Genomic DNA, 72,089 nt, shown 5'->3' on the forward strand with positions numbered 1-72,089 from the left:
AGGGGTTGCTGTGGTGGATGTGAACTTTTCCTAACACCAGAGCATCTTGGCAAGGGTTTCTTCTGGCCTCTACTTTGTGTTGTTGCCTTTTTAAGAAACCAGCTGAGACTTGTGTGTGGTCCTTGATTTAAAAAATAGAAGAAATAACATTATAGAGAGAGATGTAAAATTAAACAGGTGCCCTGTTACTCATCTAAGTGGACTGGTGGTATATAAGAGGTGTTTGAGGGTATTTCTAGAGGGCCATGACACTAGCTGCAATCACTGAAAGGCTGTTTGAGTTACAGGCTATTATTTAAGACTTTGGACCATGTAATTGTATCCTTTCTTCCTGAGATTAAAGATAGAAAAAGAAATACTGTCTCTTTAGACAGGAGTAATGGACATTCAAAGACTTTTCTGCCACTTGGGCAGAAAAGCCAGATGTTCAGTGACTAGATCCTGTAAGTGGGTGAGAAGAGATGCTCTGCTGCCTGATCAAAATGCCACAGTCATGGCACAGCCACATCCTCTGCCTGCCCTGTGGCGGGCAGCAGGCAGGGCACTGCTCACCGTTTGCAGCAGGTGGACTAAGTGACTGCACCCGAGTTAAGGATGGCAAATCCTAAGGTAAAACCGCAGCCATACAAATTTGTCTGTCCCCTTTTTGTGGTTTTCTCAAGTGAAAGCCTTAGAGGGGGCTTTTGCTTTGTGGCTTTTGCCTAAGAGCAAATGCACGTTCGTCGCTCTGATTTCATATTCAAGCCACGTTTGCTCCTGCTTCCCCGCTGCCCCCCTCCTTCCCCGCAGGCTGAAGTCATGCGTCAGGCAGTGACTCCCAGTGCCTGACACCAGCGAGCACCTTGCACTGACTCAGCCAAGAGCAGCTCCAACGCAAACCCATGGGCGGGAGGGTAGAGCGGCAGGGAGGGCGAGAGGCACTCCTCCAGCACCACCCCGCACTTCTGTCTTTCTTCAGCCAAGAACTCTGCTTCCTCCTCTTTTGAAGTAAATCCCTGATTGCCAGTGAAGTCAGAGGGAGCTGTGCCTTTGGCCTCAGCGGGGAACAGGAGTTGGCCCAGGGCCTGCCTGGACCCTCTGCTTTCTGGTTGCACTCCTGGAGCTGCAAAGCTGCCACCCTCAATTTTAGCCAAAGGTAAATTTACTTGGCCCTCCAGCAGCTTAGTTTCGAATTGACATCTGACATCTCCTTGCTGATACTGGCTGACACCGGCTGACCCCCAGCCTGGCCACCACTGGACCCCTGAAGCTCCTCCTCACCACCTCCCCTCTCCGTTTCACAGCCCTCCCACAAGCAGCAGAGTCCGCGCTGCCTGCCAGACCCGCCGGCCGGGGCCGGCTGGGGCTCAGCCCTCGTGCTAGCACACCCGCCTGTTTTCCAGACAGTTTTAAGGATCTAACCTTTCCTCTCTGCTCTCATTCCAAGATTTTCCTCCAGGCCTTTGTCACCTGGAGTCTGGATTACCGCTGCACCCCTGGCCCCAGCAGCCGTAGCCTTGCCTCCTGCAAGTTCCCACAGAAAAGTCCTTGTCCTGGCTTGCTGACGGGGCTGCCTCACCCCACTTTGGAGCTCACACCACCATATCGCCAAAGGCCGGTAATGACTTTGTTGTGTGTTGGTGCTCTGGTAATGCTGACCCCCCATCTTTGTTGTGTGAAAGGGCCAAGTTTTCCTGCCAGCTAAATAGCTTCTCTCACGTTCACCATTTTATTTCCTCTCTTGCATCTCTTTCAGGGAAGGAGAAATGAAGGCAGAGAAAGAGTGCTCAAGACAAGGTGGCCTTGCCCTGCCGCAAAGCTTCCCGCACTGGAGGTCCTCCCTGCCGAGTACAGGAAGGCGCGAGGTGAGCTGTGTTTTACTGCTCACGGTGCAAAGCTCACCAGTGCTCCACTCCTTCATCTTGACATATATGAGGTCTGTATAGATCTGTATGATCCTCTCTTTACAGCATGTCCCAGTGTGATTTTGCAGGGACTGCATTTTCTCCCTTGCCCCACATTCATCCTACCCTGCATACAATACATGCTCTGGACCTCTTGTTACAGGGGCAGCCCTACAGCAGCACAGCCCCCTTTCCCTAACTACATTGTGGCTGCTGCACCCATCCCTGGTCCTGGCACAATATTCACAGACACTATCAATCACTCCTGCCTCATCTCGGTACCACCTCTAGCATGACAGAGTCACTAGCTCTGCAAGAAAATCACTGCAATACATTACCAGCATGGAGTCGGTTTCCCTCTGCAGGCAAATGCAGACTCAGGTCCCCAAGGCAGCACTGTTCTCCTGGTCTCCCTGTTGCCCTCTTGCATGTTACCTTGCTGCCTCATATTCTCCTTACCCGCCATCCATTTCTGCAATTTGCCCTTACCTCAGCTCCTCCCGCCATGTCCATATATCCTGTTCATGTAATGGCTGTATAATAACATTACTGAAGTATTTGTTTTGTTTTGCAGATAACCCGTCCATAGTCCAGCTGAGTTGAATTTAAGCCTGACGATGAGGACTTGCTGAAAACTTAGAGAAAAAGACCTAGAGGAAGAACAGGTCTCCTGAGTTGTGATCAGCAATCTACCATCAATCCTCAGACATTTCTGTGAGCTTCAGTGGAGGTTAAAAGCTCGTTGCAGATGCCCCTTTCTATAACAGAGTAGAAGACAGCATGGTTTACAATATATTAAATGCATCTCATTCTGTATTACCGATTAACATTAGGGTCACTTCTAATGGTTCCTACAGATTTTTAACAGTTGTGTAGGACTTTTCCATAAGGACTCAAGTAATAGTTTAATGACAGGGAAAGCGAAAAGAAACTAATGAAGTAAATATAGACTGTAATTTTTTTGCAGTGTCTTACAGTACAGTATTTTTAATTAAAAAAATATTTCTCTGGAGAAAACAACCTTCAATTTTGCACAAAATACAATTCTGGACAACAAACCAGACCTGCATACATTTGCTTTCTCTTGCACAATGTCTTATGCTACCTTCCTCCCTTCTCTAGAAAATGCACAATGAAATACAAGCAAATATATGTATTTTATTTTTGTTGTGAAACACTTCTCATGAAAGAAAGGAAGCCTTGAGAGTATTTCAGACTGTCTTTTATAGTTCCTGTAGCTATAACTAAAACATGTGTTTTCAACATAAATCAGAGTGATATAACTATTTACACATTTTGTACGGTGCCTTATTGTTCCTCCTACAGAAAAGTCCTACAGGATCCAATAGAAAATAACTCTTTTACATCCAGCTTCAAAGGCTACATTCTCATTTATAGCGAGAAAAGAAAAACATGAGCAGATGATGATGAAGGAAGCTGAGGGCTGCAGACCTGGGGCATTTGGTAGTTCTCCCTCTGTGCAACACACACATTTTGGTGAGGATATGAAACCATTTCACCACGGGCTACCAACAGAAGTGCATCTTCCAGTCAGACCAGATTCACCCAGCTGGGTCACTGGAAGCCAGGATGCAAATACCCAGGTTGTGCTGCACAGAATTTGACATGCGGCTGGTGGAGCCTGGCTGGTTTTCCACCCCTGTGATGGGAGAAAGGGTTGGTGTCTCAGATGTTGCAGAGAAGGAGAAGCAGACGTCATTAAATGGTCTCTCAGGTTCACTTTGCTGTACTATCCCACCAAGGGACGCTGTGCCCTCCAGCTGAGTGATAAGGGAGGCATGTTTTGAGAAGGCTGGCTGTGATGGTGCAAACATCCTCTGGCTGCTCCTCTGGCTGCAGGGATGAAGTCTAACCGCAGCCACCCACAGTCGTAATGAGAAAAAGGAGCACAAAGGCAGAACAGCCTGGGCTTGGGATGGAGGAGCTGCCTGACTGACTGCTCTAACAAGGACTTACAGCATGCCTGTCCCACGAAACTGAAGCACAGCACTGCCTGGAAATGTATGACCACAAGGTGAACCGGGGAGAGCTGTCAGCAGCAAGAATGGCAAGAGGAGGTGGGGCTGTTTGACTTGGCTCTGGGATACTGGTAAACTGAAGGAAACGTCTGTAAACGTAAATTTGTCACTCTAATAATAGTAACTGACATTGCTGCTCCCTCTTTCATCAGAAATCCCAAACACTTGGTGGGCTGATAGGAAGAAGATTGTTTAACCCACCAGGGGCAGGTGGACACCTCTGAAGCAACAGCATGGGAAGTCTGGACACAGCAACACCTAGGACATGAGTGCAGAGCCCGCAAGAAAACCCCAGAAATACCTGGCTCACCTTCATTTTCAACAGCCAGCAGCAGGAGAGTTTGAGCCATGCAAAAAGGCAGAATGCAGTTTTAGGTCTAGCCCAAAAGGCAGCTGTTCCCAGTGCATCAGGTTTTAGATCAGATTCACACAGGGTCTGTTTGGAGGAAAAGAATCAGGAATATTATTATTGCTTTCTGTGGGACAGTAAAAACATAACCTTCTCCAAGCCTGCCGTGACACGGAGCAGTATTTTGCTGTCACTTGTTGATGAAATTGCACATCAGCAGAACAATGCTCAGCTGTCCTAAGGGTTTTGTTTTCTTGCCTTTTAGACCTTATTGATCCTCTTCCCAAAATCACGCTCTCAGGCTTGACCGCTGCATATGGTGAAAGCTACACTGCGGAAATGCCAAAAGCATCTCTGTGAAAGCCCTGTTCTGAAATGATGCCCATGCACCACTTTACCAGCGAGTACCACTCACGCCCACCGAGCAGCCAGGACGCCCTGGGGGTGCTGAGAACCTGCTGCTCCTGCTGGAGCTCCCTTGCAGGAGCTCTGGAACGGTGACAGTGACATTGACAGGGCAGCATGCGGTGGCACAGCTGCTCCCTGTCTCCTGCCCTGCAGCACACATTGCACTCAGCTGGTGCTCATGTGGAGGCAAAAGCCTTCTGAGAAACCTCCCCTTTGCTATTCCCCAGGGGGAAGCTCCCCTGCACTATGGATGCTCAGCACTTCTAAAAAAACAAATGCACAGGAAGTACATACACAGACATGCTCTTTTTTCCTCAGTCAGGGCCTACAGATGTATCAGGTCCAAGGGATGTGACACTTTGATTGGTTTTGTTTGAAAAGAGCTTGGAGACTAACTAGCATGCACTTATTAGAGATGTCCATACTTCTGGTTATGTGTCAGTGCTAAGATTCAGAGCTAACATCCTGGCAGTAAGCATAGAGTCAGCTTGCACCTCTGAGAGATATTCTTAGACAGCGAGGAGTTTACGTGCTGTTTGCACTTGAAAGGATTTTCTTTGCAACCACAAATACAAGCTTGCATGCTTATAAAGGGTTGAGAAGTCGCTATATGATTCTGCAATGATGAAAGACACTAGGCCAGCATGCTCTGAAGTTTGCCAGCCAAATGCAGATAGGGCTGTTTCTCCTTTTGTTCCTGCTCCCCACATATCTTGCACTGAGTGATCTATTTATGAAGAATATTACATTTCATTCAGCTTAGTATAAACCCAGAGTGTGCTTTCCCAGAGAAAGGGAAAGGCAATATATGACTAACTTCTGGCTGCTGCCTGCTGTTGCATCTGCAACTTGCTGTTAGGACAAATGTGTATGAACAGAAAAGCTGTGTGAGCAAAGAGGCAAACAATAAAGTTCTATTAGAGAAAAAGCATCACCACTGTGTACTGGAAGGTATGTTGAATTCAATGCTAATAGCTTCCTTGGAAAGAGTTTACAAGGTAAATGTTCCTGAGAAGTGCCTAGCAGATAGGTATTCTGACTCACAGGAGGAGGCTGTAGTGTTCATGACTCCCAGCTGCTTACTGATACCACTTCGATGAGACAAGCAGAGGTTTCTTATTTACTAAGCTAGAGAAAGATGTCAGTTCCAATGTTTTCCATGCTCATAATTTAATTCTGAATCTTATAATATTCTTTTTTCCCCCTAAAGCCCTTTCACTTGGAGTCCTGTGAGTGAGTCAGAATCAGGGCTTTCATTTCTTGCAAGGAGGAATTTTGCAGTTCTCATGTTTTATGGGGGAAATCTGTAAAATATGGCCCAAAAGCTCAAAAAAACCCCACCCCAAAACCAACCAAACACACACAACAAATCAAGTAAAACCCAACAAATAGCTTCATCTGGCAAGGCTGAAGCTATATACACACACCTTTTTGTCTGCATAAAGCAACTGACGGAGCTCTAAACTGTACCTCCCAGTCACTCTGGTTCAGAATAGCAAAACTATTTGAATTTGTTGAAAAGATGACTCCAAAGCTTTGCTTCAGCCCATCGTCGCATCGAGCATCTAGGCACAATTTGAGGTTTTGTCTCCTGCGCCTCCCCTCCACCCTGCTGAGATTTTGCTGGTGCTGGCCTGTGACAGTCTGGTTCTCCCCCTTTTTCTGCTCTGGTATTGCTCCCGCTGCTGTCTCCCAGCTGGCCATGCTGGCAGCCGTGTCCAGGGATGATGCTCCCCAAGAGAGGGAAGGCTGAAAGAGGAGTGCCAAGCCTGGCACAGCAACAGGCAAGGACAAAATGCCAAGGGGGCCAAACTCCTCCCAGGCATCCAACACTAGCACTCTGATTGCCATCTTTTTAAAAGTCCTGCACTATTGAACTCTTGGTAACCAAGGCATCTGATGGAGGGACATGAAAGATGTCACCACTATGTGCCTTTTAACTCCTTAAAGGTTCCCTAAACCATGACATAAACATCCCTCTAAGTGCAGCAGAAAAGTTTCCTTTGGTCACACTGCAGGACCAGAGAGACTCCAGACTTCACATTTTTATTATCTTGCTTTCAGGCAGCATTAATTTTGTGTAGAAGACAGGTGCTGGAAAGAAGCACAACAGTGCTACTACATAAAATGAAAAGATGTTTTTGTATGCTGGGAGCAGGCTTAGTACAACAAACCCATCTCTGGTATATAGCAACCATGGCTCCTGGTGCACTGAAAGTTTGGGTATGCTAAAAAATGGGGATGCTGACACACTGGTCTGCACCATTCCAGCACAAAACTTGCTCGCCACTTCGGTCTTTCATGTCAAGGGGATTATGTTATCCTCAGGGTCAATGAGAATAAGTCCAGCCCTGTCTCCAGGTGCTCTGGGCAGGGCTCAGTGACAGCTTCCCTGGCTAATCATCAAGAACCTTCTATTTTCTTTCCTCGGTGGCACAATGCATGATACCCACTGCTCAGAAGAAGAATGTTTCCAATGGATTAATGCAGTTAGACATCGTACCTAATGGCAGAGGACTGTGCTCTCTCCCTTCCCAGCACTTGTGAGCTAGAAATATGTCCATTGTCAAGGACTAAGGAAGCAATTCAGGAACACCTGTTAAATTCAGGAGCCTGCACATAATGCAGCCACAGAGGGCTTAGCCTCCTCCCCAGAGTGAGGTATGCCAAGACACATCACCATCACCTGCTGCTGGTGGATGGTCAGCAATGGCAAAAGGCAGTGGAGTCCAAGTCCAGCCATTGGACTCTACAGTTTGGGAGCAGGAGTTGTAGTAATATCGTTTACCCTTTAGCCACTACCTGTCATCCAGAAAAAAATTATACCAGTTAATTGCTTGGTGAGTGTTAACGAGCCTTGAGTAATCTAAATTTTCAGGAGATTTAGGCTGCCCCCATCTTTGGGCTCGTACCACAGCATCCTGCCTCTACAGCATTGAAATATAGTCTTGTCCTGCGTTATCCCCGAGCTGCCCAGCTTATTCCGCAAAGGCATCAATAGTGCGGCACCAGAAGAAACTCTGTGACTCCCATTTGGATAGTGCTATTTCGCTAAATTATTGTCACCGGGGCTGTATCCAGATTAGCAAACAAATAGATCAAGAACTGCTCTCTTGTACTGAGGACAGGTGGCCCAACACAGACCACATCTGCCTGGCTAAACTCTCCTTTCCAGGAAAACGGGATGGCTGCCTCCAAACTGCCTGTTGAGAATGATCTGGGACATCCATATCCTAAGTCATACCTTGGGTAGATCCATAAGTCTAAGAAAACTATTCACATGATCACTTAGATTATGCCTCCTTTTTTCTAACAGACCTCTTAAATCCAAATCTCCTTTCGTAATGGTGTAAACCAATACTATAAGGCATGAATACAGGAAACAATTAATAAAGCCCTGTTCTCATGTGGCATAAGCAAGTTTCTCTTCTCTAGGCATCTAGGAAAAAGATCATTTTTTTAATTTTGTTTTCTTCTCCATTTTTCATTTTTGCAATTAGTAAAATCATTACTATCATCCAAATGCAATTCACAGAATACTTTCAGAGGAATGACGACTGATTGGATATGTATCCACCCTAACCTCTTGGCCTTGCTTTCCTTTACATGCCAGCATAAATCCGTGAAATCACTATATAACACCAGTGTGAGATCAGAATCAAGTCTATGGGCAGTGACCATTACTAAAAGGAAAAAAAAAAACAAACTGCTTCCCTCCCATTATATCACATAGCATCGTTTGCCAAACAACATGCCGTGTTGGCTTCAGGCACATGATTAATGCCAATGCAGTTCCCATAAAGCTTACAAAGCGCACAGCCCCGGTCTCCCTGGAGAGTTAGCAACAACACAAGCAAAGCCTAACTGATGCTGTTCTTCATCTTTCAGTCACCAGGGACTTCCAGCCTCTTCCTCATTTCTGAGTATTAATCTTTATTTCTTTTTCAGAGTAATGACGTTTCTCAGCAGTGAATATTTTTATCAGCTGGGTACATCCAGAAGACACTGAGCGTTCATTTCAGCTGTCCTGTTGAAAGGATTTTGCCTTGGAGTGCCACTTCCATCTCCCTTTTTCCAATTTGCTTATTCTTTTAATTACATACTGTTTTCCAGTTCATTGCTGTCTGGGTTTTCTCTGCTGTAAATACCAACCCCCAGCTCCTTTGCTGGGGCAAAGGGCTTTCTTTCAAAGTTATCTAAGGTATTCTGTGTGTCTTTTATGTGCAGGACTAGGTGCAAGTCCCTTTGTGAATGGGGTAGTGGCTAGTCAGGGCTAGAACCAGCTAGAACGTCAGTTTTCAATACAGGGAGGAACAACACTAAGCCTAGATTTATAGTAACACATGGCCGAATCCAAACGATTTTATCCAGGCAGAACTCCCAGGGGCCAAATTCTCATTTACACAAAAACCTCTTTATGCCAGTCTGGCAGTAAAAAGAGACCTTACAGTGCCTACAGATATTTAAGGGCCATTTCCAGTGCCAGAACATTGTAAATCCTTCATTGAAGGATCAGCTCCCAACTCCCATGCATTTGGCCTGACTCTGAAGTTACGTTTTTGACCTACTGTGGCTTTTATTCCTGGACACTTTACAATATCAATCAAGGCACTGCACAAACTAGGCATTTCACTGCCTGTTTAGAGGCAGCCATTTGCAGTGATTTTATGTGGGTGCAACAGTAACATCTCTAAAGTCTGTAGGCCAAGAAGTAAAAAATATCTTTTCCCTTTGATCCTCCAGGGGCGATTTTTGGTATGCAAAAAAATGTAGCTGCTTGGCCTAACATCTAGCAGCACTCTAGGATTTCAGGAACTGCAGTCTCCCCAGTGGCCATGCATCACCCTTCCCAGCAGTGGGGGGAAGCCAGGCATGGAGGTGAGGGGTGCATGCTGCCAGCATGCTGCAGGACCTGACCCAAACCTCCAGCCTCAGACTGCTCAGATGGATAGAGCTGATGGGCTGAATATGTATGTTTACTTTATTCATGTGTGCCTGCTTCTGTTTTCTGATAGATAGATAGATAGATAGATAGATAGATAGATAGATAGATAAACAGTGTGTGAGTGTGCATTAATAGCATGCTTTCTCTGAGTGAATGAAATATGCTGTGATTAACAATCGACTAAATCCAGTGTAGCTATTCTTTCTTCTACCCATCCTTGAATACGCTTATTAGAAAATGCTTGCTGATCAGGCCAGAGGTGATTTTAACAAAGGCTTCTAATAAAAACTCCTAGCCACAGTTTCATGGAGAGCCCTGCATATGCACTGGAGAACAATAGGGAATCAGGCACTTAAATCTTCGGTGGTACAGCTCTGGGAGAATAAATACAAATTCAGTATGTTTCGTACTGTCACCAAGATCTGATATGATGCAAGACACTAAAAGTGTAGTCAAATCTAATGGATTAGGGCATTATTTGGGCATGTGCAGGTGGTGAGACAGGTAGCATTATTTCATGGGATATACGAATCTTAAAGAAGTGTAGGTGAGTGAACTGCTGCTTTTTTACAGCACCATCCACTGTCCCTGGAGGCAGAAAACAAGATGTGATGAGCCAAGAGTCTGATCCGGGATGGCAGATCCATCTTTGCATGGGAAAAACAGATACTTCACTACGAAATGACATCATCTTTAATAGCGTGGGATCTGTCACCAGCAGCTGTAAACAGAAACTGATTTACAAGCCAAGCAGCCTTCTCAGACAGCAAGACTTGATTCAAATTTGTGATCCTAGACCTTTGTAGAAGCGATCTTAAAGTACCATGACCTTATGTAACTCCTTCTTTTAAAGTTACCCAGCAAAGAATTTCTCCAGACTCAGCAAATCCTCTGATCCTCTCACCTGGCGATTTCTCCTTTAACAAAAGTTACTTGGGACAACCTCCCTGATGGGGTCTTTAAAATGAAGGATCACATGCATGTGGGGGCCAGTTCTGCAGCACCTAAGGCTCCTGCTCATTTCATGCTATGATGTCATATGTATTGCTCTAGCATGCCCCTGTAACGCATTGTGACTGATTTTGGACCCTGAGCACAGACTTGAGTTCCAGCCGTTGAAGCCCATGCCGTGGACTCCAGCCTCACACCTCCCTGGGGCTGGGGATGCAGCTCATGCGTTCACAGCCCCCACGACACAGCCTATCTCCCGCTGCAGGGCTTTGTGTGTCAGGCTGTGCTGATGTGATCTGCCAACCCTGATCTCTCTTCTCTATAGTCCCGAAGGGGGAGACTGATAGAGGTGCTGCCTTGCAATTGCAAGGGCCATCCTGCAAATCACCCTACGAGCCAGCACACTCCTTAGGGACAACCAAGAGCCATGTCCCTTTGCACTGGAGTTGTCTGCTGTATCCCCCACTGTGACGCCCGATACAGTGCTATCTCACAGACCACATAAGGTGATGCTGGAGACAAATGTGTTACAGCATCTCTCTGCGAATGTGGTTGTGTGCAGATATGAGAAAATTGTCATCATAAGGCAAGTTGCCCATTATATCAAAGCTTTATAGTACTAGAGCCTTCCAACTGAGCAATCGTAACAGCATAAGAGTGGCTTTATTTGGCTCAGCTTAAGTACCTCCAAATTTGACGTAAGATAAAAGAGCATAGGCCTTCTCATATTAAAACAGCTTATATTACTAGACTGGTATAAACTTACACCTTAAATTATACCAAAAATTTTCATGTGCCAGTATCTTACTTCCAAACAAGACAGTAGCATTTCAAACAGAGACTCAAAATCAGCTCCTGTAAATTTTAGAGGCTGCTCCCATGAGGAGTTTATTAAATAAACCCTAAGAACAAACAGGAGACAAATGAGCCTTTACAGAAGAGTATTACTGATGATCTTTACCCTGTAGGAGGATGACAGTGGAAAGCTTAAGTAGTGCTAGTGCTGCAGCTGAATTTTGAAACACCGCCACCTCACGTCAGCTCAGCAAGGAGGCACAATCCAGGCCAGCCTCCCAGTGCCCTTGGTAGAGATTCCTCTGGTGTTTGCCTGGCAGCATATGGCATAGCAGTCTTGCTCCCAGAGACATTGTTGTCCACATTATTGTTGTTATTTTTTAATTGAAAATCATTAATAATGCCCATACCGCTTTATAAACACAGAGCCAGCATGCACTCTCCCTTTGCAGGTTAGGCATCCAGAAAAAATGAGCTATAAAGCCCGATACTGGTATTTGCTATTTCACATTGGTATCTGCGTTGCATTGGATACATTGGCATCTCTTGAGAAGGTATGAGGTACCAGAATATCGCTCCTCCTCCTTCCTGACACCACAGAAAGGCCTCAGGGAAAAGCTGGACATGGACAGACACTCCTGGCTTGCTGAGGCCATGACTCTGAAGGAGAGCTGCGCCCCGCAGCTGGATTTCCCTTCAGGAAGGGCAGTAGTGCAGAAACCCCTTTCAGACCCGCTCAGCCGAGCAGCTGCAGGCAGACAGAGCTGCTCTGCCAGGAAAGCGGTGCTCCTGACGTGCCAGAGGCTCCAGGCTCGGTTTTCACATCCTGCAGTGGGGCTTGCTTTAATGCCTTATTTTCCAGTACTTCTGAGCAAGAGCTGAAGTTTCTCTTTTCCATATCAGGGAGACAACCAGTGAGCAACTTCTGGCATGACTATTGGTTTTAATATATAGCAGACAGCTAAAATGGGTACTGTGTTTTTGTAGTCAACAGGAATGCTTCTGTATATAATACTTCGGTTATCCGACTCCTCTGCAAAAGGACTTTTTTTTGTACCTGACCCGTGTTTAGCAGCGTTTACATTACAGGCTGAAGAGCAGGATTGAGATTCTTTGTGTCTCTATTGCTGACTAAAACTTCAGCACAAAGCAGCCAAACTCCTTTGGAAGAGCAGAGCTTGGGGATCTGCATCCAGCAGGAGCTGGGTCTGTCCAGACTGCAGCAATAGGAGCATCAGCCCTATCAGCAAAGTCGGTGCTGAGGTTCCCCTCCCAGGAAGACCTGGGGAATCGCCTGAGGTGCTCTCTTCACCCATGATCCTATCTGAAAACAAACCACTTCTTGCTTTTTGGATGGTTAGCTTTCAGCCTGTTTAGCTTTCAGAGCCAGCTCACAACACAATCACTCTAGTGCTGGTTCAAGGTGATCGAAGAGGGAAGGAAAGGTATAAACCAGGACAGAAAGGAACATTTTCTCCATTATCTTCTCTGGGTGATGAAATAAACTCTCTGATTTTTTGTGCTTGTTTGTACCAGTTTTGTCCTGTTTTAATGCAGATGAAGTGGAAGTCCCAGTACTTAGATTTGGTATGCCATGGCACCCAAAAAAGTGAGAGTGAGACACCTAAGTGGTTCCTCTGCACAAGGAAAATCTGATGATGCTGGCTGGACCTGGCCTGAGGATGGAGAAGGCTACACAGTCATGCACTACCTGCTGCAGTGTTTGAGTGTGCATGCATGGGCTGAATTAAGTGGGCCTGTGGAAAGGGCTAGAGCTCATCCAGCATCCTCTCCTGCCATCCCCCCAGTCGGTCTGTATCTGCTCATCTTATACATATATGTATGCGTGTTATTCACACACAGGGGTTGCAGAATCAGCCCCTATTTGGATACAATAAGGCACCCAGTTCAGCAAAATGCATTAAGTGTGTGTTTAACTTCATGCTCTTAACACCAGGAGTAACGTCAGTTTATGCTCACTTTAGGAGGCATAATTCTCTCTTCACCTTGAACAGTCACCTGCTTGATCCCCTCTTCCAGCCTCTCTGAGACAGTCCGGCACCTACAGAGCCTGCAAACATGTTGCGCAAGGAGCGCACCGAGCCTTGAAGTGCTCCTCTGGCTCCTGTAAGCACTCGGTGGGGACAACTCCTGACGCTGGTCGGTTTGCTCCCCGGGCCCTGGGGACTGCAGCCGTGCCCCGGCGCCAGCCGGCTGTCGGTAAGTGGTAAGGGGCTTGTAGGACACAGGAGGGGAATCCAAAGTGAAACGGGACAAGTCTTGGTAAATAAAACCTGGAAGAGTCATGAGGTGGCACTGGGGAACTGCACAGCACACGGCAGAGCAGGCAGATTAGGGATCTAATTAAAACAAAACCCAGGCTCTGGCCCAGACCTAGCGCCCCAGCCAGGCAACAAGCCCAGGGTTAAAGTATATGTGAACGGGCTCGAAAGTTTTGTGAACAGGCTTGAAAGTTTTGTCAACAGTCTGGAGGTGTGAATTAAGGGCAAAGCAGAATCTCACTGCTGAATAAAGAGGTATTTAAAATCTGCCTTAAATTACGGAGATGCTTACACACTTCCCAGAACAGGTGCCAGGGACAGCCTCGGCTCCTTGGAGGTTGCATTTTCCAGTCACCACTCACCCTTCAGAGGGTCCCCATGGATGAAACTCCCTCATTCTCAGTTTGATGGAGACTCCTGCATGGAAAAGTAGGTAGGGTTGAAGGTGGGAGCCCGTCGCAGCCCGGTCTCACGCCAGTTTAAAATGTGAGGGAACCACATCCTCCAGTAGAGAATGTTTCAGAGCTAGAGATGAGAATTTCTGCCATGGAAAACCAAAGAATAACCTGCCAATCTGCCCATGGGGGAAGTCTTTTCCAAACTCTAATCTGTTAGTAGCTGCCTTAGGTCATGTACCAGAGTGATTTATATTTCCCATTATCCTATCAAATGTAACAGTTTTCATTATCTACCTAAATGGTTAGTCCTTCTTGACATTCAGCCTCTATTATGGGAGAGATCCTGACATGTTGTAGCTGCTTTGGGACATTCTGTTAATCTCCAGTACCCAGGAATTTGGATTATTCTGCTAGATGTGGAATTTCCAGGTGGAATAGATGCAACTGCCCTTCCCATCCCTCCATGCTAGGGTTGCTTGTGCCCTCTGTACAACTTTCAGGGATTTCTGCAAGAAATAAACTTGTCAGATGTGGCCATTCTCTGCTGTCTTTTTGACAGTAGATTGTCAGAGAAAGCAGAACCAAAATTAAGACTTAACTTCCAGAATGGTGGTTTGCAGATATCCATATTTGAGACCATATGGCTGCATATGTAGGTATAGTTAATACCTTTGCCTGAACAGGTTTCCTTGCTGCAAGGAGACAAGCCTCCCATGCAGGTATCTAGAAGTTCCTTTTGCACAGTGGAAACATCTGGTAGTAGGTGGATTAAATAAGCCAGAAATTGAGCTGGGAGGAGAGGAAGGAGACAAGGATAGGAAGGAAGCAAAGCTAGCAATTAGGTCCAGAAAGCTGTTACTGTGCAAGGGAGGAAAGGGAGTGAAACACTGTTTGTTTGGGTTGTCAGGAAGAAGAGAAAATAGAAGCCATGGCACAGAGGGAAGAACAATAAATATAGGTGACTTCAAGTGGTCTTTGAATCTGCATACCAGTTTTGAGATTGAAAAAGCTCACATCAGACCAGGACTTCTCTACCAACTCATCACAGTGCCATCTTATTTCCTGAAGACAGGAGAAGAGTGATGATCCTCCCTTTAGGGCAAGATAAGTCCTGGCACCCCAGAGGCTTCCCAACGCAAGCATATACACATACATGCACATGCATGCATGCACATGCACACACAAGCAAACAATGAGCACATACATGCACACAGCGTGACAGGAAAATGTTCAGAATTGCATTTAGCATCTCAGGAAACCTAGGGATTACAGACTGGACTGTGAAAATAAATCTGTGCAGCCTGCACTGGTATGGAAACCTATGCCCACCAGCTGCTTAGTAGCCATCTGTCCTTGCCGCTGAATACCAAGCAGGAGCGCTCCATATATGCTTACCCAATTGCAATTCTGCTCACCTTAAGTTTGGGAGAAGCAGCGAACACCATCAGAATGACAAGCTGACAGCAATAATACTGAAATAATATGCCGTGGGAGAAGGAAAAGGAGAGAAAGAAAGGGCATTTCCAAAAGAAATCAAGACGTGATGTTGACATTATCACACCCCAGGGAGAGGGCTGAAACCATCCAACTTATTTCCTTTTAAAACCTTAGGTTCATTCAGATTTCCATTCCCAAAGGTAAGTAGCCAATTTCCTTTCTCCATGAATAATTCAGCCTTGCTGTGTATTTACTATTTCATAAGTCATCTCCACTTTAGTGTGCAACAGTTCATTTTGGACAATATCTCCTCAACGTTCTGGAAAATATCTTTCTCTTTGCTATTACAAAACATTTGCAAATTTCTTCAGTTTCTAGATCAAAGCTATTGGAGTGAGTCCAGGAAAAGTGGGTCTTTTTCAGCCTGTGGCTGTATATCAATCAGCAGGTCACCAAAGGTTTCAGGATCAAATGTTAACACTGCTTGGGAAGACGTCCATAAGTTATTGAACATTTCAGCACAGGAAGGAGGAAGCGAAGAGTGACTCAAATCGAATCCAGAATTTCTTGTTTTCAGTAAGACAAAACGAAATCTCTTCACAACTTTGCCAAAACCCATGATTGAAGGCACATGGAAACACATGTCATAGCTTAATGTAGCTGTCCCTGAAGTCCACGAAGACATCCTTGTGAAGTTTTTGTGGTCTTTGGCTCAGACACAAAATGCACACAAAGTGCTGATCAGAAAAAGGACCATGAAGAACTCAGTAGAGAAATGAAACCCTATCAGGGCAGGCTGATAGATGGCTTGTAGATACCAAGCTAAACTGGGTGTGAACTTCTCCAAAATGTAGGTTGGAGGGAAGTTTTTTATTCCTAGAGAAAAAGACTCTGAAAATTTTGGAGCCAGGTCCAAATTACCTCAAAATTTGGGAGACATTTGGATTTGGGATTCTGTCTCATATTCATCCTAAGTATAAATAAGGGGACTACTGAGAGAAGGGGTCCTTTCAGTAATCTAGTCACTGGTGCTGAGCACAAGCTAAAGCAAGCCAGAAATCTGAACCAGATCCCAAACTTTGTGTTCAAGCTTGAAATTAAATTTCTCCCCTGCTAAGTTCTAGCATCTAGCTCTTCTGAGTGTGAAATAAACCACATTAACTGAGCCAAGAAAATCAAAAGGAGACACCCTTCTCATACCAGGCTGGTGCTGATGAGATGAGAAGCTGCTTGCGTAAGACAAGCTTGCTTTATATTCCCTGCAACTAATAAAATAAAGGCCTAGCTATACTAACATTTTAGTTGATAACAGAGACATTATTTGCAAAGGTCTAGTCGAAGGATGTCTCCTTCTCTCTTCTTATACCAAGACTACAACAGCGTTATAGAAAGTGAGCTGGAACTTGTTGGAAGCTCCATCTATGACCCAGACCAAAGTGCCTTCCCCCCACCCAGTTCATAAAAGTTCAGATAAGGATCTGCTATTTCTGTCTTTAAGCCTAGAGCTGACTGCTGTCAGTCTCGTCAAATGTGCAACATGCTCGAGAACTTGTACAGGGCAGAGTTTTACCAGAGGGCAAAATCTGGCCAAGGGTATAAAAGCTCCAAACATCCAGGGTGGAGAAAAGCAGGCTTCACAGTGAGGCATCCCTGAAAGCAGTAATAAAAAGGTAATCTTCCTTCCTTCCTTCCTTCCCATAAAATAAAGCAACAAATGGTATTTGCAGTGCTGACAGAACTTACTGTTTGCTGAGGCTGAGCTATAGCCATTGGCTGTTTAGCCAATGCAGATAAATAAGCAGATATCAGAGTAAAGGTCCATGAAGTATTTGTCCTATCCCTAAATTACACAAGAGTGTGTCATCATGCAGATCATAGCTCAGCACAGCTACCCTGGCTTGTGTTTTAGGAGTGCTTGTTCCTGTCATCCCAGAAGTGAACATTCCTGCTTTTGACATGTAAAGGGGTAGCAAACAAAGTTCAGGAGGCACCTCCCAGAGAGAGAGCTCCCTAACGTTGTCATGGGAAAAGGGCTGCTGACCGAAACAACTGTGTCAGCAGCACGTGTTCATATTCAGAAAGTACATGTTATGAATCCATGATTTTGTAGTCAGAGAATGTCAGGAAGCAAACACAGAAAACCCTTCCACATAGTTTAGCCAAATATGTGGCTCAGCACAGTCCGGGAGGAGAGAGGGAGCGGGGAGGGAGGAGTTTTACGTGACTGAAAGAGCTTTTTTTCAGTGTGTGGCCATACCAAATATGAGAAACACGAGTAAGAGCCATGGCAGAATGTGAGGAAATCCCTTTCGAGCAGTTAGAGGTCAAACCCTGTTTCTTTGGACACGAACCTAAATGCAGGGTTCAGGTCTATACTGAACCTGAGTGCAGATGTGGTCCGCTGGCTCCATACTGGGTGGGATGAACATGCCTGAGACAAATGACAGTGGACCACTTGGCACCGCTCTGAGAGAGTCCTCCTGGGCTCCTACGATGCATTATTTTTTTCTTCCTCACATCACAGCGAAGTCTTCCTGGGGAATCATTACATTGACTAGGATACAGAAATGATGATTCTTACTCTTTATTTGACAACTGCCATAGTGCCCTGAGGCCCCAGCTGCGGCTGGAGCTCCGCCATGCAAGGCATCATGCCACACGGAGCAAACACCCTTCCTGGCTTTCAGCATCGCTCTCGGCCCCGAGGAAGAGTCGCTCCCAGGGGATGCTCTGCAGCCCCGTGCTCCCCCTGCTTGAGGTAAGAGCCTTCGGGTGGGCTCAGGACTCCAGCACAAGCTCTGCTCCAGGTGACGTGTCTGTGAGCCCATCTTCTGGCTTTGCCTCATCTCTGTTCAGCATCTCTGACTTCCCAGGCCCCCAGCAAAAAAGAAACATAGCTGCTTCATGCCTCTGTGACTTCACACAGCAAAGTCCCTCCTGCAGCTGGCTCTGTGCCCTGTATTACATCACTAGAAGGGGGGATAATACAAGGCTGGGTCTATCTTCATATGTTGTCAAGACATTTGGGACAGTATTGTTTTCCTAGCTTCCTCCACTCATCTTCAGGAGGCAGGAACTGCAAGGCTTGGAAAACCGGATGCTCAGGCATATAATTCAGGCAGAAGGCTGGTGCAGTGAATCAAATACAATGCAGGAAAGGATCTTGACTCTCATTACCATGAATTAGAGAAAGCTGAAACCTGTGGCTCAAGCTCCTCAAGAATTTATGCTCTGACATAACTGAAACCTCCCAGGAGATGCTGGGTCAAGATAGAAGAAATAGAAAATTTATGGCATTCCTAACGTATCCATCTCCTCCCCCAGTGTGTAGCTGGCGTTTACGTTAGCAGTGGGTTTTACTCAGACAAATTACTTTTCCTGCAAGCTACTATGATGATTCCTGTTTCTTTGCATGAGAAATAAGAATACATACAACAACAGAAAAGTCAGATGGGTTGGAGTAGGAACTGGAAGAAACTTCATTAAAAATGGTTGTGTATCCACAGAAGCAAGTTATCGCAGACCAATAACTTCAGCTAAGGTGAAAAATGGTAGAGCAGTTACACAGTGCCAGCTGAACAGATGTGGTTGTTCAAAGAACCAACATCTACAAGATGCACCAGAACTGTTACAAAAACATTCTTTAAGGAACAACGTCTTCTCCCCTGAGACAGAAGGTGAGACATCACTTGTTACTTTCTTTTGTAAAAGGTTCTGCTACAGAAACATCCACATTTCAGAGGTGGCCTGATGCCAGCAAGATCTGCAGATGTCAGGAGATGTCTGTGTGGCGGATGCACTAAGGTGCTGGGTTCTTCTAGCAGGTAGAATGTTCTGCATGTGCCATGGTTAAGAAAACACTACTTCTACCAGAAAACAGCTTTCTGAAATGGGAAGCTTGCCCTTGCTGCCTGTCTGGCCCAAACCCAGACGTTAAAACAGTTATGTCACAAGCCACAGAATTTCTTCCTCAGCTTTGGTGTAAATGATCCACACTCTGCCCCAGTTATCTGCCTGGATTATTCAAATCGCTTACAGTGCCTGAGAGTGACCAGCATCCCAAAGGTCTCGTTGTCCCCCAGTGACACCTCTTGCAGGCACACGTGAGAGCAAGGCATCACTCAGTCCCCAAAGCGGAAGGCTATGCGCCCCCCCCGGCAGCCAGAAACAGGTCCCTCATACAGCAGAGCAGAAAATAACCCCCTACAAAATCACAGCCTTTTGTTTTACCAATTAACACTTCCCGATTTAGCTGCTCCAAGACAATTGCTGAGTTATTTGTGGGGGGTTATTTTCCTCCTCCACTGTGGCAGCTGCTACTTCTTTTCTTTTTCTGAGTCTGCTTTCTGGCCACCGTTCGGCAGCTGGACAGCCAGGGAGAAGGGGGATGCTGGAGTAGCAGGTTACATGTGCTTTCCCACAGCCTCACTTCTAAGGAATTACTAAGATTGACTAAATACACTTTGTGAATTTGACAGACATATGTACTGTATATGCTTTCACAAAGGCTAGAAAAATTGGCTCCCAGGAATTTTACAACTTTCTCTTAATTAGTAAAATTGCATGAAATAAGATTTAGATTTCATTTCAAGTTTTTTCTCTCTTTGCGCATGAAGATAAAATTTATTCGGTACAATAAAAAAAATCTTTAAACTTGCAAAGTTTCTATAAAACTATCATAAAGCAAGAGCTAGCAGATTTGTGAAGGACATTCTGTTTAAGGCATTTATGTTTAATAAGAGATAGATGCAGCAGCATTTTTATTCTTAATAAACGTAATGTTATTAGAGGTTTTTCAGTTTGCTAGGATACTAGTGAGGGTTTATTTGAACGATGATATATTTATGATTTCTGTATTTGACAATCAGCTTTGAAAACGAAGCATTGGTTAGAAGAGATGTATAATTATGTGCACCCACATGGCGAGATCCGTATGTTTTATACATAGATGAGGCAAGCCTTGCCTTTAAAAGCAGCTTCTGGCCCCAGCCAGGGCATCGTTGGAACTAAAGTTTGGGAGCATTTTTAGGAGCGTTTGAGGAACTTTCCTTTAGGGGTAATGCTGACAATTCCCGATTCCAACCATAGTGGCCAGATGTCTGAAACTACTGGAAGCACAGTCGAAATTACCTGTTTTCTATGAGCCTTATTTTTTGGAAGGATGGATCAAATTAATCATATTATTAAAACAATGGCGAGGAAGCCGAAAACTGCAAGCACAGGGCATTGGTCCAGGGAGAATTAGATAATTAATTGCAGTTGCTATAAACCGACTTGGGCACACCTGCTGAACTGGTGAAGCCAAAGCAGTATTTATTTTGACACATTTTTGTGGGAGAATGCTTGGAAAGCTAAGGATATTGTAATGTTACCAGTTTATGTAGCTTTAAGTCTGAATTGTCCACAAATGATTGAATTTCACTGAGCTGTTAATACATGAGACTTACATGTATCCAATTAGGGCTATTAAAAGCAAGAACATTGTGGATAGTGTTTCCAGTGTTAATTAATTGAAATAGTATCAGTTGGAGAATGCCTCCCCAGAAGCTGTCTCAACCAGCCCCCACCAGCTATGATTTATAGCCACTTGGCCTGGTGGTGTGGAAATTTTAAAGACTGAATTGCTGCTGCAAGCTTATTCTTTAGCAGTGAAATTAGGCTATAATTCTATACAATTTGTTAGGAATGAAATAAAGAAATATTTTTCTTTTAATAATGATGTTGTTTTAGAATGTTGTAAGGATTTGCAAGTTGAAGCCCAAAGGATTTCTGTGATGATTACTTGAAGCAAGCAGTGGGCAGCCTCTCTAAGTGTATTAATTTCAATGCTTACTGTGAAGAAAAAGGTCACCAAGGAAAAAAAGAAAGGTTCACAAATCTGGAATGTACTTTTTCAGCATGAGATGGGGCAGGGGCAGGGATTTCCTATGTTTTGCCAAATACCAAGAACATGTATTAAGAGTCTATAAATTGGGAAATACTTGAAAAAGCCTGAAACAGGAAAAGAGGCTCATTATAGGATGGTATGGTGAGGGCCGAGTTTCCTTTTAACCCTACAAAGGGTTTTGGGGCAAAGCCACCAAGACGCCCAGTGGGCGCTCTGTGAATAAAAAGAGAATTTTATTCACAGTTACAGTTTTGACCTATGAGATTGCTTATTTTTAAAGACTTTTAGATAGCAGAACCTGTTGTATACATTTATGGCTAAGAAGAACCTTTCCTGAAAATGCACATGAAAACTATTAGGCAAAGTTCTATGTGTAAAATGCATCAGCCACAACAGACAAACTTGTAATGGATTCAGTTTATAATACGACATCTGACTAATGAAAGGGGATTAGAATAATTATTCAGCCAAATATAAATGGATAGGGAAACAAATCATTTACTTAGTTGATAATAGCTAAGATAACATGCTGAAGTTTTACAACTTAAAAGATCTCTTTCTAATTTTATTCCTTATTTAAATAATTTTCAAATAATTATTCTCACACAGTTTTATAACTTGCCATGGTGTTGCAGCACATAATTTAAGAACTATTTGCTTTTTGGCAACCCTCACACGTTAGCCAAACATGGTTCTTGCTGTTGGGACAGGAAGACCCTGTCGGTGTCATTCTGGAGTTTTTACCTGTACGTGTGTGATTCATGAGATGCTGGTATTTATGCAGAACCGGCCATTTCTGGTCATTTTGAAACCAGCATCTATAAGACTGAGGGTGAATTCAATGCCTCCCTTTAAGTGTATAGCAGGAAGATAAAAACATGGCTACCCAGCTTCACTTTGTCCATAGGCATGCTGGGTTTAGAGTGACAACTAGAAGGTAAGCAGTGCAAGCTAAGAGAAAAACAATTATCAGAAAAATTAATTAGAAGAATTCTGGTCCACTGTGTGTGATGTACCCCAAAAAACTGGCAAAGAAAAACACCCAAGTAAAGGTATAATTAGCATGTGGATATTTACTGTTCAAAATACAACAAAGGCCAACAGAGAGGTTCAGCAACTACTGTTAGCTTTCATTTAAAATTTTAGTAAGCCCTAAGTGTATTGTAGCTGCACAGGTTATGATTTAACTTGCAATATTAACAATTCATTGAATAGAAATCTTTCTAGTAACAGAAATTCATAGTGACATGACACTAGCAAAATCTGATTACCATTACAGGACCAAAGTTGTTACCAACAAGATTAAACATTGAAGATGTATTAAAACTTCTTTCCAAAGAAAGGCTGCCTATCAGTGTGTAATCTTGTTATCAGTCCAGCCAGGAGGGTCTCTCCCAACCCTGAGGGAATACTCTAATTTTGCAGAAATACAGGTTGGGAATATTTAGAGGTGAGATGTTCACCTAATGAGAGTGAATTTCATTGTAGGCATGTAAGTATGTTACCCAGAAAGGTTATAGGAAGCCTTTTCCTAGTTAGGAAGGAAAATGGAAATGTGCTGGTTTTATAAGTTTACTAGAATTCCTTTTGGTTAGTCATGAAGACAAGATAATATGAAAATATAGTGATGATTTATATTTTGTGGAAGCAATTTGTAGAGCAACAAGATATTAATTGCCTTGACTAAAAGTTAATTAGAAAGGAAGAATGTAAAATAGGGAAAGCAGGGCCTAAACAGCATATTTAGGAGGGCTCTTTTAAACCCTCCTAAGCGCGACGCTTCTAGACTGCCCACCACGACACTGCTGCCTGGCTGTGTTGAGCTAACCCAGGTAAACAACTGCTTTGCTGACAGCAATGAACAAAATTACCTCTATATTTCAGTTTTAATGAATCCGTGAGGTTTCTGTACCAATTTTTACATGATGGGTCAGAAATGAAGCTGGCAAAAGCAAGAGTTGTTAATTGGCTGGGTTTTAATCTGAGGATAATCCAGTGTTTGTTAATCTTATCTTTGTTAATGTCTCCAACAGAGAAAGCTTCGATCTCCTGCCTGGATTCCCATGGAATTTTTTAAGTATCTACAAATTGTTTATTCAGACCCAGGGCCTTCTCCCATCAGTATGGACCATGAGCATCACTTGAGTTATCCCATTACAAGATCACGACTGGAAGCCTAGGCCCAAGAGCTTAAATCTTGTTACAAGTCTTTTAATATAATTTCAGTGTTGACAGGCTGTAGGAAAATCTCCTTAAAAATCTCCTTTTACAATCTCAGAAGGAGTGACATTTTTGTTACTACTAACAAAAATACTCTGAGCCCTTGTGCAGAGGAAATGTACCCAAACACGAACAAGGTGCAGAAGCTGAAAGAAGAACACAGTGGGGCTGTGGAGTTTTCTCCCATGAGAAACAAGAGCGGGCTTGCACTATGTACCTTCAGAAGATGATGCAGACTGTCTTTTTGAATGTATGCAGCAGAAACCACCTAGAAGATCATCCAAAACAACCTTGCATGAGTCCCCAAAGGAGGGAGTGAAATCAGTCTTTTCCTGTCTTAATCAGTGTGAATCTCCTCGACATACAAGGTGCTTAAACACTGCTGTAAAAGATGTGTTACAAAATATTGAGTTAGGCATGCAGGATCAGTCGTAGCTTCTGCACAACTAACTCTCGTTGCTCCTTCAGGAAGTAAATCCACTGGATTTATACTTTTATAGGATTTTCATTAAGTCCTGTGCTGTTTACATTGGCTTTATATTTAAGGACCTTATGCAGACCTAAATCTGGTTTCTGGAACTTATAGAGGGATTTTGTGTCTCAGTTGTAGTAAAATTTAATCCTGAGCCAAAACTTTGAGCACAGTCAGTGATCTGCGGAGTATGTACATCACCCCATTAGCTAAGTGGTGTCAGAAAATTATCCTCTCCAGTCTCCCAGAAGAAGCTGACCTACACTGCTTCTGTTACATTGAATTGCTTTAAGTGACTTTGTCCATCTAGACAATGTTGAAATCAACATACAAGCAGAGCTTTCATGGCTTAATTGACAAAAGCCTGCAAATAGGTATTTGTATAGCTTTAAAGGATGATGAGTTGTTCCTGTAGAGAGTCAATTGCATCTGATATTTTCAGCTGTGACTAGGATTTTGCTCAGTTCCATTTCTTTTTCACTTTACTGCCCAGCACAGAAAACCTCTTCTGTTCTTTTGTTTATACAGAAGAGCATCCTATATTCGCAGGCAACATGTCATCCACTCAGCAAGGGAAGTGCTCAATTTATGCTTTGAGCTCAGCAGGATTTTTGCCTTTTTTTAAAAAACTCATTTTCTTCCTATTGCCATGGACTGACATTGGCATGACCTTCCATGGAACAGCCCAAGAGCTTTTCTGGCATACGCTCCCTGTGCCTTAAAAGGAGAAGCAGTGTGAAAGCTTCCAAGCTGCCTACTGCAAGACAATCCGTGTATCTGACAAACACAGTTGCAGAAAAGCTACGAGCTGAATCCTGCACTCCAGGTACCTGCTGCAGGGACATTTACAATGCCAGAGTGGGCCAAAGGGACCTTAATATGTGAGAATCAGGCTTAAACACATGGGTTCAACCAGAAGGAGGTGCTGCCAAGTGTACCTGCCCTCACGGCTGAGAAAGGGAATTTGCCCTTTTGGGGCAGTTGTCACGGGCAGCAAGAGGCATTGTGAGGAGCTGGTGCCTCTGATGTACACAGTTGTAGGCATTGCGGTAGGTACAATGCACCTGAAAGACTAAAAGGAACAAAAACATTCAGCTGGCTTTGAAAGAGAAACAGTGAGGGTCGAGTTTTCTGACAGACTTAAAAATTCTGTAACATCTGCTGAAAAACGTATCTGCCTCATTTGTCTTCAACCTCTCCTCTAACTGGTGATAACAGATCTGTGTGGCTTTTGTGTGACAGCAACAGCTAGGAAACTAGATAAGATCATCAAACACATTTTATATAAGCCATCAATAACAATATTCAGTCACTAGCACCCTAGGCTGGATGGAAATCCATGCCCATTCATTTCAATCAACATGTCAGTTTGATGATGTTGTTTAAAAAAAAGGAGAAAGGAAGGAAGCTTCTTCACAGACCACAAGTATTTTCAAACTTTTTCTTTTCCAAAAAATACTATGGAAAAGAATAGCTACAAGGTTATCTCCAAGTGAAGGTGAACCAGGCAGAAACACAGCCATGAACAATGATGTGCATGGCCAGAGACAGAATTGCATTTTGGGAACTGAGGTTCACTTGCTACACAGATACTGTTATATTTAGGCACCAATTCTTCCTTCACTCTTGAACATGTCTAGCGTTCCTCCTTGTAGCACAAGGGAGCTTGCACACCTCATCCGCACAGGGCAGCTCAGTCACCTCTGTCCCAGCAAACTGCAAGGTGGATGCCTTGTCTTTTATACCAAAAATCCTGTGCATAAAAGGTGACTTTAGACCTCAGATGTTCTGAATTTTATGTATGTCTAAAAAAAATAATCCAAAAGTCAGATCCCTTAATAGGTGATCAGTTACTAAGAGATTTTCTTTTGTGGAATGCTTCATGAGTGTATGATAGCGAGTTGAAAAAATGCTAATCTCGCAGCTTTTAAGACAGAAATATTCTGTGGCTTCAGAGAAATTTAGCACATATTTAGCAGTGAAAGGCTTAACACTCACTGCAGACCCATCTTCTCAAACCATCTTGGCACAGATCACATCTCCAGGTTCATGCAAAGCCACGTCAAGATTTTAGCCCTAGAGACATCTCTTCACGCATGGCTGCCTTCTCTTCTCCCAGGCCTCTTCCAGCTGCCGAACTCTCCTTACAGCCATGACAGGTGTGCAGTGTGCCCTTCTCTGGCCTCTTACTTGGCATAACATCACCACATTCAGGAGGGACAGCAATATCGGGAAAGCATTAAATGCAGTTGCAGCTCATTTTAACAACACTGCAGCTGAAAACCGCAGCACCTCGTGGACCAGAGGACTCCTTTGCTGGTCAGGGAGCTCTCTCCACTGAGCACAGCTTAGCACTGCCAGCCTCTGTCCCACCAGGTCTACCTCTCATCGCATCTGTGCACACAACAAAACAAACATATTCCAGGAGCTTCACAGCCTGGTTAGATTATTTAATGAAAGCGGCTTTCAGAGGCAAGGATGTCACCAGACCACATGTTTAAAGACATGTAAGCTCAAAGAGGAAGATAAGCATATTAAAATTTGGCTTTAATCGCCAAACCTGAACAAAAGGTTGCCCGTTAGAATTCCAGTGGCATGATGAACTACCAGTAGCAGGACTAGAAGCTGCAAAACAATATACCATCAGCCGACTGCACATACCTCCTGGCTGCTTCCAAAAGCAGCTGCAGGCAGCGCCTGCTGTGAGTATGCTGGCAGCAATGGGTCCCTGGGGAGGCAGGAAGGCAGGGGACAGACAAAGGGCACAGGCCTAGGGGATTCGGTGGCTTTCCCCACCACCCTGGTGCATCATCCCTGTCCCTCCTCCATCTGCGCAAGCAAGGCCTGGAGAAAAGGAAGATAAGGCCAGACCCCCTGGGGAGGGGTTTGACAGTTCCTCATTTTAGGTATCTAAAAGTTATTTTTTCAGAGTCTACATTGGGTTCCCTTTATAACAGAGCCAATGGAGAGAAGGTGATCCATTCTGTTCTCAGACGGATGGATGATGATGATCCCTGGACTGAAGCCCTCTCTGGAGGTGCCTCTCATTCTGCACGGATACAGGTGGTGCCCAGATGACCAGTGTGTGTTTAGGCTACACCTGAAGAAGGGACATGGGAGTACTTCCACAGGCCAGCGTCCAGCTGCACTGCTACTTGCAGCCCTCACCACAGCAAGGCACAGGCGTCGCGGTACATTTGGAGAAGTCCCTCATTCAGCTGGCTAGGAGAAAAGCACATAGTGAGCATGAGATCGTGCATCCACCACTCAGTTATATGTAAAACGGGACGTGACAAGACAAGTTCCTCCTCGAGCATGCAGCTCACACACTGACCCAGACAGAGGCATTACTTGCTGAGCCATCCAGGTGAACCATGTGTGTTCACACCTGTGTCCAAAGCCAGCCTGGACTGCTTCCCGGTGCTGCATTCAAAGCAACTGAAGCTGCAGAATTGAATCAAAACTGCTATATTGCGTCTTCGAGGATATTCGCTTGAGAAACAGGACCCAAATGAGCAACATTTTCATTATGTGTGAGCTCTCCTGAGCAGGGAGAACGGCTTTGAGCTTGAAAGGGGGAACACTCGCGTGGCCTTGAGGGTCCCTGAGTAATCTATTGACAAATCGAGGTCAAGTATGTGGTATTAAAAATATCAAACCCCTCAGCCATTCCCTATTGTTAAAAGTAAACAAATGCAGCCAATTACATCCCATTATCACTACTTCATCAACAGAGCAGTTAACCAGTGACACCATGAGGCTAACTTCATAAAACACAGGTGAGTGTCACAAACCTCTCTGTTCTAGACACTGTCAATGAATAATGTACTTTTGTAACATGTCCCAAATTTCTGTTTTCTTTATTTTCCTGTGCCTCTCTTGACATGCTGAAATAAGTATTTAGGCCCCTTCACTCTATTTACATGACTCTTGCAACTTAAATCACTAACTGTTTTTGAAAGCTATGACCTATAGTCTGATTTCCTTTAATTTTTTTTTTCTATTCTTTGCATTTCTTTTTTAAATATAGGGCTTCCATATACCTTTATGCTAGTAAAAGTGCATTAATATGCTTCCCTGGACAAAACACGTAAAATTATTATATAGGGTTGTGTAAGACAAAAAGAGATGGTATCGAAGCCCACATTAGGGCAAATTTGTGCTTCCACAGTATAGCATAAAACTATCCTAAAATGAGCTTACCCCAGCTTCTGGTGATTCTTCACAAATACCAGGTTGCACAGTGTGGCTGCCTTCTCCCTACTACTGGTGAAGATAGCATGATAAAAGGAAAAAGAAGATAGCTAGCATACAGCATGCTGGACTCTAGCCATCACCAGCTGCCAGTACAGCAGTGTAGCTTGTGGGCTTCGTATTTATTCTTGGAAAAGTTCACCATGGGGCAAGATAAAGGAGTTTAATCACAGCACCAATGTACCTTTGCAGTCACCTTCTTCACCAGCTCCCATCACTCTGAGCTAACACCTGAGGGATGAGCCCGTGATTTTAGAAGGATCCAACGCATATATTTCCATGCATAACTGCAATTACATGAGTTGACAACCATGTTCATAGGTTGAGGGCAGTTTCTGTGGAAGCTGAAGATGACTGTTCAGATGATGTCAGTTTATCTTTCAGATGAAGTCAGCGGGCCAATGACGCTGAGTACCAGGAGGTCACAGAAATCTCAGAGGTTTCTCAGAGCATCAATCACCTATCTTCATATTTCATTTGGGTTGCTGGAGCCAACATTGCTGCTTCAAATCAATCTGAAGCCTGCAGCTTCCACATACACTGGGTTGCTTTCCATATTCAGCAGAGCAGAAACAGGAAAGTGCGGCAGAATGCATTATTCCCCATTTTACCTCAGACTCGCAGCTGGGACTGTAGGCCACACAGCCATAACTAATGGAGAAAATACACTATAGTGTCAGGCGACTGTAGTGCCTTTCACATCTGGCCTTGTAGTGCCACCTTCAGACCAAACTAAGACATGCCCTATCACTCTCTCAAGTAATAATCCATCCCACCTTTAGCTGCACCCCAGCCCCAGCCAGAAGCCCCCAGCCCACAGTGAAGGTGGATCCAAAACACGGCCCAACTTCAGATCCAGACTGAACTTCGTTTCCCTACAATACGGCCAAGGAAAACAGAAGGATCTGGCCACTTGCAATGCTAGGTCATTAAAAGCCGCGTCCAAATCTGCAAGGTCCTAGAAGTCAGGTTATTTTATTTTGGAAGAAAGCGTTCACAGCCTACCTCATCCTGAGTCTGGCTCTGAGATCTTGTGGGTCCTCTTCCATTCCTAAGGTGTCAGACCCTAATATTATGGTACACTGGTTAGTAAAAACTTAGATTAGCATTTTTAAAGAAACCTCAACATGTCCTTCTGGGCACCAATTTCACAACCACAACCAATTACAGGCACAATAATTGTGGTGAAACTGATGTGGGGAAAAATGATAGTATTTAAATGCCTGATCTGCAGATAGAATTTGACGTAATATATCTGTTTTTACATGACCCAGAAGTTTCTAGCAGGTGTAAACAACAGAAACCATAAATCAGAAGATGAATTAAACATTTGGCTTTTGGTTCTCTTCACCCTCATACTCAAGATGGACACCAATGAGGTCAGTTCTAGCTATTTATTTTTTGATTACTCAGAAAGAATGATCTTAACTAACATACAGTACCCTAGATTCTCAAATCGCTGAGGTATCAGCTATATACTTTCTAACCTAGTGCAATCTTCATTATTTCTGAATTTTAACCTTTGTTCTAACTTCCTCTATAAAGCAGAAGTACTGAAACACCCAATCCTATTAATCTGTTATGTTCCCCTGTCTTTGCTTTACCATTCTTTCAACCTCCATCTTCCTCTTCAGTATTACCAATAGCTTTTATAGAAAGCTTTACAGTTTTAATGTATTTTATTGGCATGTGCACATAAACTAATTGAGAGTGGTTGGGGGCAGAGAAGTGTGGCATTAGCACAATGACATATTTATCAAATATAACCTCCATATAGGCAAGCTCATCTTGCAAGATGCACAAAATAAAAACAACATCTGAAAAGACCAATTTGTCTCTCAGCCTAAAGTACTGTTTATACAGTGCAAGATGTCTAAATCTCCGTGTTCCCTTATTGATATAACAGGACATATTTTTAGTAATCTAGTAAAATCTGTCTACTTCTGTGTTAACCAGTCTGGGGGGATTTTTTTGTTAACAATTTTGGTTTGGGTTTGGTTTGGGTTTTTTGATCAAAAATAACCAACATCTATCAAGGATTTGGTGACGTTAGACCAGACTTCTTTAAAGCCCAACCTTACCATCAAAACATACCATTTTGGAGGACAGCTTTCAGCCACAAAGCTCTGGTCTGTGACATACTGGGATCCATGCAGCTCATGTGAAGACCCCTCAGCTTCCTCCAGGATTCTGGAGAGCAGATACCCCAGAGAAATGCTCACATGTGACATTTTAGACCTCAGTATCCTCTGTGCATCAGGGCTATGATAACTTTGGGAACCTGTGTATATAACCTCTAATTACTGTTAATAGTATGAACTCGTTAAGGAGTTGGTTCTTGGAAAACTGTAGCAAGTCTTTATGTATCCACAACATCAAGAATAATCAGCAGATTCTCTGAGGGGTTCTTGGTGCTGGTTCAACGTGTATTGTTTCACTGATTAGAGATAGGAACTTAAAAGCTGACCTTTGACCAGCAATAGACTGGGTAAGGAAATGGCTGGGACAGGCAGATGCAGTTTTTCCTACAGCTTGGGAGACGATGGAGAAGTGGAAAGAATGAGAAGTTGTGAGCAACAAGATTAAAACCCAGAAATAACAGAAGAGGAATTTTTAAAAGGGCTGGCAGAAAGAAGAACGTGGAGAACACACAGGAAGTATTGTCTGGGGAGGGAAAGATGGACAGGCTGTTGTGGTGGACTCTTAGTGCCCCTTGCTGCCAGACGAACCAGGATCACAGGGGAGTTAATAAGACATCAAAGAAAGAATAATATAAATCAAGTGCTATTACACTCAGGAAGTTTATTCAACAATCTGACTTTCCTTGGGGTTTATCTCGGAGGTAAGAAAAGCAATGGTGAAGTCAGGGGCTCTGAAAAAAACCCTCAAATCCCTCTTAGCTTGTATATACCATGTCCTGCAGAAAGATTTGCAGCGAAAGGCTCAGCCTTTGGCTGAAATGCTGGCAACTGGGGGGCGGGATATCAAAGCATCCGAGGTAGACATTTTAGGACTAAAGCTGGACAGTGGCATATAGTTTTCAGGAGGAACTGTCACAGGGAGGTTCTGCACCAGGGAAAAAATGTTTGCGTGCTCACTGGCGGGAAAATCAACCGCCGTTGGCTGAGATTCGAGGCAGGCAGTTCTGTGCCGGAACCGAGGGACTGCTCCTCCGGAGGGTGGCCTGGTGAGCGGCCTGGCGAGTGGCCGGACAGGCGCGTCCCGCCCCCCGCAGCAGCGTCCCCAGCTGCTGCATTTCCCGGGAAGAGCGGAGGAGAACTTCTTAAGCGTACAAACGCCATTCGACTTCCACGGCAGACATCGGAGCGGCACAGGGTAGGTTTGGGTGTGGGAGTCTTTTGTCAACGAGGCCACGACCGGCAGGGCCGCCAGCACACCTCACAGCCTCTCCCCGCCTTAGCCGGGGGGGGGGGGGGGGGGGGGGGGGGGGCGGGGGTGTCACGTAGGCCGCGCTCGCGCCCCCTGCCTTGCCGCAACGGCTCCGCCGCTCTACTGCCCCGCACGTGCGCCTTGTTTTGCTGACGGCCACTGGGGGGAGGCGGGGCCGCCGGCCGCGAGCCCGCCGCGCCTGCGCGGGGAGGCGGGGCTCGCGCTCCCGTCCCACCCCCGCCCGCCGCCCGCGGAGGGCGAGGCGGCCTGGACGCGCGTGCGCAGTTGTGGCCGTTCCTGGCGGGGCTGAGCCGGGGCGGGCCGGGGCGCCGGTCTCTTGTCCGCTTCCCTCCCCCTGCGGCGCCGTGAGCCTCCGCCGGTCAGCACCGTCCCCGGGCAGGGGAGGAGGGAGGGGGCTCGCCGCTCCCGAAATGTCGCAGAGTGCCATGTCCGAGACCTACGGTAGGAGCCGGGGGCGGGGCGGGGTGGGAGGACCCTCCTCTTCCTCCTCCCCTCCGGGGGAGCGGGCCCGGGCCCGGGCAGTCAGCCCCTGAGGAGCGGGGCGAGGGTCGCTGCCGAGGGAGGCGGGGAGGCGGCGGCGGCGGAGCCGGGGCTGAGCCGGTGTGGCAGGAGCCGTGGAGGTGCAGGCTGAGGCGGCTCTCCGGGCTCAGGCGGGTTTCTCTCCCCCGGCTGGGGTGCTTGTCTCTCTTTGCCTGTTCTTGTGAGCTGCCCGCACTGCAGCGCCCTACCCCTCCCTTGGTTGCCCGGTCTGACATGACAGTGAGCGTTCACGGTTATCTTTCACGGTGTGGACTCGAAATGTAAGGTGAAATCTAGGCGAGGGAACTTAGACACTACTTGTTATGGTTAAGTGAATTCAGAAGGAAAGTTGCAGTGCATGTCCCCTGGGAGAAGCTGCGTGCCTCTTTAATTGGAGATCGTGTTCTTTTGCGGGTCAAGTTAGGATTTCAGTCCTGTTGTCTTAGATGTGCAAGCATCAAAAAGAACTGGTTGTGAGAGTGAGTGAGGGAAAAGATCAGTGAATATGTTCATACGTCTCTATGTTGGCATGGATGTCTAACTACTGCTAGCAGAAAAACATCCGAAGGAGTAAGTCGGAGTGCTGGCACTGACAGGGTGTGTCAGTGCCTTACAGGGAAGCATCAAAGCGAGGAGCTGAAAAGGTATGCAGAGCTAGTACTGCTGGCTAGGTGGAGGAGATGGGAAGTGACTGAATAGTATTAATTTATCTTCTTCATAACTTTGCTTGAAACAAATCTGTTTGCTTGAATCAATTTGCTTTTTCTCCCCTTTCCATAGCATATAATTCTGTAATATTTTGCAGTATAAAAATGCCATCATACATGTAAACATTTTCAAAGTCCATATGATAGGTTGTTGGAGAGTAAGATCAGAATTGGATACTGTGATAAACCCTTTCACTTGTCATTTTCTAGATTTGTTGCAACATCTTATCTTCAGTAGCTGTTCAGACTTTAGAGCTGGACTTGCATCTTCTTGCTTTTAGGGCGGAGTTTTCAAAGTAGGGAATAGCTTGGCTAATTACAGCAAAATTGGACACAACAACTGCTAACTGTGATAGTCGTCAGGAGTTCTTACTAGTAAGCTAACTTACCTGATTGTTTCTGCTATGTAACTCAGTTTGTTTTCAATACCCTGGTCATCAGTGCTTAAGATGTTTTGTTCCACTGGTCAGTGCTTCTGTGTACAGCAAATGCATGGAACTAAGGGGCAAAATGAGGCAAAAGTGTGGGGCAGCCCTTGAAGTGCAAATGTTAGGATATCAAGACCCTGCTTATTTTTTCCATACTTTCTTTAAACATGTAGAACTTAAGTGTAGAAACCAGAGAGGTGTGCTCTGTTGATTTAGATGTGAGTTTGAACTAATTCTTCATGCTCTGAAATCTTGTGATCAAGAACTGGGATCGCTTTGGTTGTGCTTATAGTGGGATTGGTGGTCTCTAAGCAAATGAGTGGGTAGGCATCCAGAGATGATGGAGAGCATTTCAGCAGTGTTCCTTTTTTGATGTTGTAATAGTAAGCAAGCTAAATAGATGGTTGTGTCTTTAAACAAGTACATTTCAACATTTTTTGCATTGTTCCAGTGATGCAGAGTAGCAATGTAAGCCCACGGTAGCTGTTGATACTTTCTGATTGTTTTGACGTCCTAGAAAACGAGCCCTTAAAATTGAAGGTTTGCAGTTGTGACCTGTTCCTTTTATTTGTTTAATTCTTGTTTGGTGTATTTTGGTGTATTTGAGTTTCAATGTTTGTTCTATTCATACACAAGCTACGAAAATTCTGAGCTAGAATACTTGGGAGTGTCAAAGTTTAAAGTAGACAGAAGAATAAAAACTAAGTTATAATGTAAATTTTAACAATGGCTATACCATCTCTGACCATAACAGTAACCAATATCTAATTTTGCAGTGTCCTGTCCACATATGTAGCAGCCCAATTGACAGTTCAAAATAAACAGGATGATGTGATAAAATCGTGGATCTTCTGTGCTTGATGAACCCTCTGGGTTTGATGAACACTCTGGGTTTTAATGTGCTCACTGTCCTAACAAAGAGTGGTTTGTTTCTGACCAGCTGCTACAGTGATCATCAAGGATGATAGAAGTATTAGGGCAGTTGCCTCCTGGTGACTGAGATCAGTGGTCGCCTCAGTGCTGGAATCCCTGTAGCTTCTGCCCTTGTAGATGCTTATTCATGAATTGGATTTTTCTTCTTATCACCTGGATTATGACCCATTCTAATTATGTAACCTTAAGCTGTTCATCACATACAGATAGGCTCAGGAAAGTGGTTGTGGTTTTTTGTTAGTTTTGGGGTGGTGTTTTTTTTAACGTCCTTTTGCTGTCTGGCTTTTATGTGACTTCAATTTTGCTGTGTGGTTTCAACTTCTCTTTGAAAGGGGGGGTATTTTTTAAAATACTTTTCTCAATCTATGAGAAATAAAGAGCCTTTCCTCGGATCTGTCCTTTCTGCCTATCATACTTCATTATCTACCTCGGTTAATTTACATGTCTCATCCTGGTTTTTTTTACTCCCTGAGTTCTTTTCTCTGTCTCAAATTTTGTCTGCTTTGAACCTTTTCTGTTCACCCGGACTTACCAACTATTTCTGTCCCTTGCTGTGATTCTTAGCTCTTTTCAAACCAAGGTCTGTAGCCTCTCATAGTCTTGGCACTGAATTCTTTGTTCACAATCCACATTTTCTCTCCTGTAGATCTATTTCAGCAGTTGTATATCGTCTGTTCTTAGCTTTCTAATCTGTTTATTCCTTTCCTACATGATCGATTTATTTTCCTTACAAAGTGCCAAAACCAAAACAATCACTAATAGTCTCAAAATTCATGGAGCTTTCTTCTAAGTTTAGAAAGAATATTTTACTGCTGCTTTTGGGAGAGGAGGGTCACTCTTTAAAAAGTTTATCTTGTAACATTGGAAACAAATCTCTTATTCATAGGAAAAGTATTTTAACTCGAGATTTCTGAGGTGCAATGGCCTCTCTGTAGATAGTTACCATGTAACACCACATGCATGCTTTCTCCTGCTTCCCAGTGCAAAATCTACATGGTATTGTGTTACGGTAAATATGGACTGACTTAAAGATTGCTTACCCTTATAACAGGTGAATGCAAAGCAACCTTTGGATTTTAAATGGTAGAAGGACAGAAGAAAGGTTGTACTACCTTTGAGTAAATGTGACATGTAAGATTCCAGTCAAAGCTCTTCAGTCCCTACTTCCCTGTGTTTTCTCCACCAGTATCTACTACTGCCAGTCTGGTCACATGAGTTTAGAATCTCTGTCATTGTCAGAGAATGTATAGTCTTCCTGTCCATTTACAAATACTCAGTTTTGGTGTGGACAATTTGATTCATTCTTTTCTCCTCATCCCATCCCTCACTACTTATCTGGTGGTCTCTGCATTTATCACCCTGGCCTTCAGTTTATTTCAAATCTGATTTTATTGCTTAGAGGGCATAGTTCCTTTGCTTGTAAGGAAGCAGATCTTCCCTCTTTCAAGCATTCATTATGTAGATTGGAATAGAGCCAGGTTTATCTGTTCTACCTGTTTATCTTGTTAACTCTTATTGCTAGAGAAAGAAGCAAGCAGGGAGAGTAGCTCCTCTTTTCTCTAATTTAGAGGCAGCATATGCTAGTAGGAATGCTTCAGAGCACTCTTTCCTTATGCAGACTGCTGCAAAATAGAAGATGTCTAACTACCAGAAGAGACTTTTTAATGGCATGAATGAGAGACTTTCCAAAGGGTCAGTATTAGTGAATGTAAGTTCTACTCTTTATCAAGGATTTGGAGGAAGACCGAACTGAGATTGAGGATGTAATGTGGTCTTTTTTTTCTCCTTCTGTATTAGCAAGCATATAAGAAACAATTTAATTCTCATTACATTTTAAAGACTAAGCTGCAGTGGCTCAGAAGCTGTTCAATTATTCCTTCTGCTGGAGTAAACTTCAGTCAAAGGAGGAGGTTGGATGTCTGGGCGTGGTTTCCACATCAACCATCTGTTTTTGCTGGTACTTGAATCAAAGCCCACAATTGTTTCCCTTCTCCTTTCCCCTCAGCTCCAGCGTCGTCCCCCCCCACCCCCCCCCCCCCGTGTAGTTTAGCTACTGGTGAATCTTTGGGGTGGAGCCACAGTTTCACTCCTTTTCACCTATGCTAGAAAGGAAGTTTTGTTCCCTGTACCCCCTACCCAGTTTGGGATCAGGTGATGCATGTAGCTCACAGAGGGCAGTAAGCTGATTTTTTTATATTGCCTTATTTCCTTCAACAGCCATGCTATGCTATCTTTCATCTCTTTATGCTTTCTCTACTGCATGTCTTGTAACCCTTTTTCCTTTTGGCACAGAGTTCAGTTTTCTTCCTAAATCCTTTCTGTATAGTGATGATCTTATTTACAGGCAAAGTACTTAAACTTTTCTAGACCTTTTCAGTAGTCAGCATGGTAGTAAGCATTTGTAACATCTGAATGATGTTGCTTTTCAGCTTTTCCATGAAGGAGGAACAACAGAATTCAAAAGAAAAACTTCAAAACTTCTCTAGGGTGACAGCCTTGGCAGCTAACTGGAATGTTGGAGCTCAGAGCTGCTTTGTCAATTGCAAAAAAAAAAAAAAAAAAAAAAAACAACAAAAAAACCACCCCCCCACCCCCCCACCCCAAAAAAAAAAGTGACTTAACTCCTCTGGGAAGAGGACACCAAAAAGAAAAACTAGACCAATTAAGCAGTAGCACAAACACTAGGATATGGGTAGCATTTGGTGAAATTGCAAAGAATGAATAGATAAAAGTTTTTTCCGAGTGTGAGTACACAATAATGTTACAACTGGGCTGAAAGAAGCTATCTGTCCAATCTCATTCAGTTTCTTTGTTTCTGAACTGTGCTAAAATTTTAGATACATCTGTACAGTTCCAAGAGAAGATATTTCATGTCCTAAATCAAGCAATAAAAAAAATTATTAAAATGTAATTGATGTGGTTCCTGTTACCATACAGAATGACATTATAAGAAAGAAGTTCCAGAATAACAAAATGAAAAATGTTCTCCCTGTTCTTACCTGGTATTACCTTACTCATTAATATGCTAGGCTGTGAACTTAAAAACTTGTTAAATATGGATATTGTGACTTTTGGTATTGGCAAATCCCTTTTCTTGTCCGTCCTTGCAGTTGATTAAATGTGCAAAGTATTCGGTATTTCCTGAAGTGTGTTATCCAGTGCTTGTGGATAAACTGTTAACGTAAGTCTAACAGCCTTTTGCTATTTTGAACAATTTACGTAAAATTGGAGTGTAAACTGATAGAAGCACAGTTACATTTGTGAATATAACTTCAAAGTGTCATTTACTCTGTGAGTCTACATGAGTTTGGAAACATTGCTGCCGTATTTGATGCAGAAAGGTTTTGGTTTTTTATTATAAGATTTTGATATTTCCATTCTATGGTAGAATAAAACACATTTCTCTTACTTTTGTACTGTAAACAAGTGAATTGTAACTGCAGTTTCAAGTTTCACCTTAGAAAACCTGTTTGCTATTTTGCCGGGGGAAATATATTTTTTGTCTACTAAGTAAACAGGTATTGAATCAGCATCTAAGTTACTTATTTGTCAGAAAGATTCCCTTTTAAAGTTATCTGGCACAATAGAATCTTGATAGGAATTGGGAGTCTATTATAAAATGCTGCTAGAATATGTTACCAATTTAAAGATGTGAATATAAAATCCCCAAATACCACTCTTGCTTTCACAACAAAATATAAAGTACCTCAACTTAAAACACCTCAGGAAAAAGACACTGCTGTTCTGAAGCTATTCCAGATCAGTCCCTGACAGCGACACCGTTGTTTCATTTTCTCACTGGCCTACAGCCTGTCTGTGCAGAATGGAGCAGCGTGTTAAATTTGCTGTTCAGCATAGTTTTGTGGGTTGCACAAGTATGGCTTCGTGAACCACTTTAACAACCAGTGCTTACAATCACAGAGCAAATTAGTGTAGGAATAGAGATTTGGTTTTATAATATGAGTCTTCCATGGAAAAAAGGAAGGTAGACTTGAATTTTGTAGTTGTTTGTCCTATCTTCTTGTTAAAAACAGCATTCACCAGATACATAAGAGAACCAGTTTTAACTGGATTTCAGATTTATTTTTGGAAAAACTGCAGAGACCAGAAACAGATTATTTTAATTGTGACTGTCTCAGAACATCTTGTATTTTGAGGAACTCTCTGAAAGTGGTAAAACCAGTGAGATTACACACACCCACAGTAGTTTAAATATACAAAAAGGTACACAAGGCAGCCAACTAGTGATATTTGGTCCATAAAAAGAGAAACTTTGCTTTCTTTCAGAGATGAATTTTTTCTTAACCTAACACTTTGGGGCTATTTATGATGTCTACATTTCATACTAACAGTGAAGATTTGATAGAATGAAGCATTTTCAGCCTCAGCGTGTTTTGCAGTTGAGACGACATGAAGGGCCCTTCTTTACAGGAGATAACACACAAAATTTTCACAAACTGAAGCAAAATCCTTTTTGTAACTATTTTTTTCATCCCGAAAGCATGAGCAGCTGGGTGGGGGCGTGAAGAATGAGAGAAGTTTGGAACAGAATGTCTTGAGCGTGTAAATGGTCATATTTGCGAGCAAGAAACAGCAATCTCTCTGAGAAGGGTAGAATACAGAATCTATACCAAGCCTGTTACAACATTTGAAACAAGAAAAATCATGCAAAGGTAAAATGTAAAAAAGCAAAAATCCTTAGTAAAACACTACTTCATTTTAAATAGTGTGAAATGTGTTCATCTGATTCGTGTCGATATGGAACAATGCTAGGGCCGCATGATGAAATGTGACTTTCTGTCCTACATACCCTTGTTAACCATAAGCCTAAGAGACACAGAGTGGTTAATGTATATAGTTCCCATAAGCCTAAGAAACACAGAGTGGTTAATGTATATAGTTCTTGTATCTTGCAAGGGTTGCCTGACAAATATTCCAAAACTGGTTTTGTTGCTAACCGCATAGTATTAAGCAAAAGAAGTCTAATGTGAGGGATACCCCCAAAAGCGATTTTATGCGAGTGTGATTTGGATTTCGATCCGAGTGACTATAGTCACGGGGTGGATAATGTGGAGTTTGGATAATGAGGTGGGATTCCTGTGCACAAAGAGCTGTTAAGACTGCCCTTGCTATCTCTTGTGCGACCTGGGGGAGTGGAGACTCACCCGGCTAACACAGGGTGCAGATAAGGAGGGGGCCCTGTGGAGGCAGGATAGCCCTGCTTATGGTCAGCAAAGACAGTAAAATAACAGGAATGTGAGAGGTCCTTTGTTCTTCGAAAAGGCTTCGTGTCCGATAACTGACCTTTGCTTCATTACCTGTGAAATGCATATTACAACTCACACCCCTGCATATGCTAATGAAGATTATAGAGGTCATGCTAAACATATATGACTATAGCACTCGTCTCTCCACCCAAATCATGCTACACGTCACATATGGGGGGGGATGACACCTAATTCATTTACAAAGACCAACCTTTCCTATGAATATGTAGCAGCAAGAGAAATATAAACCGAAAACAAGAACTGTACGGTGTGCGTCTTGGTGGAGCAGAGACTCCCGGCGCACCCAGCGCTGTTTGCTTGCCTTTATTCGTTTAATAAATTGTAAACTTTAATTGCAATCCTATTTGGGGTTGAGTCATTTATCACAATTGGGGGCTCGTCCGGGAGGGCTTTGGTTCCTGAATTCTGATTTGATCTAGGAGGGGCGCCCCACCATTTGGTGGCTCCTGTTCGAGTCGGGTCGGGACTAACGCCATCCTGAATCTGAATAAAGGCAAGCAAAGAATTTGATTTTCTATGAGCTCCCTTGCCGGCTGCAGCACTATATTTTGCCCGTAATTCTGCGCGCGAAGATCCGAACGAAGACGACGGAGTCGTAAGTATTTAAGGTGTATACCGTTCGGTTGGGTGGGATTCGGTTGCCTGTGTGCGTAAGAGTGTGACTGAGACGGAACTTAGTTCCGAAGCGATTGTGGAGGTCTTCTGACCGCGGTTCCAATCTCCCGCGAGGGACTTGGCCGGTGAAGGACCGAAGCGATTCCTATAGGATTCGTGGGTGGGTGATAGGTCCTAAACCCCCTGCAAGACACTCTTACTAAGGTAACCAAGGGCTGTAGGAATTGCCATAGTAAAATTCCTAGATGGGTCAAACAAAATCGAAGACCAGGGACCAGAAGAAAGGGAGCAAATTACCAGACATACCACCAGAAAGTCCATTAGGAATAATGATTAGAAATTGGAACGATAGGGGCCCCAGAAAAGAAAAAAGTAAATTAAAAAAAAAAATGATTCAGTATTGTATGGTAGAATGACCAAAGGAGCCTTTAAGACCACATGTCTTTTGGCCTGTTTTTTGGATCCTTTGAAGACTGGATTTGCCAGGCCTTAAATATACATGTTAATTCAAAGGAACTTTTTAGTCAGGAGGAAAGTGATTATGCAGGATTATGGATCAGGACTTCACGTCCTTTTCCAGCCTCAATACTTACACTAAAAGCAGATGAGAAGTTTGAAGGAGATAAAGAAAAACAGCTTACAGACCTTTTGAGAAAGTACAAGTTGATTTCACTGAATTGCCCAAGGTAGGGAGGATAAAATACCTATTGGTAATAGTAGATCATTTAACACAATGGGTAGAAGCTTATCCTGTAGCACGAACTACGGCACAAACAGTGGTAAAAATTTTATTAGAACACTTGATACCTAGATATGGGATAATCCAGTACATCGATTCTGATCAGAGCACACACTTTACTTCTAAAATAATAAAACTACTATGTCAATCATTAGGCATTCAGTGGGAATACCACACTCCGTGGCACCCACAAAGCTCGGGGAAAGCAGAAAGAATGAATCAAACAATAAAACAACAATTGGCTAAGTTAATGATCAAAACACAAATGCCCTGGACGAAATGTTTACCATTGACACTTTTAATCATAAGAACTAAACCACACAGTGAGACTGGATTATCGCCATATGAAATGTTATATGGCATGCCTTATTCCCAAGGGATGCCTCTAGGAAACAATGTAGTTGAGGATCATAGTATCCAAAAATATATAATTACCATTGGAGAGAGATTAAAAGAACTAAGAGAAATTGGGATGATAGCTCAAACACCACCTCTAGGATTTGCAATTCATCAGTTAAAACCGGGAGATAAGGTTCTAATAAAAACATGGAAAGAGGAAAACCTATCTCCCCTCTGGGAAGGACCTTTTCTTGTTTTATAAACTACAAAAACAGATGTGAGAACTGCTGAGAAAGGATGGACACATGTGTCGCGAGTAAAAGGTCCAGTGAAGGAGTGGAAAGTAACATCTGAACCAGGAGAAACTAAACTAACCATCAGACGAACTTGAAGAGGCCTTCATCAAAGAATATAAGCTAAATTGCTGTGGGAATTTTGTTGTGATTACTCCTATAAAATTAGTAAACAGAGAGACTCCTGAATAGATACCTATTAAAGGAAACGATTTATTAATAACTGGGATCAGTTAAATATTATCCCCTAGAAATAACAATAGACTATCCGCAGTATACACGGGATTTTTAGGACAAATTGGAAAACAGGCAAACTTTAAACTCATTTGAGTACTCAGAAAAGGACACCCCTTAAGATTAAGGAAGAGGGCAAGACCGGATAGGGAACCAGTGTTGCGGCTGGAAAGGTCTGCCAAGGGCTGCAACCCCTTCGGGCTGTGACCGCCGATCACTATGGCCCTTACCGGACCTCTTCTAGTTCTACTTGGGGTGAGATCCTAAACCCAGACTACGGCAAACAACTGCAGTCAATGTAAAGTAACTACTAGAAAGGGACGGATAAGCTCCCAAACCTTGATGTATCATACGGTCTATGACTGTAAAGACCAGAAAATAGGAAACTGCATTCATAACCAAACCCAGTATGCTCTATGCAGAAGGGGATGGTCCTGTGTATATTAGGATACTGCAGGTTGGGGATATGATAATCAATGTGGGAATTTACAAGCTTCAATCACAAGGGTGCAAACAGACAGTAATTGTACAACCCGTACCTACAATCTGGTAAATTTAACTCTCATAAATTTAGAAATTTGGAAACAGAAAAAAGTAACCAAAATTGGACTTAAGATATATGGACCTGGAAAAGACCCAGGTGTAGTTATTAATATTGAAATCAAAGAAAGGACAAAAGAATCAGTGCAACATAGACTGTTATTCAACTCATTTTATCATGAAATAGAAACAGGAGTGAAATATGAAATTCCCACAGTTGCTAAAAATCTATTTGTGAATCTTGCTGAAAACATTGCTAAGTCATTGAATATAACTAATTGTTATGTTTGTGGTGAAACAAATCAAGGTGAACGATGGCCATGGGAGGCTATGGAGAACAACATAAGCAATCCCCAAGTATGGAAAACAATAAGAAAGGGTAATAGGAAACAACAATGGGTACTCCAAACGAGTATAATTGGAAGGAGTTGTTGGCAAAATCTAAAAAACAAAGGAAGACAAGTAGGTAACCTAGAGTGTGAAGGAGGTTACCTATGAAATGAAACTCAGAAGCGCTGGGATAAATGGGGAAGCCCACTGGAAAAGAATAATCAATTTAAGAATTGAACCAATAGAACAAACATACCAAAGGGCTGGCCAACTCCTGAAGGACATTATTGGATTTGTGGCAAACTAGCCTATGCATATTTACCAGAGAATTGGGCAGGATCCTGTGTATTAGGAACTCTAAGACCCAGTTTTTTCCTGTTACCCATAAATCGGGGAGAGCGATTAGGAGTCCTAGTGTATGCTGAAGCAGATGAGCTAAGAAAAAAAGCGTCATAAACGGAACTTACAAATCGGACATTGAAGAGATAACGAATGGCCCCCTGAGAGAATCATTGCCTACTATGATCCAGCTACGTGGGCAGAAGACGGATCCTGGAGCTACAGGACCACAATATATATGCTTAATAGAATAATTAGGTTACAAGCTGTATTAGAAATAGTTATAAATAAAACTGAAGATGCACTTGGATTAATTGCAAAGCAAAATACCAAGATGAGAACTGCTTTGTATCAAAATCGCTTAGCTTTGGATTATTTGCTAGAACAAAGAGGAGGAGTCTGTGGAAAATTTAACCTTAGTAATTGTTGCTTAGAGATTGATGATGAAGGAAAAGCTGTAAATGAACTTGTAAAAGAAATGAAGAAAATTGCACATGTTCCAGTTCAAACTTGGAATGGAATCAATCTAGGAGAATTATGGAGAGACTTTACAGGCGGTGATTGGCTTACTAAAATTGGGATAGTGGTACTGGGAATATGTGGAGGATTGTTAATAATTCCATGTTTAATACCTTGTTTTACCAGACTAATACACTCGGTTATACAAGGAATGCAAATATCTGCGGTACCTGTTGACCCAGAACTAGGGAAAGAAAAAAACCCATTCCCTAATCATAATAAAAACAAAAGAAGATCCAAAATTGATACCAATTCGGCAAGTGTTGACTCAATTGGAAACGAAAACACGAATCAATACCATAAAAAAAAAAATGGGGGATTGTGAAATGTGTTCATCTGATTCGTGTCGATATGGAACAATGCTAGGGCCGCATGATGAAATGTGACTTTCTGTCCTACATACCCTTGTTAACCATAAGCCTAAGAGACACAGAGTGGTTAATGTATATAGTTCCCATAAGCCTAAGAAACACAGAGTGGTTAATGTATATAGTTCTTGTATCTTGCAAGGGTTGCCTGACAAATATTCCAAAACTGGTTTTGTTGCTAACCGCATAGTATTAAGCAAAAGAAGTCTAATGTGAGGGATACCCCCAAAAGCGATTTTATGCGAGTGTGATTTGGATTTCGATCCGAGTGACTATAGTCACGGGGTGGATAATGTGGAGTTTGGATAATGAGGTGGGATTCCTGTGCACAAAGAGCTGTTAAGACTGCCCTTGCTATCTCTTGTGCGACCTGGGGGAGTGGAGACTCACCCGGCTAACACAGGGTGCAGATAAGGAGGGGGCCCTGTGGAGGCAGGATAGCCCTGCTTATGGTCAGCAAAGACAGTAAAATAACAGGAATGTGAGAGGTCCTTTGTTCTTCGAAAAGGCTTCGTGTCCGATAACTGACCTTTGCTTCATTACCTGTGAAATGCATATTACAACTCACACCCCTGCATATGCTAATGAAGATTATAGAGGTCATGCTAAACATATATGACTATAGCACTCGTCTCTCCACCCAAATCATGCTACACGTCACATATGGGGGGGGATGACACCTAATTCATTTACAAAGACCAACCTTTCCTATGAATATGTAGCAGCAAGAGAAATATAAACCGAAAACAAGAACTGTACGGTGTGCGTCTTGGTGGAGCAGAGACTCCCGGCGCACCCAGCGCTGTTTGCTTGCCTTTATTCGTTTAATAAATTGTAAACTTTAATTGCAATCCTATTTGGGGTTGAGTCATTTATCACAAATAGTAATAAAATTTGGAAGACAGGTGAAGGCAAAGGATGGTGGACATCCTTAAGATTTGTAGCCCTCTGTTTTGCTATTGACATTTCAACAGTGGAAATTTTCTTACCATATGAGAAACTTCTTGTTTTCGTTGCTTTTGCCATTTCTAGGGGGTGTTTATGATGCATCAGTGCTTTGACTTGCTTAGTGTAGTCTAATTTTTTTTTTATTCTGCCATCCCCTGGGCCAGTATCTGTGTAACCCATTTGACAGCTCTGAACACTGTTAATTAAATCAATTTTAAGTTTTTATTTTTGTTGATATTGCAAACTTAATCCTTTTCATTGCATGCTTATTTGATGTCTTCTGGAGACCTGTTATGTTTATAAGAGAAACTGTGCAATAAAGTTGTAAAGATCACTAAAAAAACCTGCTGCTGGTAGAAAAATAAATAGTGAATCTTGCACAAACTGTAAAGGTTGCCTTGATGGCTGTATATTAGGGGAAGCAATTGTAAACTTTCTAATCACAGTTTCTCAGTGTATATGTTTGAGAGTGGTAAGACAAGGAAGGAAGTTCTCCTCAGTCTTTAGCCAAACAGAAAGCAGATCTGGGGAGGTAGGATTAAAGCATTATATGTAACTGTTAAAACAATACAAATGGACCATAAATCTTGAATACATGTATTACTAATGAACACTGATGTAAATGGCTCATAAATAGGTAAAATGCCAGAAGTACCTGTATCTTAATTTACCATGTGGAGAAAACGTGAAAGCAGGCATCCCAGAATAAAAATTACTTGTTGTCTGTAAATTCTGTAGAAAAAATATTGTAGCTGTTCCAGCTTTACAAGTATTAAAAAAAAAAAAAAGTATGAGTATTAAGCAGTTTATACAGAGAAGTTCAAAGTAATGTGAATAAAATTTAAAAATACAAAAATTTTAAAGTTTAAAAACATATAGATTTTAAGAAATGACATCATTATATAGGGTGTTTGTACTGACTATAGCTAATAGCTTACATATACCTGTAATTCATCCTGTTTTAACTGAGTTCAAATTCAGCCATTTTCAGCTCTTCTTGTCATTCTTGTATCTCCATAAACAAATAGCATTCTTAGCTCTTACTTTATAACATCACTGTTGAATACACTGGGTTATTCTTCAGATTTAGTGTTGTTTTGCTAGTTTTGTCATCTATTCCCTTCTCTTTGAAATAACAGCTACTAGAGAATAGCTTGCTTGTGTACCTGGTCTTGTGACAAAAATGTGAGTGCGTACTAAAATTTACTGAATTTTTTTTTTGTCTTTCAATGTTCAGATTTCCTGTTTAAGTTCTTGGTCATAGGAAATGCTGGAACTGGAAAATCCTGTTTACTACACCAATTTATTGAAAAGAAATGTAAGTATATGTGAGTACAGTAAGAGTTCTCCATTGCTTTGTACCACAGATGAAGGCTCTGCCTACATGGGTAGCTATTCTTTGTATGTAAGTTCCCGTAATTATCTTATTTATATAGATGAGGATTTTGAGAATTATGTTCAGAACCATATTGTAAATCTTTGTCTGTTTGCCTGTAATCAAAAGCCTGATACTGAGTAGTATTCTCTGTTACTTTCAAATAAATATAACAGGATGTCTATGAAAATACAGGCTTACTTTTTGTGAGACTTCTATCTTGCAGCTATAAGCTTCCCTAGATACAGAGTAGAGACTTGGATCTTTCAGAAAAAATACTGAGCAGAAAAGTTGAATTGCTTGAGTAGATTTAGAAAGCCTGTTGGACAGAACTCAAACCTCCCAACATCTAGTCTCTTTCTAAATAAACAGACACTCTGTGTTCTTTGTTAAGGACTGTGTTCTATGATAAATGCTGGTAGAGGCTCCTTTGTAGATGTTATTTAGAGATGAATGGATGATATAAAGAAAATTTCCTGTTGGGTAGTGCATTTAGCATCATGATTAAACAAAAATAATATGCATTTAGAAACCTTTGTAAATCTAAGGTGACTTATCTTTCTCAACAGAATGGTAATTCATCTTATCTCTTGAGGAATAGCTCTAGGATAATAATGTGTAATCACTAAGGAACATGGCATGATTCTATGATCGAACTTGAACTGTGACTTTGCTTCTAGTATGGTCAGTTGTATATTGCTGAGAATCTGTGATATCAACAGTGTACATAGAGCAAGTGTCTTAAGTTTGTACTTTAAAGAAGTAGGAGCTCTTGCTTATTCATGGGTAAGACTGTGTCTTTTTGTGTTCTGCTTTTCCATGAATTTTAATTTTAAATTGCATCAAAGTACTAGAAAACATAGTTGGAAAAAAAAAAAGTGTATAAAAGTTACCCTGCCATTTGTGAACTGGGAATAATTTGATTAAGACGGACCTTTCCAGTAGTAATTTTGAATTGAATAAGCAGTTCAAAATCGTAAGAATATTTATTTCTGCATGGTGGCAGTAGACTTATGAGTGGCACTGAATTTGATGGTTCAGGAAGTAGTTTGTAATTTGAACACTGAGGAGTTTTAATTATATGTGAATTGGATTATGTAAAAACTAATTATTCACTCTAAGTATTCTCCAAATAAGTCTGGTTTTACTTCTTTTTTGTAGTCAAAGATGACTCAAATCATACTATAGGAGTGGAATTTGGTTCAAAGATCATAAATGTTGGTGGTAAATATGTAAAATTGCAGATATGGGATACAGCAGGACAAGAGAGATTCAGGTACCTTTTTCAATCATTTTATTAAGTGTTTGTTATTAAATTGTTGCTGTGGGTGTTGGTTATTATTTATCCCTGTTTATAAGTAGGCCTAGTTTCTTCGTCAGTGGAATTGTTTGTTTGCTTTCATAATATTACCAGCTTGGACACAGTGACATAGATCCATTGATTTCAGTAAAGCAATGCTGCCTTGCGGGATCTGAGGTTCTGCCTTTTCTTTCATTGGGTATTTTCTGTGATAGTTAAGGTGTATGAGCAGAACATGTGGCTAAAAGTTTGTTCACCAGCCAAACTCAGTTTTTTAACTAACTGTGTGTGCGTAATTCTGTGTTCAGAAGACCTTCTATGGGTTGGAATAAGTAAATGATAGGAAGTTGAAAAGCTGTTCAGAATCTGCATGAGAACAGTTTCATAGTATAACATTATTTTATTAGAAGAAAAAAAAACAGTTGTCAAGTTCACTTGGCTAAGTACACTTCTAGAAGGACTGAGATCTCTTAAGTTTCTTAAAGAAAAGCAACATATTTGTCAGCTTAGAACCACCAATGCACTTTTAATGCTGTATTTTAACTATGTCGTACATCTGAGGCACAGGTCAAACTCAGTAAAGATCTAACGTATTCCTGAGTACATTCACTATCAAATAGGATATCAGGTTTTTTATATTTCTGGGGGATGGGGTGTGTGGGGGAGGTTTCTTTGCTTGGGGGCGGCGGGGCAGTGGTTAACAAAGGTGGGTATGGTGGTATGAGTCTGAGTAATGGGCAGCAATCCAGGTAAATGTCCTCTATTAGACAAGTTCTTTGGATACATCTGTGACTAGGTAGAGCTGGGCAGTGCTATGTAGTCTCCATTAATGAGATCTCTTCAGTGTGTTGGGCAGATATCCTGGGATTCTGAGGAGCTTGGAGGCTCTGTACTTCCAGAAGCTTGTGCAAATTCTGCTCTTTGGAGTTCAAAGTGTTCACAGACTTGCGGGTCCTTTTTTTCCTGCTGCTTTTTATAATCTATCTAATTCTTTTCTTTTTAAGGCTGATCACACCTCTGTTGACTTAGCAGATTTTTTTCTTTGTCCTCTACCTTTTGAAGGATGCTTTGCTTCGATTTCCTTGCCTCCTTCTCTTCAACTTAAGGAGTCTTAAATTGTTCAATTACAACTACTTTTCTCATTCTCACTGCTGAGAGTTCAAACATAAGTTAATTATGCTGTTTTCATGCCACAGATACCACCATCAGCTCACAGTTCTGTATCAGGCCATATATTATGATGATATGTATAGCTTCAACAGCACACAGGTCATAATGGACTTTGAGAATCCCTGTACAGCTATATTTAGTGAAAGTGCTTTGTCAAAAGTCTAGTTGTAAGTATGTGCTGCTGCACAGCTGATAATGTTGTCTAAAAAACACATTTTAAATATGTAAATGAGAATTGTTTCATAATATAGATTGAATTATATTAACCCAGATTTGAAACAATTAAGATATTACAGAAACGTACATCTGTAATTCTATTTCAGGTCTGTAACGAGGAGTTACTATAGAGGAGCTGCTGGTGCTTTGCTTGTCTATGATATAACCAGGTAAGAAAGCTAGCAACTGTCTTGTTTATAGACTGCCAGATAGAATTAACGCATGATGATTCCTCCCGAAGTACCTAATCCTCTAATGGAGAATGGGCAGGAAGAAAAGAAAATATGTATAAAAAGTACTTCTGGTTTAGTGCATATTTAAGTTTTGGAACTTGCTTATGTGAGTTATTGTGAATGTCATAAATGTAAACAGTCTCAAAGGGTTAGACAAATCCATGGGAATTGGCCCACCAGTAGCTGTTCTAGTCATGGTGGACTACAAGCAACCACTGGCTCAGGAGGCCTTGCAACAGAAGCTAAGAGCAGACTTTAGCCACTTTTAACCAAGGTGGTACACCCCTGTTTGTGGAAACTGCGTATTAGTATGCTGGTACAACAGGTCTTCCTCTGGAGAAGCTAGCTCTACCTACACATTCCTTAACCGTAGCCCAAAATTCTGTTCATCTCTGCATCTTTTAATGTTTTAATATCATAGGCAGACAGTAGAATTACCATTACATATTTCCACATTTTTTCCTGGCCACTGTTGACTGATACTTGTCAGATAAGTTTCATGTTGGTTAATGATGATTTGCTAGATGTGTTGCTTTTTGTCCTGTGAGTGGACTGTTCTCCTCTGAGCAGTCTTTGAAATCTGTGTTTTGTGCTTAAGGTCAGTTGGACTCATTTGTCAGTCTTACTGCTTGAAGGCTTTATCTCTGACCACCCCTACAACAACTAATGGTGTGTGCAGGGTAACTGCCTGCTATATCATTAGTCTTGACACAAATGTGAAAGTTCAGGCACACAATTCTCCACAAGTGTAGTAAATTCTTATAATCCCACCTTAAACTTAAGTATCAGTTGAATTCCATTTTAAACAATAACTCATTCTGTTATCCCAAAATTTCATGCACCGAAGGCTGAAACTAGATTAGTGCTTAAAATTTTAGCTTTTTGCATTAACAGGGTATTTTATAATTGTGTATATTTATTTATATATTGTGGTTGATTTAATTCTGCTTTGTAAAAACTTTAAGCTTTTAAATAGTTTCATGAAGGAACTTGATGCTCTTCCCAGTTCATAGCTGGCATACTGAGATGTGTAGGTGATTTGCCTGACTAGCAGCCATTTGTGGTTTGCCACAAATACAGATTTGCCTTCTGAGTTTTAGTTCAGTGATCTGTTCACTAGAAATGAGTGTGTTCTAATAAACGATACAATTTTCTACATAGCCGGGAAACATACAATGCGCTTACTAATTGGTTGACGGATGCAAGAATGTTAGCAAGTCAAAATATTGTGATAATACTGTGTGGAAACAAAAAGGATCTTGATGCAGATCGTGAAGTTACTTTTTTAGAAGCATCCCGGTTTGCACAAGAAAACGGTGAGTAGTAAGAAATCTTCATGTAGCATTCAAAGATGCATAATACTTAAAATAATTTTTTGTTGTGTAGTTAAGGGAGTACTTTGCCCACTGTACCTTGTCAGATATCTACAGAAAAGAGAGTTCTGTCAGTATATGAGGCGTAGAGAGAGGACAGTGCCTGCAGCGAGAACTACATGTACTATTTAAGTCCCATTACCAGTGATTCTTCCAGTCACAGCTGCTACTTAAAGAATACCTTCTATATGGAGATATATTCCCTAGGGAATGTAATAAACCTTCAGGTATTGCCTTGCCTCCAAAGGGTTGAGGAGAAAATGAAGAGCGTGATTTCCCAGTTTTCAGCATCTTATAGATTCTATAGATTATAGACAAGGTTGGATGGGGTGTGCTGCAGTTGGAACTAACGAGTTTTACTCATGGGAAACTGATTTCAGTGCATGGCATGGATCCAGAGGACTATTACCTGGTCTGTAGTATTCAGAATTTCCAGTCTGAGGACACATTCCTGTGGCAGCTAAAGCCAGTCTCAGTCTGAGATTCTGTGCTGCAGTCCTGCCACCAGTAAAATCTGTTTGCTTTTATAAATCCATTATAAATAGTCTTTTCTACCAACTGTGGCTGCTGGCTGTCCTTTTGCATATAACTTTCTCTTAATGGGAAACTATATGAAGTTCTTTGGTTTCATGCACTATTTTGCGTGCACAGGCCAGGTTATTATTTTTGGATTGCAACTTTCTAGGGTTAATGTATAAATTTCAGAGGAAGTTTTTTGTGGTTTTGCCATCAAGAGCTGATTTTTTCCGCAACGTCCTATTTGACAGTAGTTCTTCTTAAGAAAATTTTTGTTGTTCCTAGCTTTCATGCTTTCAATTACTATATCAGATATTGCAGACTTGTTTTGAGATTGTTTTTCTGGTGTCAAATGCAGAGCTGATGTTCTTGGAAACAAGTGCACTAACGGGGGAAAATGTTGAAGAGGCATTTGTACAGTGTGCAAGAAAAATACTCAATAAAATTGAATCAGGTAAATTGGGATTTATAGTCTTTTAATGTTTTTTTTGTTTTTTCCTGAAAACTAAAAGTACATGTGGAAATACCACCATTCAAAGTTCTCTAATGGAATTAACACAGAGAACCAAAATTTCATTGTGGTAAAATAACCCATTTGGTTTATACCTGCTTCCCATATGTTTTAATAGGAATGGACATCTAAATCAGATCTGTATATCTAAAAGTGGGGGGTGGGGTGTGAATGATGAATGTTTTTACACAGTGTTTACCTCAGCAGTCAGCTCTGAGCATAGGCTGTGCATTCTGTGGGTTGTTATGTCCTTACAAACATCAAGCCTGACATTAGACAGTTTTAGCAATGCAGAATAAAAACCTAGTATCAGGGCAGACATGACTTTTAATTCTGCTTCTTATATGTAGCAGGAAATACAGTCAAGAGAATTTGAATAATAATACTGAAAATTTCAGGGATGTTTCCTAGCAACTGTGTTTCTCTGAAGTGATCTTCCTGCCTCTTCAGTTGAAACCATTTTTACTTTTGCAGATCTAGAAATATACCAGAAGCTTCTCAGTGCAAGTGGGCAGGTTTCTATCAGAGACAGGCTCTTAAGTGTTAGGTGTCATTACAGCTAATTTGCATTCCGGTTTTCCTCTCTTATCTTCAATGTTTTAAGTATTTGCCTTATTGAAAAGTCTGTCTCAGACTCTAATTACGTATGTTGAATGCTAAACACAAATGTTTAGATGAAAAGAATGTGGTATTTTCATAGGGATTTCTTGATTGTTGCATCAAATCAATGCCAAACAGCAGTTTTCATTTAAACAAACAAACACAAAATAACCCCAAACCCAAAAGCAAAGTATAGCTAGTTTCTTATGATACTGTAGTTCCATGACTGATTTATAGAGACATTACCACAACAGAAGTCAGTCCTGTTTTCTGTGAGCTGCTCCTGTTTTCTTTGTGCCAGCACACATGCATGGAAAAATTGAGACTGGAAAGAACCTATGGAGGTCTCTAGTCCAGCCTCCTGTTTAAAGCACGTTCAGGTTCAAAGTGAGAGCAAGTTGCCCGGGGCTTGTTAAGGCACATTTTGACATGCTCCAGGAACAGAGATTCCACAGCCCCTCTGAGCAATGTGTCCCAGTGCTAACCAATTGCTGCTATCTACCTAGTCAGTCCCCAGCCTGTACTTGGGCTTGTTCCATCACAGGTGCAGAGCTTTGCATGTGTAGTTGCTGAATGCCAGGGAGGTTCCTGCTGGCTTGTTCCTCTAGCTCAGCCAAGGTCTTTTCTGAATGGCAGCCCTACCCTCGAGCTATCAACCGGTCTCCTCAACACGCTGTCATCTGCTAAATTACAGAGGGTGCACAGTGAACCTGCATAAGTGATCTGAATTTCTGAATTATTCAGAGGGATTTTTTGGTGTTTTAGACAAAGTGTTTCTAATCTTGGCCAGTTTACTATAGAGCCGTAAGAACATTTCTGAAGGCACAGGGTATGGAGTAGGCAGAAATGGATACCAGAAGTAGGGAAGGTTGGGATCATTTCCTCTTGGGGCAGCACTTTATGGAATCCTACTGTCAGATTGATCCATTTTTGTTTGGCTTGGTATCTACAGTACTTCTTTCTCTGCATATTAGTCTCTGAAAGCAGGTGGGTTTTAATAGTGTTTGCATAAAACATTTTGGACATTTTCCTTTGTTAGAAGTAATTAGTGTGAATACATTTCTTGCACCAGCCTAACTTGGAGACAAACTGCTTTGTCATTATGATTAAGGGCACATGGGTGAAATTACAGGAGAAAATGATACAGATTTGGAATTGCCTAAAAGTAAACAGAATTGCAATAGATCTCTCCATAACTAGAGTAGAATATCATTATGCATTTTTTTATCTAATGTCACTTAAATTGGAATGTATTATTTGCAAGTGATCCATCTTCTTGTGACCATTTTGTTTGTCATCAGGAGAACTGGATCCAGAAAGAATGGGCTCAGGTATTCAGTATGGAGATGCTGCCCTGAGACAGCTGAGATCACCACGTAGAGCACAAGCACAAAGTGCTCAAGAATGTGGGTGTTAAAGAAACAAACCACAAAATCTCAAATACTCACTTTACATACAGAAGGTAAGGTTACAACAATCTCAGGATGTTGGGTAAATTATCATATTTCATAAATGTGCTCTATTGAGTGCTTGGCTTTTTCAGTTAGCCTGTAAAGTAATGTAGAATACAGTGAAATAATGCACAGTAGAATTGATTTTTTTTATATACTTTGATTTTTCTTCTACCATCTGCCCACTAAAGCAAGACTAGTGCTCTTACTGAAGTATTTATAGATCTTTGCTTACTCTGAGTAATGCTGTGGATAACATTGAAAAATTTGTATTCCTGAAATGCATTATTGCCCTAATAGTTACCTAATGCACAGTAGAGAAGATGAATAATTTCTGTTGTATTGTGGACAAACATTACTAGAAATGAGAATTCACAAAAAGTAGGTTACAGTCTGTTGTCCAAAGCTATTATACAGTCTTTTCTGAAAATATGGAATTTAAAGACGGAGACTTGAAAATTAAGATAATACTGGATTTCAAATTTCTGCTTTTTTTTTTCCCCCCACCTAAAAGCAGCCCAAAGTGGTTCTGATTCCTGTCTGCTATGAGCAGAAATGTCAACAAAAGAATAGTAGCATTCGCTGCTTAAGCAGCATTGTCATCTGAAGTAAAGTAGCTCTTCTAGGGCTGTTGCAGCCTATAGAATGGGTGTGCAGCCTTCTAAAAGTCTTCTGAAGAATGTCGTTGGAAGAAGCAAGGAACAGGTTTTTCCCTTGCTTTTTCCTGTCCCTTAGGGGAAGACACCTTAAAGTCACATAACCTACTCCCAAGAACAGCTTGGTGGTTAGTCTTTCTTATAAACAGTTGTCCTTGAGACACCTCTCAATATCCATGGATTTTATTTAACTCCTCTCCCTCACTCAGTGGGGGTAATTAAGGAATTGCTGTGTAGTTAATTATTCTGATATCATTAATCCTTATTTCTCTAATATAAGGACAGTGATATCAAATTCAACAAGTACTGCAGGCATAGTTACTGCATCATTTTTACTGTATTTATTTTTCATCAGTTTGAGCAGCGCACACCAGCAGAAGCTTTACAGAACTTTAAATAAGGAAGCATGTAATTCTTCATTCTCGTATTTTGTTCTATATTCTGAGAGTTTAGCTCCTAATTGGGGCTCAGAATTTTAAATAATGGATAGGAATCCTTGAACTGCTTTTCTCCCTTATTTTCCTCCTATAAAATACCATCCTTCAACTAAGAAACTCCTGGAAGAGGGCATTAATTTAGTCTAGCTTCGGTACAGCTCTACAGGAGTAAATAGTTCCTGATCTTATTTCAGGAGCTGAGTTTTCATATTGATCAGATGTAGATAGTCGATGGGAGTTCTTCTGTATTTTACAGCTCTCCTTGCAAATGGTGTTTGAAGAAACAGAAAAGCTTGAAGGCTGTGCAGTTTTTAAAAACATCTTTCCGCTATCTACAAACAGAGCAGACAACTGCTGACAAAAAGGTGTACCGTGTGGTATGGAGCAGCAATGTTCATGTGACACAACAGTCTGCGAAGTGAACTTGATAATTTGGTGGACTCATATCTGTATGTAAACATTTTCCATTACCTATTTTTGTTCTTTCACCTCTAGTTTAAAGCATTGCTATATACTGTAAATAATGTAACAGTAAATTTACAAAGCATGGTATACTTACTTATGCTGATAGAATGTTGCACTACAAGCAGTTTAATATTTTATTTTTTTATCGTATAAACAAATTTAACTAAGGTAGGCTTTGTCACGTTTGTTTGTTGCACAATAGTTTATATTTATGACCTGAATTATAAAACCACTGGCACTGTCAGTGAGGGGTTGTTGGTTTTTTTTTTTCCCCTACTTAGTTTGCCAAATTCTAACAAGCACATTCTCAACATGACTGATTCTCAACATATGGTTAGGACCCATACTTATGTCTACTAATATGTCAAGTTGGAAAAGTAATTTTTATTGATGTTCACATATCCTCTTTTATCACAGTTCTTAAATAACTTCTGAAGCTCTTTTATCCAACTTCAAAAGTTTAGAAAAAATACTTTTTAAGTCTCTCAAATGGCTGTTGACTGACTTGGATTTTCTTCTTGGTCCTGATGTTTTGTATAGCACTGGCATCACGGAGGTGGAATGTATATGTGAAGGGAACTGTGCATCTTCTGTGTGTGTTGTAATTCTAGGGCAGGGGCATGGGCTTATGGAGAATTACCACAGTAGGAGTTTGCCCAACCTCTTATCACAAACAGAGGAATCAGCTGTGGAAATATGATCTCTGTTGAAGCATATCTGGTGAGGTACAAACTGAACCCAAATGGCTTCTTCTAAAGTATCCTGAATGTATGAAATTTAAAATATTAATTTTTCTTAAACATTCATAAAGTACAATTAAGAATTTGAATTTTAAAATTAGACTTTAAAATTGAGAACTTCTGTACAGTCTGTCCTCCTGGAGCTCTACCTTTGAACTTCATGTGACTGCACTATATGTAATGCTGTCCACATTGACCCCAGGAGACTTGTGTGATGGAAGGAAAAAACCAAGCATACGACTTATGTAGTTCTTTCTTGCTGTGAAACTCATCAAGGGGAATTTCAGCCTTGGTACTGATTTTTTTTTTTTTTCTATGCTAAAACATGCAATTCGGACTTTCTTTCCTGCCCTCTCTTTATTGTGGGGAGATAGCATGGGGCAAGAGATTAGCATGGGGCATTCCTCAGCTGGAAACAGAAGAGGAAGAGACTTGTAGAGGGTCCAAGAGGGAGGAGTGAACCGCAAGTATTGCATATCATTTTTACAGTGCCATGACAACTGATCAGGTAAGAAAGACCTGTGGCTTTTATTTTGCCAATAAGGAGCTACAGAACTAAGCTCGTGTTTCTGGAGGTAGCTGAATTCAACCAGTTGAGGGGGCAATTTCACTTGCACTGATGGAAGCCACTGTGACGCTTTTACTTAGTTGTGTAACTAGAAATGGGATGTCTCCTTGGAAGTGCAAATTAACACAAAATAATTGATTTGATCAGAACCCAGTATTGAAATTCCAAGGTCATACATGCTTTATTTTCTATATATGAATCTTTTCTGTTTAAGGGTCAGTTGTCAAATGCATGTTTAAAAACTAAACCAGAAAACTGAACTGATGCTGTAATTTAGAGGGCAGTTAAAGCACAAGAGCAAAGCAAGAATGCTCCACAGAGATATACTATCTTTCATGGAACTGGAATTGTATTTAAAACTATTCACTTTGTCCTGACATTTTTGGTTCAAATGGATGCTTATCTATCTGAATTATACACCTTAGGTCATCTCTGAATTAAAAGGAATTAAGTTTGCTTTGTACTTGAAAAGCCTAGGTTTAGTTTTAAAAAGGCCCACTGGCTGCAAAGACTTTCATATTATATCCCATGTATCTTGTTATATTTAGGATTGGATTTGTTACATAACTAATAATTATTCCCAAGGAGTATTCTCTCCCTGGTAATAAGTATTTTTGCAGCAGCTTTACTGTGCATTTACCAGAACATCAAAGAACTCCAAAAGAAACTTACCTGTCTTAATCCTCACTCAATTTATTTTGGCTTCCACTACTCAGAACTGGAAGTAATCACCAAAAGTAAGTCCTGGGAGGTAGATGTTGGATGTAGTTGTCTCCTCTACCTTATTATTAAGAGATGTGGTGTGTTTCTGTGAGAGGTCTCTCCCATCACTGTTACAATAGTTGAAGTGGCCTTGGCAGGGATTTTCTTATACTTCTTCCTGTCCTTTTCCCTTTACATACAAGACTGGCCTCTTTTGTATACTTGTTTCTTACAATCATTTTGGTCAAGTGTCTGTGGTTAAGAAGCAGTAAGCAGTTTTATTCTTTCTGTAACCAACTGTCTTAAGCTGTCCCCTTCCTACCTGGAAGAACAGTGTCGTCATGAGTTTTAACATTTTTTTTAAAAATATACACATTAACCAGATTAATATGCATGTTTTGTAGTATCACAACCTTTTATGGTGCATCTCACTGAGATTTTTAAAAGGAAACTTTCTAAAGTGGCAACTTCTGAGGGAAATACTCTTGGAAGCAATAGCTCTCACTAGTGCAAGCTATATTGTTTACTATTTCCCCTCTGAGGGTTTTTTATTTCTGAAGATAAACATCATGCTAATAACAGCCCTAGAGTAGATTTTAAGCTTTAACATTATAGTCCACACAAACCTAGCTGACCTAAACATTCAGTGATGAATAGGTTAAATTATGTATGTTTTTGGTGTAAAATTCTTACTTTACCAAAGCAAGATAGCTTGGAGTTTTGCATCAAATAATACTGGGTACCTATATCCTAGGATTTATTGGACATGGTGCTTTAGCTGTTGAGACCTTTAAAAGATTTAAGGTCTTAAAGCCAGTATCTTGCCTTTTAATGCATCTGGCCTACACTATTTCATGTAATGCTTTTATCTAGCATGAAATAAAGATTCTTCCTTGATTTTTTCTAGGTGTCTTATAGCAAATTCTATTTACTTGTACAAGTTTTGCCTGCTAAGTGAAGTCTATAACATGACAAACCTTAGATGGTCTTGAAAAACACACTTCTGCTAAATTCATTGCATAGTCAGTATGGGGCTAAGGAAAGCAGCCCCTGCCAAAGGAGCTGGAGTACTTGAGTACATTTCCCAGGAGCAGGGCCCTCATTGCACTCTATTGCAGAAGCTTTGCCCATGGCATGGGAGGGCACCAACCCTGCAACTGCCACCACCCCCTGTTAGAGAGGAACAATACATCACTTCCCTTCTGTGTGCCCTTGGTTATGGCTGCAAAGGTCCACTTACTTTCCTTGTGTCTGACGTGGCTTTAAAAGTTAATGCTATAAAAACCTAAAGCAAGGGGAAAAATACAGAAGGCATTTGCACTTACAACTTCTCCAGACTATTAGGCAACTCACAGTTGACCCACCTCTTGGCTGTTCTTCATATTCAACTAGGTACCTTATAGCTCAAAAAGCACATAGCTCCCATAAGTCCTTAAACAAATGGTATAGAAAAACCTGATTACTCTGTGCAACTCACTCATGTGCATTATAGTCTATATGCTGAAAGAATTAAACACTATAAAAATCTCAAGAAATACACTGAAATCTAGACAGTAAAAATAGCAGGTAGCTTTAATTGTTTCCTTCATTTACTATAAAACCAGCAGCATATAGAGCTTGAGTGTAGCCATCCTTTGGCTTTTCCTATTTAAGTATTATACTTTTAGTATTGCACCTTCCTGTTTTTTTCCCCTCCCCCATTACCCTCTTTTTCTAATGTTTAAGTAAAATTCCCAAAGGCTTCAGCATACATAGCACTTCTGACAGCTATTATATTTTACACTATTTTTTCCTTGTTAGTGGTAGAAAAAGCCAGTCAGATTAGGGAAGGGTATTAAGAATCTGTGGGAGAGTTACAGGAGGAACACAGGAGACCAGCTGAGAGCTGAGCTTGACTTTAACTGTGATCTATCCCTTTACACAACACCAGTCATTAAGGAAGCCTGTCACTAACTTTCCAGAAGAGAATATGGGACAAGCAGAAGCCACAGTTTGCATGCAGAGACAAAAGCACCCTGTAACAAAAAAACTGAGACCCCAAAAAACACAGTACAAGCATTTTGTGTCACTGATTTTATTATGATGTACAAGTTGACACTACACTATTAAATATAGACAATACAGAAGCATTAAAAACAAATACTGTTTAAAAACTTTAAAAAACACATATTGCTTCAAGCTTAGATGGTATTTCCCTATAGTTTTTAAAGTGAATTCAGTGCTAACAATAGCTGAGGCAGCTTCCCATTCAATTGTACCCTTAATTTTTTTAGGGGCTACTGTCAAGGTGTTGAATCAGGCTTCATATATGGCTTTGCTGCTGAGTGTACTAACTGAGCTGGAAAATAAACAGGAACATCCAGGCTACCATATATAAGGCCCTCAGATTACTAGCTTTTGGTCCCTATCACAGTAAAAAAAAGTCAGAGAAACCTTTATAGTTCAGTGGCACTGCATTATACCATAAAAAAAACCCAAGAAAGATACTTCCCTAAATGTTAAAAATTTATCCAGGTAGCAAATACACATTTTAATCAAAATTCTTACCAAAAATTCATGTCTGTCCCTCAGCTTTGTTAAGTTTGGTTCTAAGTTTAGCTATCACCTTGACTATCTCAGCTTCCAGTGAAAAAGTCTGTAATTCATAGTTGCAAAGATGTGACAGCAGTGACTGAACAGGCATGCTACTGTACTTTACAGGGACATTCTTATGCAGTTTTCATTGTAACATTTTACATTGTAAACACTAGTCTTCACAACACTATAGTTAAATTGCAGCATTACACATTGTAAAAGTCTTGTTTCACTTAACTAAGTACTTTCAGAAACAAAAAGGAACAGTTATTTTAATGAAGACTTTGAACAACTGAATATTTACTGTGTTGTTACAAACAAAGTTCTACTTCTAAAACAGTAGTGAGAGTGTTCATCACTTGGCTAAATTCAAGAGTCCATGCAAGATAGTTTAGAACTTCCTTAACTGATAGGGTGACATTCACTAGGTTTTTCATTTTTTAGTAAGTCCAATTTGATGCACAACAGCCACCTCCTGTAAGAATCTATGCAATATAGTTAAAGCTTTTACACTTGAAAAGTTCTGCTTTCCAAGTCAATTGGCTTTTCATTTGTTAACATCAAAACACTAAAATAATGGTTTTCCAGACTTCAGCCTGGGACATGCCAAATATTTTGCATATACAACTTGCAGTGATCAGAACTATACTATTTCACATAGTCTAAGCAAACTTACTAACCTTTTTTTAGTCAAATAATGCCCAAATGCAGGAAGGCTACCTGATTTGCAGAGTAATTTGCCCCTCACTTCAGGCATTACATTACTTAAACCAAGATAGTACCAACATAGCACCCAGGATTATTTTTAGCTACATAGCATTTGAAAAAGCATGACAGTGACTCACATGACCTGATTAGTGTCACTACTGTCTTCTAGCAAATTGTTTTGGTGGGAAACAGCTCTTGACCAGACAAGGATAAGAACTAGGTCATTTCCTCAGTACACAGCAGCCTTGATGCTGTTGAAGATTCTCATGCTCTGTAGAACACCTGAACAAGCCTGTTTGTGATGTTTTAAGTTTGGTACCCAGTATCCAAGGCAGAAGACATTTAAGCCTTCTATAATTATTGGAAAGACCAACATCTAATGGGAGATGATACATCTTGTCAACAAATGGGTACTTAAGGCAGGCACATAGTCATCTTGGCTCCTCCATTCTCAGTGGGAAGAGACAACTGCAAGAAGTGTCTTTGAAAGCATGGCAAGATGGGTCCTGTGCTAGACAATCAAGGAAACTGTTCAATGTGACAAAACACACTGAGGGCACAGTCCCTCTGCTGTAGTTACATAAAGCCTACAAAGCCTGTGGGCAACAGGCAGAGTTTTTATGGAATAAGGCTGTTTGTTAAACACTGAGTGCTTTGATACTGTTGTTCAAAGCTAGGGTGGATTTCTGAATTGAAACAGCATCAGAAGCAACTTAAGCATATTTACAGCAGCTATTTAAAGAGGAAAACAGCATAAGAGGAAATTAGAAGAATCTCATACGGAATAAAGGCATCCTCTGGAATAGTTTGCCTCACTTTTGGGCACTGTTCTAAAGTTTTAAGAAGTTCTATCCTGTGGTTTACTTAAAAGTTGGAATACAGTAATTTTGCTATGTTTAAAACATACTCAATCACACTTTGCATTCCCAGACTTAAAAGCTGTAAGATCTCTAGTAGGTAGCCTGAACAAGAGTTGTTTGTATTTTTATAGCTTTATGCTTAAAAGGCAGGTAAAAATCAGATCATAATTTCATGGATTCTAGGACATCTTAATAAGATTAAAATTGAGATTAATGAAACCTTTACTGATGTAATGTAATTAACACTAGGAGGCAGCAGTGCTTGGTTCCTTTGCATGATTACTTTCTTTCAATAACACAATCAAACTTTTCACTAAGCATAACTCTGTGTTGCAGTAGTAATTCTGGAGTCCTGCTTACTCACTGAAATTGTGGAATGAAGCTAAGACTAGTGCAGGTTTCTGCTGCAGAAGTGCAAGTGTGCTTCCTGTGAGGTGTCCAGTCTGTAAAACACAAGCTCCAAAACAATTAAACTGAGATAACCAACATATGTAGCTAACACAACACATCTGAACAAAAGTTTGAGGCTCACAACTACAGCAATATTCTGCCTAAGGCTTAGTTATCAAACTGAAAAAATTAATTTACAGCAGCTTGAGGGAAAAAACACTGAGGATATCACAAACAAACAATGACTGTCTTACTATGTAGAAGACAGACCTACAAAGTGAGAGTGTTCAAATTCCATTATATATTCTTGTTTACTAAAGGGTACCTCTCCTTCTTCCCCTAGACCTCACCCACCCCTACTGAGGAGATCTGCACCAATTTTGAGAGGCAGAAAGCCTCTTAGGACTTCATCTACAAGTTTTATCAACATGATTTTCAAGTTTAAAACCTTAACAGTATGTTTGTACAATACCACCAAATGGAATGCATATTGCACTCTGACCCCCACTGAGCAAAACAGATCTTAATTGTTAAAAAATAGACTTCCCTAGACAGGAGCCAGTCCTCTCCTTCAATAAACTGGCATTTATATGATTAAACATAGAGCAAGTGTGACCACAAGTTTAATACAGTGGTACAACTTGATACTGGTAGAACAAGCAGCTGCTTATTGAGCAGCAGCTATCAGATAATGATTGTCTGTATCAGTTATTTGGTACCACAGGCACAGCAACACAGTAAAACAATCCTACAGCTGTTTCCTGCCCTGAAAATTAGTAGTTTATTCTAATGACCTTAGAAACAGCAATAAAAGTTAGCATTAGCAGATTCACTAATCAAACAAGGTTTTTTGAAGGTTTCAATATATAGACAATATCTGGCATTTGCCTGCCTAAAGCATCTACATTTATTAGTGCTGTTTACCAGATCCACTGGCTTTCCTGTTGCCTGTCTGAATATACTTAGTTTGGTAGAAGTATTAAACCAAATAGTACTATAAATGCAACCGCACCTCCATCACACCTTTAAAGTCTTTCCCCAATGCCAGTTCCCCATGACTTGGACTTTTAAAATAAGGAACAGATTTGTAACCAAGATCAAGAAAGTGTTTGCTTTGACTCCCTGTATGCTAAGGGTCCCAAATGCCCCCAAAACAAGTCAACTGAAGCATTAGAAAGATTCCCAAAAGGGGAACTGTTTAAAAGTTCGGGTAGCTGTATCTAAAAGACTCTTCAAATGTTATGGCTCCAACAGTACACCCCACTGTGAGGTAGGTAGCCAAGATAAAAATATTGTAACAAATATTTTAACAGCTGGAAACTCCCTATAAAAACCTTGCATAAGTAGTTTGGTTCCTTGCACCAGTGTCCTGATATGCGTAACTTCTTTTGAAGATGCCTAAGGGAATCCAAATTCACCGAGCTCTTGCTGAGTAGCATCTCATATACTCTGTCATCCAAGGGTTATCTGGTGGGGAGGGCTTTATTCGCCAAGCTTTCTCTGCTTCTGCTGATCGCACTCGCCTCTGAGAAAGCTTCCTTTTCTCCACTTGTCTCCTGTTCTTTGCTCGTAGAGCAGATTCATGGATCTAAAAGACCAGAGTTAGTATTAGAGCAGGAAAACAGCCTAGGAACCCCTCTAAGAAAGCTGAGGATCACTTTGTATTTGTCCCAGTCCCCATCCTGAAGAAACAGGGTTTGCTAGCAAGATAATATCTTCTTTAATTTGTAGTACCAGCGGAAGAGAAGCACAGAAATTTGTTAATGCTTCAAATTCTATCCTGCATTATCTTTCCCACTTCACGCTATTAAAAGATTCCAAAAATCCTGAGCATTTCTTAGTCTTACTCTGACATATTGTAAAAATCAATTCTATTTCTACCATTTTAAATTCTTAAACATCCCTCAATATTCCCAAGCATCCCTTAAAACCTAAGCCATAGTAGTAAGACAAATCCCTAGAGACTCCTTACTAGAGACTGAAGAACTTAATCTTGAGAACATGCTGTAGGCATGCCTACATACATTTTAATATTAATAAATTACCATATTTCCCCAAATTTAAGAGCCAGCTTCTATGTTTGCTTGCTTCTATCTCCAGATTTAAAACGCTGTCTCCCATCTCAATTAAGGGAAAGTAACACCTTTCAAACATTCAAGAAAAGTGACCTGGCCAGGCAGTAAGTAGTCAGTTCCCATGTAAAGAAACATTTTAGTGACAAAGCACCACATAATTGGAAGTGTTTCAGAAGTGTCCTGCCCATTCACTCCAAACTTAAGACCTGATCTTAGGGGTTCTGTAACTGTTTCTAGCATATGAAATATTTATACTAAGACTTTTAACATATCTGCTCAAGTCAGGCATCAACCTCTATTAGGCTTCAACATAAAGCACCAGTCAACTATTTCCACCACTGATCAAAGCTTATCAACCCAGTAACAGTATCCATTATCAGGAAGGGCAGCTTTTTTCAAGAGCTGCAGGGCCCAAGTTCCTCATTTCCCTCAAAGGGTTGAGCTGTCCAGGAAAGACAAGACTATGCTTCAAATCCCTTCCAAAACAGCCCATCAGAAGTCAGCTCCATCTTATACATCAAGAACACCACCCACCTTAATCCTCAGATATCTTGGGTCATAGATTCAGACTCTACATTAGTAGTAAGATAAAGACAAGACACTGGCAGGGATACATTAATGATTATGTTTTACCAACCTAGGAGAGTTACAGAAAAGAAATGGATCTGTTTTAACACTCCAACCTTAGTGTTTCTTGCTAAGCCAGGAAACAGACCCCACTACTGCAGAGTTCTGGTGCTGTCCATTAATTTTATTTGTGCTATTTTGCTAATACAAATACATCAACCCTGCAATCCATCAGCCATCCAATAGACCATTCTGCCATCAGCAAAAAGTTTGTGCTAGCAACCCACTGAAACAAGCTGCTAGACAGACATTTTAGCAGCTTCTCAGTGAGGCTCCTATTCCTAAGGAGTGCCCCAGGAAAAGTCACTCATTCACAGCACAAGTGCTACCCCAGTGTTTATATACCTGCCTGCTATGGGATGCCTGGTGCTAACTGCCTGCTGCTTTTCTCTTGTTTTCACGAAGTTCAGAATGCAGAAACACATTTATAACAGCCAGTTTTGCTCGTAGCACTGTAACAGCCAGAAATAAGATAGCCAAGTTTTAATCAGAACTTGCAAGTATTAGTCAAACATGGGAAGTTTCAAAAACAATTAACAGTTAAGACATGTTTGATTTGGACATGTTAAACCTCTTCAGGTTTATTGTGAGAATTTTTTTTAGCATTTCTTGCTAGAATCTCCATGCACTCAAAGGCATCCCTAAGAAGTTTTACCTAGATATTAGACTGATGTCTTATCTAGGCACTAAGTAGTCACTGCCCTTCAACAGAAACAGAAGCTTTTACTTACTTCATTTGCTGAAGCAGAAGCACAGACATTGTGAGTTTTCTGGCTTCCAGTATCTGTCTGTCTTTCTCCCCACCCATACAGAGCAAATGGATGTTTATTCTCCTTTGGTGCTTCTGTCTTTTGAGGACTTTTGGCTGATCTTCGATCATTTCGACTGGACAAGGCACTTTGACTTGGATGTCGTCCTGTACGGCTGGTTTTGTCTGCTTCCTTTACAGAAGTGTGTTCTACAGTTTTTTCTTGCTCTTCCCTTTGCTGCTTTTCTTGATCTTCTCTTTCTTTCTCTAAAGAAAAAATATAGTTAAGCTTTAAGCTCCCAATGACAACATATTAATGTCTGATTGCACAGCCTCTCTTAACATATCATTGAAGCTGTGCTTCTTTTAGAAATTGAGGAAGTCATTACTTCCTTAGTATACCTTGCTTAAATGCCTTCGTTCTTTCTTAGTGACTACAATATTTCCAAGCCCATCCCTCTGTACATCAGCTTTCACATACTTAAACATTCCTTTCAGTAGTGAGGCTACAGGTAACCAATAGCTCCAGGCAGTATATTAAGGACTGTTTCCAATGACCTTCTGTCTTCACTATTTCATCCTTCCATCTTTCAGACAGCAAAGAGATGGACTGCTGAATGTCATGTAGATGCTGCCAGCCAGTCAGAGATGAAGTCTGTAAAAGTATGTGTAATATTAAATCCCTCATATTATAAGCTTCCACTGAAAGAAGAGTGATTCATTTTCAAGCTCCCTGATTATACATAGATCTTGATTATGGTTTTCTGTTTATGGAGGAGAGGGGAGTATGAAACAAAGACTTACAAAGTGATAGATATCACCCTTGCTATCTGTTCAGTGAAGTGTTTTACATTTGAAGTACCACACTCTACAGCCAATACTCTGAGACTCATTTCCCCCACACATTCTTTTTAAACCTTCCATAACAAGTGTCCAGCATTTGTCCTCCAGGCATTGCATATGTAGAGTCAGGTTTGCAAGGGAGAGTTTGAAGTCTGTATCATTGTTAATTTGCAGATGTACACCAACACTGAAGGCTGAATCAGCATTATATAAGATATTAAATAATAAAAACACAGGGAAATAACTGTTCTATAAGATCCAATCTTCTTGCATTATAGAACTGTGGAGGAACCTAGTTGTCCTTTGTTTGTGGTGCCTCACAGCTAGCAGTTCTTGACATTTCCTGCATACTACTACTTACATACAAAAGTTTGGGTCTTAGACATCAGATGAAGTAAGCCAATATCTGGTATAGCACTGCAATACTTCATAAATGTAAGAGAAAGGCTGTAAGAAAGAAAGGCTGTAAGCCTTACAATAAGGTTGTGAGTTGTTTTAAACAAGTCTGTTTTATAAATCATGAAATATAGTCAAGTGAATGCCCATGGATAACAATTACTAACTGGAAAAGAATGGCCAAAGATTTTTCCCACCTTTGAGATCTGTAAGGTGTTACAAACTAGTGACAAGAGGTCTTGAACTATTCTGTTAATACTCAGTAAGTTTACAGACAACACCAAGTTGGGGAGGAGTGTTGATCTGCTCTAGGTTAGGAAGGCTCTACAGAGGGATCTGGACAGGCTGGATCAATGAGCCAAGGCCAATTGTATGAGGTTCAACAAGGCCAAGTCCCATGCTTGGGTCACAGCAACCCCATGCAATGCTACAGGCTTGGGGATGAGTGGCTGGAAAGCTGCCCAGCAGAAAAGGACCTGGGGGTGTTGGTCAACAGCCAGCTGAGTATGAGCCAGCAGTGTGCCCAGGTGGCCAAGAAGGCCAACAGCATCCTGGCCTGTATCAGAAATAGTGTGGCCAGCAGCACTAGGAAGTGATCATCCCCCTGTACTTGGCACTGGTGAGACTGCACCTTGAATACTGTGTTCAGCTTTGGGCCCCTCACTACAAGAAGAACATCTGAAGTGCTAGAGGGTGTCCAAAGAAGAATAGTGAAGCTGGTGAGGGGTCTGGAGCACAAGTCTTATGAGGAGCAGCTGAGGGAACTGGGGTTGTTTAGCCTAGAGAAGAGGAGGCTGAGGGGAGACCTTATCACTCTCTACAATTACCTGAAAGGGGATTGCAGAGAGGTGGGTGTCAGTGTCTTCTCCCAGGTAACAAGTGATAGGATGAGAGGAAACAGCCTCAAGTTGCACCAGGGGAGGTTTAGCTTGGATATTGGGAAAAATTTCTTCACTGAAAGGGTTATCAAGCATTGGAACCAGCTGCCCAGGGAAGTGATGGAGTCACCATCCCTGGAGGTATTTAGAAGACACGTAGATGTGGACATGGTTTAGTGGTAGACTTGGCAGTGTTAGGTTAACAGTTGGACTCGACCTTAAAGGTCTTTTACAACCTAAATGATTCTATGATTCTAATAAAATATACTGCTTACAGCATGTTAGTGAAATATGACTTTGGAAAAAGTAAATACACAGAACCCTGGTTTAGTTGTGCATCCTGCAAATCTTCAGCAGCAGTGTGGACAAGTTGGAGGTGCATGCTAGGCACTCAGCATGACCCCTCAGCATTGTGGGCACAAGCAGTCATTGTGATCTGAAGTCTTTTAGGCCAACCATGCCTTTTCTATAAAGGCAACTAAAGCCTTATTAACTTAACAGCACAGCAGTCCACTGGTAAGTGATTCTCCTTCAAGTGTCTACCTTTGAGCATTAGATGCTGCTTCTGCTAGACACAGTGATACATTCAAACTCTGCTGATAAACACGCTGAACTTGCAAGTTTTCTGCCACACCATTATTTCTGGTTGTGGTAGCAACCAGCAGCAAGCTATCTCTGTTCCAAGTCTCAGTGCTTTCAGCAACCACCAGTATACACTGGTGTGTATGGAAGGAATTCCTCCACTGGTGTAGAAGGAGTTCATCTAGTTTAAGGCTTGGTTACAGATTGAGAGGTTGACCACAAACAACTAGAACAAATTTTACCTAAGTGTCTTCATTAAAAGCAGAAGGGCTTGCCAATCCTGTGACACAATAGCAATCATTTTTCTAATTGCTATGATTTTGCTAGTCAAGCAAGTACATGCCCAATCTGACACTGCTTTAATTTTGTTTCTGCATCCATCCAGCTCTGATGAAATGGAAGTTACCTGCCTGGCAGACTGGTTAAGCATCATTTATTCTTGCACTCACTTTGCACTTGTAGGGTAAAGACATGAAGACTTGCCACATGCCCCAGCATTCCCATAAGGCAAGCCTCATGCTGTCTCTTCCTAACTGTTAGTCTTGCCAGCACATTTTCTACTTGGCTGCCAACCAGCTCAGAGGCCCTGGTGCTGGGCCCTGTTCAGGCTGGTCTATACACACATGCCTACCAAGCTGTGCAGGTGCAGCATTCAGCTACAGATGATACTGCAGTACAGCTGAGTATTTGTTTAAGAGTATCCAGCAGTGTTAAAGTATTTGGAGCTGTATTTGTTAAGCATTCAGTTGCATGTCCCCACAAAACAACCAAGAAGAGTAGTCAAGGCCAAAAGAGCAATAGAGTGAGAACAAAAGGCGGCCAGATGACTTTCACATATCTAAATATTGTGTGCACAAAGTTTCAGTCATTATAGCCAAGCCTGGATAAAAAGCAAGCAGCAGTGACCTCAATGTGGTAAAAGACCTGCTTTGCATAGTGTCCTGGGCTCTGGGACACACAGCTTCATGTCTAAGAAGGCAGCTCATTCATCACAGCTGCAACAGGCAGCACAGAGTATCCCCTTGCAAAATATTATCCATGCATCTCTCTACACAGCCCACTCCTAAGGACTAGATAGGTCCCCTTCTGTGTAAAGGCAACCATTATCCGAAGGAAGCACTGTTTTGAGAAAATAAGACACTGACAGGGGACATATTGCTGTCAATCCTGAAACAGGAATGCTTTTGTTTTGGGAAGCTGTTCCATCCTCCCTTCAAGGGAAAATGGCATCTTCCTTCTCTCAAAAGGAAAATGGAGCAACAAGGAGTTCATGAGCAGCAGATGTGGCATTTAGAGACTTAAAACCACAGGAAAGTGCAAACTCTGCAATTGCATGGATACTCTAGCTTTAAGATACTACTTCAAGGCAACAGCCATGCCTGGGGATGCTACTCACAAGGATATAGTTCCAGCTGGTGCAGAAATGATTGAGCCAGCTTGTCCCAAAATAGCAATGAAAGCATATGGGTAAATGGCACACAGAGTCCTGCGCACAGTCTTACAGTAAATGCTGTGTGCCAGAGCATACTATAGCACCTATTGAGCACCTGCTATTAAAGAAGGTATTTCAATGAATTCACTCCTACAGTGCGTTTATACAGAACTCAGTTGGTGAAGGCACAAGGCAGGTATCTTCAATAGTTATTTAAGCCTTTTATTTAAAACTATAGCTTATATCCAAGCTATTTGGTTAGGCATCCCATTTCTCAGAAGGGTAGAAAAGCAGTAGTTGATAGCAGGGTAGAAATTAGTCCCAGCTGCTCAGGAAGCCCAGCCACCAGCAACAGCTAACCATCTCCTTCCCATGCAGTGTGCCAGCTCCAGCAGAGACACAGGAAACTGAACTGACTGGCTGCAGCATTACAGGGATTAAACAGGAGAGGGAAAAAGCTAGGAACATTTAAAACTGCATCATGGATGCTAAGCAGAGCACACTGGACAGGAGGGGATTAAGTGCTTAGCAGGCAGAACAAGGCTGCCAGGCCCACCCAATATGGCTGTTGAAGCTCATGCCCAGAAGAGGTCACTTAACCCTGCTCCATCACCCTGCTTGCATAACAGCTCTCCTCCAGGGCTCAAGCAGGAAAAGCTCAAGTGGAGCTTCTCTCCCTCCCACAGTACTGCATGCTCTACAGGGCAGACCGGAATCCCATTTCAAAAGCTCTGTGACTTACTAGAAGTATCAACAACCACCTGATCAGACCCACAGGTCCTAGGGATCAACAGTATTGCCTCTATATAGAGATGTTTGATCTTTACAGCACTACCTCAGGTTCAGAAGCACTTTGTGCTTAAACTGCCATGGACAGAACTCAGAGTTTCCTGCTTTAGTACAAACACCTCTCCAAACAGGGCAGGTCTCCAAGGCCTCTTGAAGGGGGCATATACTCAGTTGTGGGTATGAACTGACTACAGCTGGGTAGATACAGCCAAAACATTGGAACATCATTGCTTCAAGACAGATCTTGTATGAAGCAGTGTTGGAGCTATCAGCAACACAGCAGTTCAGAGTTGATTAGATTCCCACAAGCTTCAACTGCAGCAGAGTTCACAAAGCAATGACTGGCTTGGCTTGACAGCAAAGCTTGTTTCCAACAAAAAAAAGTCAGAGCAACTTTGAATCACAGTACTATAAACCCCTAAACTGACACTGCCTTCTTCCCCCACCACAAGCTACTCCTTCCTATGTTCTTGGGCCAGCAAATACATCTGCAACATCATGGCAAACAAGACCAGGGAACAAGTTTGAAATTGGATCTTCTACCACTAATCCAGATCAGTCACTTTCCAGCTACTGTGTGGCAACTGCTTTGATACCAGCTTGTCACTGCTGTCATTTAAGACCTCTGCACAAAAATGCTGAAGGCGAAATGGCAATAAGGATTGAAAGACGCCTTCATCCTGCATGTGTGCGCAGCAGTATCATTTCACAAGCAACAGGTCTGACAGCAGTGCTGCTGCCAAGAGCTCCTGTCTTTCACTTACCATCCCACCGGGTTCTGTTGACAGTTTCGATGATGTGTCAACTAGACCAGTTGATTTAAGTCAAGATTTTGTTGGATTATGTTTAAAGCACATCTGTGCCTGGGCACATTCTACAGAACAGCCCCACAAACAATTGCTGGAAGTGAAGGGCCAGAAGAAATTAACCCAAAGTTGCCACCAAGCACACCTTAGTATCACTCAGCTATAGCTTAAGCATGAGATACAGTGACAAAACACGTTTGTCCTATGTGTTCTCAGGTGTTCACATTGGTAGTACTTCAGAGCAACACCACTAAACCTTATAGTCAATCTGCATACATCAGCTTTCTCTACACACACCAGAAGCATTTACAAACTGCTTTACAAACGCACACACAGGCTCATCTTAACAAGGGAAAGAAGCAACCATGGCCACACACACCATTACAAACAGGCTTTACCTCAGCTACTAGGCAACAGTGCTGGCCAAACACACTTGGCCACAAGCACTGTTGATACCACTCAGCCAGAAATCAGGTTCCCCACAGAACAGAGGGAAGCAGCAGTAGCCAGGTAACAGCCAGGATGCTGCAGCATGTGGGTGGGTGTCAGATTCAGAAGACAAAAGATGTCATCAACATGAGCACACTCAGCTACCCCCACACAGGGGTTCACTGTAGTTAAGTTCTTCCAGAAAAAACACGGTTGAAAATGGAAGATTCATGGAGTGGTAGTTTCTATGTTATCTCCTCCACATGTTTTAATAAGCCAGCCGCTAAGCAAAAGAAAAATACATCCTTATAATTGTCCAATACTGAATGAGTTGCTTGCTTACATATTAGTGTACACACAATAAATACATACAATAAATTTCCACTTCGTCCAGCTGCCCAAGCACAGTTGGTTTCAGTCCTTTTGCTAAGGACTTACAAAGCTCTTAAATGCTGGCAGAACTTATAAAAACATTTCTCCTAAGCCACTTGGCAAAGAAATGCATGTTAGCTAGAGGTTTTTCTCCCAGTATAAGTGTTCTGTTAGGTCCTTGCTATTTTACATTAGGTATTCCCTTACAGCAGCCATGGCAAAGTTGCATCAGCTATAGAGGCATAATTACCCAAAACTCCATCGACTGACAGGCAGCTGTTGCTCTGCAATCCCTTTGCCCCTGGTATAACATACATGAGGACACAACTACACATGCACTGGATAGTCACACATGCCATCACTGACCACAGAAAGTGCCTGCACGAGCAACACATCC

General features: G+C 41.7%; 2 protein-coding genes across 2 annotated transcripts in view; one reads left to right on the plus strand and one right to left on the minus strand.

Moving 5' to 3' along the window:
* The first annotated feature begins 32,141 nt into the window (after positions 1–32,141).
* On the plus strand, positions 32,142–55,393 carry RAB4A (RAB4A, member RAS oncogene family). The gene is made up of 9 exons (XM_059827948.1): positions 32,142–32,172; positions 38,450–38,500; positions 46,108–46,188; positions 47,407–47,521; positions 49,039–49,101; positions 50,326–50,480; positions 51,412–51,507; positions 53,466–53,626; positions 54,965–55,393. Exons 1-8 carry the CDS (start codon positions 32,142–32,144, stop codon positions 53,579–53,581), a joined length of 708 nt encoding a protein of 235 aa, XP_059683931.1. The 3' UTR covers positions 53,582–53,626; positions 54,965–55,393.
* A 7,550-nt stretch (positions 55,394–62,943) lies between these two features.
* Positions 62,944–72,089, minus strand: part of CCSAP (centriole, cilia and spindle associated protein) — an 11,055-nt gene continuing 1,909 nt past the window's right edge. The window contains exons 2-3 of the mRNA XM_059835651.1: positions 65,149–65,432; positions 62,944–63,303 (exon numbers count right to left, since the gene is read on the minus strand). Coding sequence (XP_059691634.1) covers positions 63,130–63,303; positions 65,149–65,432 — 458 coding nt within the window. The 3' untranslated portion in view covers positions 62,944–63,129. The remainder of the gene's footprint in view (positions 63,304–65,148; positions 65,433–72,089) is intronic.

Source organism: Gavia stellata, chromosome 2, assembly GCF_030936135.1.
Source record: "Gavia stellata isolate bGavSte3 chromosome 2, bGavSte3.hap2, whole genome shotgun sequence".
In the NCBI taxonomy this organism is placed as follows: domain Eukaryota; kingdom Metazoa; phylum Chordata; class Aves; order Gaviiformes; family Gaviidae; genus Gavia; species Gavia stellata.

Excerpts from the sequence above, each read along its gene's own strand:
- RAB4A (XM_059827948.1), top strand. The coding sequence starts at position 32,142 with ATGTCGCAGAGTGCCATGTCCGAGACCTACG. Across the intron at positions 32,173-38,449 it reads TGCCATGTCCGAGACCTACG|TGTCTCAGAACATCTTGTAT; the intron begins GTAGGAGCCGGG and ends TTTAATTGTGAC. Across the intron at positions 46,189-47,406 it reads CCAATTTATTGAAAAGAAAT|TCAAAGATGACTCAAATCAT; the intron begins GTAAGTATATGT and ends TCTTTTTTGTAG.